The sequence below is a fragment of the Haliotis rubra genome, unplaced genomic scaffold, assembly GCF_003918875.1.
Source record: "Haliotis rubra isolate DU_JTF1 unplaced genomic scaffold, ASM391887v1 Scf11, whole genome shotgun sequence".
NCBI classification, from domain to species: domain Eukaryota; kingdom Metazoa; phylum Mollusca; class Gastropoda; order Lepetellida; family Haliotidae; genus Haliotis; species Haliotis rubra.
The window spans coordinates 2,485,242-2,541,856 of NW_025765003.1; the positions used below are offsets into that span (position 1 = coordinate 2,485,242).

The following is a 56,615-nucleotide window of genomic DNA, read 5'->3' on the forward strand; positions in this document are numbered from 1 at the left end:
ATGTATATGCGGTTTGACAAATGTGTTTGAACGTTGATTTCTGCATGTTCCAGCTGCAGTATCTCATCATTTGATCCTGTACGTTTCCTTGAATCTTGCGGTGGGGTAGCCCAGTGGTTTAAGCGCTCGTCCATCACGCCGAAGGACGTGTACAATTCCCAACATGTGTACAATGTGTGAAGCCCAATTCTGGTGTCCCCAGTCGTGATATTGATGGATTATTGCTAAAAGCGGCGTAAAACCATAATCACTCGTTCATTCCATCTTTGAGATTACAGCCCATATCATTACGCTTCCACTACAAATCTGTCGATCTCCTTTGTACACTAAGAGGCAAACGTTCACGACGACGTCGGTACAAACTTGTTCGTTCATCAGCCAGATAAATCCTTCTGTAACCAAAGATTTATCCATCCCTGATGCATATATATATTTCATTAGCTTCATCGTTACTTTTGGTGTCATTTATACATTGGGTGTCATTCTGACCTATACTGAACATGTAAACGTTATCCTAGAATTTGTAAACTTGGATTGCAGTTATAAGCTCAACCCTTGTAATGAAACACAGCAACACAGAGCATTGGGATTAATAAAACACTTTCATCTTGGACCCAAAAAAATATTTTTTCAGATTGTTTAATTAATTCATCTATGATTAATAATGTGTTCATAACCAAGCACATTAGCATCTCTGGGAGGAGACCGCTAGTCGAGACAGGACAATCCTCGCGAGGTGGCAACACTGGCAACAGATAAAGGACGAGTCTCAACAGATGGCTACCTAGCTATTTCCCCATTTATCTCTGGGTCGGTTTATAAGGGGTAATCCGGATTATCAGCATCACTTAGGAGGATCATCATGGAGCGGGTGGTCTTTGCTTTGCTAGCGCTAGTGAGTCTCTCTGAGATTCAGAGCGCACCTACCACACCTGATCCAGGTGAGAACTTATTGCATTAGATATATACTACTGACACATACACATATATTATTGATCAGACAATGGCTTTGCCTTCAAGGTCATATTATGACAGGTATCATAACAATTAATTCATTTTCAATGATTGTTGATTTCGTTGTAAAAATCGAGATTGCATAATTATTACCAAAAGGAAAATGAATGATCTTCGCCTTGAAAATTAATTAATGAATAAAACATATCTGAAATATATAATTGTTGAAATCCATTACAGAAATATTGGCATGCATATAGTTTTATAAAGCTTTAATTTTGTCACTCATAACAAGCGTTATCCCCAAAAGGTTTTACTTGTTCATTTTATACAAATGCAATGATTTCTCATCGGGTATTTCATCTTGAAATCCTTATTGTATAATACGAGAAAGTTTGGCCGGATTATGTTATAGTTTGTCACTATTATGTCCTAACATACCGGTTCTATCCAAGTGGGTAAAGTCTAAGACCTGCATCATTTCATATCCAAACCTCAAAAAATCCATTAACAAAAGCTAAAATATGTCTTCACATTTCAAGGCATTAAACCAACATAAAACTAAACACTATGTACTTTAGTCCCTATAATCTAAGACAACATATACCTATCCCTACACCCGTATTGTTACAGTAACTCATTTGTACCAGAAACACTATAATCAAAGATTCTGTACCTCATGTAAATCTAAAGGTCTAACCTATGTATTGTTTATTTGTGAATCCTATTACTGAGAGAGAGGTATATTACGAAATTTGTTAAAAAACCCTTCATTGTATATTCTTTAACAAATCTTTTCAAGAATACTAATTAGATACTATAAAATCTGTTGCCTTGTATCTTTTTTATGTTAAAAGGATCATTATAAACACACCTGAAAGATTATGTTGCCCCTGACAATACTGGAATTTTGTTTAGAATGTATTTTGGGCCTACTGCCGTTTACGGGAAATAAACTGTCTGTCTAAAATAATTTTTTAACTCTAATTCTTTTGAAATATTCTTTCAGGAAAATTAACTTTCTTCTTGCTTTCATCTTTTTTTGAAACCATAAATGTGTTTACTCCCATGACACTTCTTATCAATGGAGATATGAGCAAATTTACTTAATGCCGGTGTAGCAGCCCAGAATAACCCCCCACCAGATTATACACCGGGGTAAACTATAGGCTAGCCCAGTTTATACCCCTCCATCCCAGACTATACCCTTAAAAAATTATGTTGACAATTCACTCAATATGAGTGTGTGACTCGGGCAATGGTCTTGGTGTCATTTAAAGGAATTTGTAGGTGCATTTCATTTACATTACTGCATAATACAAGTATTTGTTGAGTGCCTCTCTGCAATATGATATTTTCGACTTTGCGTAACCCAGCCAAAGTATAAAGTATAAAGTCTTGCAGTTCATTCAATACAGATTGTTTCTACTCAGTTTTTCTTAACGCAGGCGTGGAGATGACTGTTACATTCCTCTTGAAAGTTCTAATTATAATGTCCTAAGAACAATACATTATTATCATTTGGTAGTCATTTTCTTTTCTGAAAACGTGTAGAAAAGATAATATTTCATCTTTATATTATAGTAAAAGAACAGTTCTATATATGAGAGTGTGATAAAACATATATTTTACCAAAATCGTTTGATTACTACAATTTATGCACATCAAATAGTGTTTTCGTAAAATCTAAAATCTCACAGTAGATGATTGGTCCACAGTATTCATCACAACATTAACCTGGGCATTATTATGATACATTAATGGTATTATTTTCACGGGTGTATTTCATTATATATATGCACATTTTATTCTTTTCAATGGAAAATGTTTTCACCATTGTCTGCACCGTGTGTATATGTACATGGAAAATGCGACTTAAGTTGCACAGCATTTGCCAAATCCACTTGTCCGTACATTGCCTATAACCCCACCAACACTCGAGGGCACAAAACAATCTTTAAGAACACAGGGGCTTGTATTGCTGAAAATAATACGTCCCAGGTCCAACACTCGTTCACTGATAGCAATCTACATATAAAGAAGTAAAGGGGTGTAAGCACACAAACTTGACAAACACCCCTCTCATTTCAAGGCGAATTCTGTTGGGAAATTAAACAAAACAAACAACTAATAATCAAAACCAACCAACTAAACAAACAAAAACAAAAATCACAAAACAACAACAACCTCAACCACAACAACAACAACAACAACAACACCAAAGCTAATAGAATGGTTTCAATTGTAGTAAACGTTCTTAAAACTCTTTTCTTTGTCAAGGATGTGGACAAAACCCTGCTGATATTGTGTTTTTATTGGACTCGTCGGGAAGTGTTGGGAGGACAAACTTTCAAAAACAGCTGGACTTTGTAAGTAAATTTGCGAATTCGTTTAGCATTGGCCCTCAGGGTGTTCAAATTGGCGTCACCACATTCGCCACCCATCCCACGAACAGGTTTTGGCTGAATTCGCACACAAACAAAGCCGATCTGGTCAAAGCCATCCAGGCAGTTCCCTACACAAGTGGAAGTACGGCAACGGATGCTGCTCTGAGCTTCGTCAAGAACCAAGCGTTCACGAAGGCCAATGGCGACAGAGACAAGGTAGCTAACATCCTCATCGTCATGACTGACGGCCAATCTAACGACAAGGCAAAGACGGCGGCGGTGGCGGAAACGATCAAGAAGGGGACGACGTGGTCTGTGTTTGCTATCGGTATTGGTAGCGGGGCGCTGAAGTCGGAACTGAACACCATTGCAACTGATACTAAACACGTGTTTACCGTGGAGAACTTCAGCGCTTTGCAGAACATCCAGGCGACGCTGAAGAAGACAGCCTGTGAAAGTAAGTATTTTGTCACACATATAGATGGGCCGTGGGTGGTCTAGTTGATACAGCTGCCTGTATTCATTTCTGTGCTTAATACTGAATTCCCTGTATACTCACAAACAGAGGTCAGCTTGCTCTTTTTCATCGACGTTTATTAATACATTGCGCCAGCAAAGAGACTAGATTTAGATCATAAGTTCAGTTGATGACGATTACCAAGTAATCCAAATGTTCAAATCAAAATTTCATAAAAGAAGTTACACATTTTCTGAAAAATATATGTTTTATTTTTTTCAACCGCCCGATCTCTTTTGGTTCAGGCTGTGTAAAACGTGCTCGGCAGATATTAATAAATCTCGATTACCTTCCGATTTTGTTCATTGGGGCAAAAGGAAAACGGCGCTGAAAAATATATATACAGTCAAATCCCGATGAGTCGAATATTATGCATAACTCGAAGTACCTGTCGGTCCCGACCATTCCCTGTTATAGTTGTCATCATTTGATTTCCGGTTACACGAATTCGTCTCATAAATACACACGATGACTCGAGAAGGAAATTTGGTCCCATGAGATTCAAACAACAGCAATCTTGTATACATAAGCCGAAGTCAGTCAATGAGAAGTTGATTGGTGTAGCAAACTGATCCAATTAACAAACCAGCGCGGCTCTCACCTTTCCGCCATTCACGGGTGAGTTCAAAAGTCAGATTAGTGATTTTACGGTAAATGAAAATCAGCGATTACACCAAATGCTCTTGTCCTCCTGTCTCGGGTTTGGTCCTGCTCAAAGCTCATTTCTTGTGTCCCCCACCTTGACATTGCTGAAATATTGCTAAAAGCGGCACATACACATTCTCACTCATACGATGAGCTAGGATACGTTGAGAGTAGCAGGCTGAGCCAGTACAGCTTTACAATATCCGTAACATTAATATCTGACACAGTCAACAACGTTTATAACGAACAGGCTTATAACGAACTGATGGATGTAACGAACTTTGTAGGCCCAACCAAGGGTTGTATACCTCAAAATGCATATGGGGACGTGGGGTAGCTTAGTGTTTAAAGCGTTGGCTCGTCACGCCGAAGACCCGGGTTCGATTCCCCATATGGGTACAATGTGTGAAGCCCATTTCTGGTGTCCCCCGCCGTGATGTTGCTGGTATATTGCTAAAAGCGGCGTAAACTCACTAACTAAAACTCACTCACTCAAAATGCATATATGGAACTAAGCTTATAAACGAACAAAAATTAGTGGTCCTTTTGAGTTCGTTATAACTGTAGTATACTGTACTTCAAAGGGTCACAAATGAGGCCAGTTGATCATTTGGTATTTTCACTGGATTCCAACAACACACGTGACATTAAACCCGTGAAGGTCCGGGTTAGAATATTGATTTTTAGTAACCCATGCGTGTCGTAAGAGGCGACTAACGGGATCGGGTGGTCAGGCTGACTTGGTTGACACGTGTCATCGGTTCCCAGTTGCGCAGATCGATGCTCATGCTGTTGATCACTGGATTGTCTGGTCCAGATTCGATTATTTATTTACAAACCGCTGCCATATAGCTGGAATATTGCTGAGTGCGGCGTAAAACTCAGCTCACTCAGTCACTCACACCGTGACATTATAATTTGACATTTTGAAAGGATTACAAAAGAAGTCATATTACACCTCGTCTTCTTAGTTTTGAAAATGTCGTTTTCTTCTTATGATTTGTATTAATATGATCATCATTATCAGTGTATTGCCATGTGTTACAGCTGCATGTATATTCAAACAAATTGTTTAACCACCAGTTAACGGACAATGGAGCAAATGGGGTTTTTACTCCCCCTGCACAAAGAAGTGTGGGGGAGGTACCCAGTACCATGAGAGGACGTGTAGCAACCCTCCCCCCTCACACGGAGGCAAGCCTTGCAGCGGGGCAGCCCGAGAGACCAAGGCCTGTGGAACGGCACCTTGCACGACCACCCCTATACCAACAACCACGCCCAGACCCACACACGCCACCACCTCAACAGTTGCACCAGGTGAGACTAGAACTTTGACAAAATGGTTAGTGTAAATTAATTTGATACCTTATGTTGGTTAGTTATGTACAAAACTGTTATAGTGGCTATCGTTTGTTTTCATTTCAGTGTCTGCATTACCTATTTTGTAACTAAATGGCTCCCTCCATTTGGGGAAGCCCAGTGGATAAAGCGTTCTCTCCTGTCGCTTAAGACCCGGGTTCGATTCCCCACATGGGTACAATGTGTGGAGTCCATTTCTGGTATCCGTGATATTGCTGGATTATTGCTAAAACTCACTGCTGCACGCCGAAATAGTAACCTTTGATCCAATCTAATCAAACTAACCATCAGATTGTGGAAACGCTTTGAGCAAACCGAGTTGATAGTTTTGCAAGATACCGTCATTTCATTATGATAATTCTGAAAACTTCTTCCTGATGACAGAAACAATGTGGAACATGATTTTGGTCCTGTTCTAACTGTGGATAGACTATGTTTCACAATCAACAACTGGAAGACGAAACCAGGCAATGAATTCCAGCCATTTATAATGTAATGCTTGGCACCGGCCCTGTTGGGATTAGTACCCTTCGTCAGCTACAAAATCAGGACCAGATTCTGACACTGAAACCTAGATGATTGTGTGTCATCGTTCCCAGACCAGTCGTTGTGCCATCAATAACATGTCTGTCTGACCTTGACGCGATTATTCATAGACTGTCGTACCATTGCTGGAACATGCATGCTCACTCACTCACTCACATCACTCACTCACTAGCTGGTTGTGTGTCATCGTTCCCAGACCAGTCGTTGTGCCATCGATAACATGTCTGTCTGGCCTAGACGCGATTATTCATAGACCGTCGTAGCATTGCTGGAACACTCACTCACTCACTCACTCACTCACTAGATGGTTGTGTGTCATCGTTCCCAGACCAGTCGTTGTGCCATCAATAACATGTCTGTCTGACCTTGACGCGATTATTCATAGACTGTCGTACCATTGCTGGAACATGCATGCTCACTCACTCACTCACTCACTAGCTGGTTGTGTGTCATCGTTCCCAGACCAGTCGTTGTGCCATCAATAACATTTCTGTCTGGCATAGACGCGATTATTCATAGATCGTCGTAGCATTGCTTGAACAGTCGTGACTTCACCCCACAGCCACAAAACGGCAAAACACTTTTCACATTCTAATAAACATCTGCCAAAAGCAACATATCATGAGCATATGTTTCCGAACTACTATGAAACATGTATGATACCTGGTGTTCGCAAACACCTGTTATAAAGACATGCAAAGGCTAGTCAATTGTTCAGAATACAAGAAAACAAGCCAAAGAGGAATTGCATCAGACATTATGTTTTTTCACAAATGCATAGCATTTGAAAATGTCCTCCACATGTCTACCTCAAAAATGCATAGCATTTGAAAATGTCCTCCACATGTCTATCAAAACCTTTGGAATCATTTTGAGGTCTACGTATTGTAGCCATGACCAAATATCTTTTGCGTTGGAGTTGTGTGAGACTCTTTGAAATGCTGATGTTTCTGAGCATCAAAATGAACATGAAAGTACCTGTCATTCTAGCTTCTTAAAGTGTATCTGACTGTTCATACGTTACATAATTATGTAGAAGTTATAGCGCCAACGTAAACCCTTCGAGTTATCCGTAGCTAGATACAACCAAAAATGATGAATAAATCAGAAACACGCAGCGTCGATACAATCACTTCGGGACAACCATAAGTTCAACACAACCACGAGTTCGACACAACGTAAGTTCGACACAACCACGAGTTCGACACAAACCTTAAGTTCGACACAACCGTGAGTTCGAGACAGGTGTGTGACTATATATGGTGTTCCTTATGGTGTAAATGCTTTATGTTTAAGGGTGTGGTCTCCAGCCAGCAGATATAGTGTTCATAGTCGACTCGTCAGGAAGCGTTGGCAGCTCGAACTTCCAAAAGATGCTGACGTTCATCGAGACCATGGTCCAAGGGTTCGACATTGGTCCAAATGGCATCCGGATTGGTATGGTCACCTTTGACAGCAAGACATACCTACAGTTCCACCTGAACAAATACGCATCAAAGGCGGACATCATTAAAGCAATCAAAGCCACGAAGTATACACGAGGAAACACTTACACTCACCTGGCCCTTCAGTACGCCAGACAGACCAGTTTCACCGCCGCCAACGGTGCAAGACCTAATGCCGCTAAGATTGCCATCGTCATTACCGACGGTCAGTCTAACGTCCCCACCTCCACCAAGTCAGAGGCCCAGAAGCTCAGGGATTCTGGAGTCACCGTGTTCTCTATTGGTGTTGGCAGTGGTGCCAGACAAACTGAACTTCAAGCCATGGCAACAGATCCTGACGCTCAACACGTCTTCATCGTCACCAACTTCGACGCCCTCAAGCTCATCAAGTCACAGCTGCAACAGAAGGCCTGTGAAGGTAGGCGAATGAATAAAGTCTCGGGCAAAAGAAAGCACAACATACTACGTTTATATATAGAACATGATTATGACTTAATGATGGTTATAACGAACTGCTATTGTATACTTTAGTCGACTTTAATGGGCAGTTTTAGAAGTTGAGGTGACGAAGAATGATGATAAATTTATGGATATGGAACTTCTTTATTCTGTGAAAGGCGACGTTTCGACATAGATTCTAGAGTCGTTGTTTGAAAACGTAATCATTCTCTATTTTAATCGAATTGAGTACAGCTAATCACGTAACGAACTAAAATTAGTCTCAGTTCGTTGTAACCGTACTTTACTGTGTACACCTATGTTTGATGGTGGCTTCAAATGGAATCGACAGAACTGGTTTTCGATTTTAGATGTTTTTGAAATCATATCGATGAGCATATCAACATTTCCGCATAATAGCATTCCGAGTGTCCATGCCCGAAGAGTGCACTTGGGTGTACGTGCGTGTGTGTCAAAACTGTTGAGTTGAAAATGTGGTTCATTTGGATCAGCTGGCGCTACGTTTGGTAATTTGACTACATATGAATATTGCTCTTTGACAATTTTCAGCATCATGGATTCGAGTTGGCAAAACACCGTTCGATTCTTCGGTGTCCATATCTCATGAACTGAAGATTGGGTTTCAGCAATATTTATGAGAGCACATGAGTTTAGTTTTATGTATTTTCATATTCGACTAAATATTGCCAAGCTGAATCAAATGTCAGGTAAAGGCACAGCATTCAATGGTGACGTCTTCATTGACCCACACATGTGAGGTCACGTGGAGATGAAGTGCAGCGGAATATGCCTTTATCAGTGTCGATAAAGATTAACATCAACGTGTTAGTTTCAAATGGAACTTTCTGGGAAGAGCCGGAAGTTTGAAAACAAGCATTAACTGCTGAATGTATTTGAATGACATTCATTGTCCAACATAATTGTTACAATGACACCGAAAACAGTAATAACTCCGGCAACAATTAAAATATGTAATCATCAAAATTATGATATAATAATATTAACAATAAGTGCAATCATCATGATCAACATGTCAAATGAGTAATGCATGCACTTGGAATTTCAATAGCTATTGTCTGTTTTGTGCTGAATGATTATGTTTTATTCCAGTAAAACCAACGGCTGTAGTTACCACACCGGCACCGAAGCAACCAAGTAAGTATCGTTGGCATATCCAAATAAAACATCACTGTCTCATTATAACCATTTGATACCTGTGATGTATTATACCTGTTAGTAGCATTAATGTTAGTGTCATGTATCACCATGGGGTAAATGTTCATAAATGTTGAAATATACTATTGGGTAACTTTCAAGACAATCAGCAATAACCTGTTGAAATCGTTTGCGGAACAGTAATCACGATTGATTAAACAGGTTAAACTGTTTAAAATGTTAAGTTACTTAAGAATATCTCTATTAAACCCATATTAAAAATACCGTGAGTCCGAAGACTAACTTGAGACATTCTTTTCGATATGCGAATATTCGCCCAGCGAGAAATGGGTACCCGGAAGGATGGGAATGTAATGGTAAACAAACCTATGTTTAACCTTCTTCCATATAGACATACCTGTATCAGGCAACTTGAGTTGTATACTTCTCAGGAAGGAGAGCCGAAGTGCACTGTATTAAGAAGGATATACTCTTTGAGCTCATCCTCTGTATTTCGGTCTTTGTGGATCATACGTCGCCTACATCTAGTATGATAATCTTCATAATCATAAGTCCTGTTTCGTGTCTTCCACAGACTGCGGTGCACAGGCAGACCTTGTTTTCCTCCTGGACGAGTCCGGCAGTGTTGGCAGAACCAACTACAACAAGATGCTGGCGTTCGTCAACCAGATTGTTGACGAGTTCGCCATCGGTCCAAATGACGTCCAAATCGGCTTGGAAACGTTCTCTTCTACCACACGCCACCAGTTCGACATGAACAAATATTCCGACAAAACCGCACTTAAAGCTGCTGTTACCAAGACCCCATACCATGGCGGCAACACCCACACTGGCGATGCCTTGGCCTACCTCTCCAGCCATAGCTTCACGAAAGCAGCTGGAATGAGAGACAATGTCCCACACATTGCCTTCGTTCTGACTGACGGCAACTCTCAACAGAGAGATCTCACGAAGACCAACGGTGCTAAACTACAAGGCCAGGGAGTAAAGGTTATGGCTATTGGCATCGGTAACGGCATCAACAACCAGGAACTTGACAACATCGCCAGCAACCCCGACAGCCAATACGTCTTCAGAGCTGCCAACTTCGACGCCTTGAAGAACCTCAAAGCTATCCTCGCGTCCAAGGCATGCGAAGGTGAAATTGATTGAGTTAACATGTTTTCTTTACTGATGTTTAATTGAACCCAACCGCTTTTAGATATTGATTTAAAAATCTCAGCGAAGTTTCTGATTGGAATTCTGCCAAGTAATCGTTACGCTCCTCGGGTACATTATCTTGAAAGGTACATCGCATTTGATGTGTGGTTTTATTGTGAGCCGAAATATGTCTTGTCGATGTTAGTTGAATGTTCATGTTAAGGACTTAGTTGAAGGGGCACTGGTTGTCCAAATCGCCGATATTCGGTGTTCTGACTTACCTCCCTTTGAAACGCCAGAAACATATGATCGTTGGTTTGAATCCGGTTCGCCCAGATTATGTCTCCAGGTCTGTCAGCACCTTACCCCTGCTCGTAGGTTTCACCAAAGTCCTTAACGTCTAAGAACTGTGTACTTCGGGATTTCCTCCCACGTTAAGCAGACACGCAGTGATTTCTTGAACAGCTCAAAGCTACTTTGCTCATGACTAATCTGTAATGTCATAAAAATATTTACATCCATATCAACAATGATTATTAATTTTTTAACTTTCATTAATAGACAAGTCCCTTTGATCACAGTGATGTTGGGTTTTAGCATACAGGATAGATCAGATATATTTACTAAGATAATACCCACGCCATATAGCTGGAATATTGCTGAGTGCGAGGTAAAACTAAATTCAATCACTCACTAAGATGATATACACATATAGTGACATGATTGCTGGAATAATAATTATTGTAAAAATGTATGTCCATGGTAGCTTAATCTTAGTAAATGATTTTGAAAAACAATACTTTTACCCCTAAATCAAGTATATCTAGTTTTATGTAAATGAACTCTTTTGACTGTAAGGTGTGAATAATTCTGTCAGCTAAATGCCGTGATGTTTGTGATTCAACTTGAATGCATTAACACAAGCCGTATCTGATGGACGTTGTCCAGTAAATAAGGAAAGGCTAGTTTATGTGAATATTCATATAACTACGTATTTCTTTGATTCCGTAGTTGCCAAGCCAAAACCAGACCAGGCCACACCTTTACCAAAGAGTAAGTATATATGATGTTTTAACTCATCAAAGAAACACTCCTACCCTCTTCCCTTACCGCTGCGAAGGTCCATGGTCAACTGTGACGTGACAAGCAACTGGTGTCACGTCAAACATTATGACGTCAGCGGAGAATCAAATACGTACAATCTTCAACGTTTGGTTGTGTGTTGTTCATGGTTTGAAGCCGCACTCAGAAATATTCCGGCGATATGATAGCGGACTGTAAATAATCGAGTCTGTACCAGAATGTCCACTGATTGACTCGATGAGGACAGATCTACGCAATTGGCATATGATGACATGTATCAACCATGTCAACGAACCTGACCACCGAATCCCCAACAATGATATAAATTGATAAATTAAAAAATTAATAACGATAATAATACCGCTGTCGGCTGCCTGCCCAAATCTATAACACGGTTCCCCTTCTGCTCTTCAGTGTGTGGGTCTCAGGCCGACATCGTGTTCATGCTCGACTCCTCTGGCAGTGTCGGCTCCAGCAACTTCAACCTCCTTCTCACCTTCGTCAAGAGCATCGTCCAAGACTTTGACGTTGCTCAAAATAAGATCAGGATCGGCGTGGAAAAATTCAGCTCCAGGTATTTACAGTCAGACTTTACCATCTCATACACGTTAAATACTTTCACCTTGCCATCGCTATACATATACAGGTTGTATGTGGAATTCTTTATTCTAAACAACTTGTACATATGACACAGGAAATAACGAGGTAACGTTTTGGACCTATTTGAATTCATTGAAACGCCACATTTTGAGACGTGAAACCTGCTGATGCTTTTTGAATTATTAGTTGCGTTTCCGGGTGTAGGCGATAAAGTGAGTGAGTGAGTTTAGTTTTACGCCGCTTTTAGCAATATTCCATCAATATCATGGCGGCGACACCAGACATGGGCTTCACACATTGTACCCATATGGTTAATCGAACCCTGCTCTTCGGCGTGACGAGCTAACGCTTTAACCACTTGGCCCCCTCTTTAGGCAATAAAGCATCCGTCCAGATGTCGTCACATCGGTTCGTTTCTCACCTAGCCACATTTTACCAATAAGAGATGGTACTCGGTACCATGTCTGCCTCTCGGGGTAATAATATGGGGATAAGACAGGGACTTATAGGAGTCAGCGTAATGTCTCTGAGTGGGATATCCATGTGCTATGGCATCTCTATAAATCCTCGGACTACCAATAGCCACACACTCAATTTCAATATACGCCGTTATGTGAGCTGAACAACCTTGGACGTGACATTAAGCTTCACCTCACCCCATCTCACCTCACCTCACCTCACCTCACCTCACCTTACCTATGAGTTTGGCATCGTGTCCAGATACAAGTGAGCTTCAGATCAGTGTCAATAATATATGTTTATTATGAACGATTGTCATTATCTCAATGCCATGTATAGATGCAATCTAGAGTTGCATTAAAGATGAAGAGTAAGATGCTTATACATGCTTTGAAAGAAGGGGCGGTGGGGTAGCCCAGTGGTTAAAGCGTTCGCTCGTCACGCTGAAGACCAGGGTTCAATTCCCCCATGGGTACAATGTGTGCAGCCCATGTCTGGTGTCCCCCGTCGTGGGGTTGCTGGAATATTGCTAAACGCGGCGTAAAACTAAACTCACTTACTTTGAAAGAAATTTCTAGTGTAACTACAGTGTAAGGACATTGAGCACTGGAAGAAGAGCTTTAAAGAGCATGGGACGAATCATCAGCACAAACCTTCCATGCTACCAGATCCATCGTTAGAAAAAGTCCAAAAATGTCGATTGATTTGCACTGGATGGATCACGTTAGATTGCATTGAGTGCGCTGCATTGCTTTAAATAACATTGGTTTAGGAATAACTGAAGTTTGGATCAAATGGTGGTTTTAGTCTGGGAAATAACATTGTTCTTGACCAATAGAGGCTGAACATTTTTGACGATTTTGGTCGTTTACTTATAATAGTGGCAGAATTAATAGCGCACCTTGCCACCCTCTTTCAGGCCCTATCTGGAGTTCCACCTGAACCAGTACGGTACCAAGCAGGATGTCATGAACGGCATCACCAACATCAAGTACGTCTCTGGCGGCACCAACACCGGCGACGCTCTCAAGTATCTCCAGGACAATATGTTCAACGCGAAGAACGGCGATCGCCCAGGCGTCCCCAACATCGCCATCGTCATCACCGACGGCAGATCCAACAACCCTGACAAGACAAAGACCTTTGCTAAGGCTGCACGAGATAAAGGAACACAGGTGTTCTCCGTTGGTGTCGGCAAAGGTACGGTGCTGGAGTTTACTTGTAGATGTAGAGAGTAGCTCATGTTCTTAAGGATTTAAGTTCTTTTTTGATGAGCTGCTGTTGGTTGGATTTTGTAAATTTGTGCGTCTTCGTTTCTTTCTATACACAATGGCTACGTTCAAAGACAGTGGCTTTGTGTTGTCAGCTGTTTCATTCTTCGAGGACATTTTCACTGCATTTAAATGTAGGTAGTAACATGGGCCCAGATTCATGAAGTCTCCGTAGTTCCTCGTCTCGTTAAGCCTATGTTAAAGCGTATGGGCCTTAACTAGATCGTAGCTGCGATTTCTTTGTGAAGCAGGAACTACAGGAATCACACTATCATTACATCTTGATTCGGATTATTATACATCACAGATACAGAAGGTTAATGCCTTCCAACAACTTTGAATTTCTTATGGTCAAATACAGTCTATATGCAATGTCCGTCAAAGATACATTAGCATTTCGTTAAGCTCCGCCGATAAGTGGACATCAAGGAAAATGAACTGACCGGCAAGAGAAGGCATACGTCCACGTTGGCGGTGTCTGAAATTACAGCGAATGAATAAGTGAGTTAAGTTTTACGCCGCACTCAGCAATGTTCCAGCTATATGGCGGCGGTCTGTAAATATTCGAATCTGGACCAGACAATCATCCAGTGATCAACAACATCAGCATCGATCTACGCAATTGGGATACGGTGACATGTCAGCGAGTCTGACCACCCGATCCCGTTAGTCGCCTTATACGACAAGCATGGGTTACTGAAGATAAATTCTAACCCGGATGTTTCAGTTGTGCTGTATTTGATATTGATGTCATGGCTGTGTTTTGAACCTAAAGTTGGCAGTGTTTCAGTGATTGTTATCATGTTTGGTTAAATTTAACTTTCAAGTGCACAATGTATTTTATAATTTACCTCTCGCTTACCATCAGGTTTTTGTCTCCAGGAATCTCTGTTCCTGAGTTGAATGAAATGGCGACTGATCCCGATTCCACCCACGTGATGTCTGTGGACGACTTCAGCAAACTGCCACAGATCAAGGCGTTGTTCGCTCAGAGGGCATGCGCAGGTATGTATCCGAGTTGGGTAGCTTAGTGGTCAGAGCGCTCTCCCTTATCGAGAATATCCGGGTTCGATTCCCAGCATGAATATATTGCGTAGAGCCCTTTGCTGGTATTACACACAAGCCTAGGTATTGCTAGAATCTTTTGTCTATTGTTGTAGCAATATTCCAGCAATATCACGGCAGCGGACACCAGAAATTGGCTTCACACTTTGTACCCATGTGGGGATTCGAACCCGAATCGTCGACATGACTAGCGAACGCTCTACCCACTTAGCTACCCCACCGCCCTGTGCTAGTGCTAGAGTATTTCATGAAGCGGCTAAATGGTTTACTCTTTTTGTTCCGCGATTGCTTTGGGGTATTCACATAACTCCTTTGGTCCAATATATGTAACAAAAGCCATCGAATATACGTGTTCGTGGACTTAGAAGTTGATGATTGTTCTATAAATGTTTGTTTGTTGTTTAACGCCGCACTCAGCAATATCCCAGCCATATGGCGGCGGTCTGTAAATAATAGAGATCTACCCACTTAGGATACGATGACGTGTGTCAACCAAGTCAGCGTGCCTGACCACCCGATCCTGTTAGTCGCCTCTTACGACAAGCATTGTTTGCTGAAGATCAATTCTAGGATCTTCACTGGCTTTTTTCTGTACATGTAAACCTCCTACATTAATATCTTGTTAAAGGGACGGTGGGGTAGCCTAGTCGTAAAACCGTTCGCTCCTCACGCCGAAGACCTGTGTTCGAATCCTCAACACACATTCAAAGTGAGAAGCATTTCAGGTGTTCCCCGCCGCGGTATGGCTGGAATATTGCTAAAAGCGGCGCAAAATAATATTCACTCACTCTTTGACGTTCGTCTTTATATCTAGGGGCTATAACAAGGACCGGTCAGCTCGAAATTACAGCTACTGTGTCTCAAAGGGATGCCCATGTTAAACTGTGGCATGATATCTCAATGGACTGCAACTGAAAACAGACATAAGTCTGGCATAACCAGCAACACACACGTGCATGAGCGTTACTGGATACGCGCAATACTGAACGCGATGTTTAACCCTATGTTATTCATCGCCGTGACCGGTATTATTTGTGAATATGTCCTGCTAAAATAAAAAAGAAGTTAATGCACGAAATATTATTTTTTCGTTTCAGTGATCCCACCAAGTCTCGCACCGTACGTACCAACACGTAAGTAACCCCTGTCAAACCACGTTAAGCTCAAGGCAAATAAGAGATCGTAAGTAAAAAAAGCGTGTTGATATGCCAGCTTTCCAGAACATCACTTCTCCAGAACTTCAGAAATACTCGATTTAATAAAAAATGAGAATTTAATTATTTGATGGCCGCATAACCACATAGGAATTGTCACATAACCATATATATTTAAGCGTCACTTCAATTTTATAAATACGTCCTTTTATGTAATGCAGTGCTTTACATTTTATTTCTGTGTTTTAGAATGCTTTGGAGGGCTGAAAAGTTACTATTTCTATCTTATGTCTCTGTTGCAGCAGGGGCGGTGGGGTAGTCTAGCGGTTCGATTCCCCATATGGGTACAATGCGAGATGCCCATTTCTCGTGTCCTCCGCCGTGATATTCATGGAATATTGCTGAAAGCGGCGTAAAACTAAACTCACTCACTCCGTTGCAGCATCTCCGTCCAATGCGACTCTGATCGACCCGTGCCAGGACGCGATCCCCGACTGTGGCCGTTACCCAAATACTGTGTGCAGAGACTTCACCAAATGGTCCGAGGTGAACTGTCAGAGGACATGCGGCATCTGTACACGTAAGTGACCAGTAGGAACACGCACAGATGTTCTCATGTTCTTTACAATGTACAATTCCCCACCGCCGTGAAATGTTGGTCACCCGAACAAGACTTTACCATCTGGTGGACATATTGACCGAGAGCGAAACCACAGCGGTATGTTCGCGTTTTACCAAGCCATGTTGCGGTACGTCGCGAAGTAAAAAATAAATATATGCACGTTAAAGCTTTTGTTGCTAAAGCGTATTATATATCTGCTACGACACAGAATTCTTTCATCTGTCGAGAAATAATGTAATAAATTAGTTGTCGCGGAATTAATTTATCCGCTGATTACCTGCGATTTATTCGCAACATCTCCGCGAGGCATCCTCGGGTTGTTGGCAGTTGTTTGTGAACACCGTAACAAACTTCCCTGTTATGGTATAAGGTTAAAATGGGTTATTACATGGTAAGTAAAGAAATATTTTATTATTTTCTAGGATTTATATATATTTTGTTTTATACGCTTTTGTAAAATATATGCAATATATATTCATGACAAAGAAATATGTATCTTATATAATCTACATACACATATTGCAACGACTTTACAAACTTCAGATATTTCGTTTCTATTTAGGTATTCTGAGAATGAAAATATATCTTGTTTTGTGAAATTGCAGGAATCGATATTATTTCTTTACAAAATACGGTTACCTTCTGATGTGCTTCTGTCCGTAGCATCCATACCGACAACCCCGGCTCCTTGTGTCGATAAACTTGACAAATGCACGTCGTACAACCCCTCGTCCTGTCTTCCACCTTATGACCAATGGGCAAAGGACAACTGCAGGAAGTACTGCGGATATTGTGGTAAGTGTTTGTTTGTTTGTTGTTGGACATAATAAACATCGGTCTACCTAACCTGGATACGATGACATCCAAGAAGCAAGTCAGCGAGCCTGACCACCCGATCCCCTTTATCCCCTCTTATGACAAGCATGGCTTTCTGAAGATCAGTTCTAAGCCGGTACTTCGGGAGCTTGTAATGTGTTGATGGTGATACATAGATAGCGCTAATCTGTATTCTACATTTTATTGTGTGCCGAGGATGTAAAGTAATGACGATTAAATGTATTGAGGTGGTATAAAAATGTATTGAGGTGGTATAAAAGAAGATGGCAGAAGATTCGAAACCCCTCGCCAAGAATAACCTGCTCAATTTTGGGTCTTATTGTTTAATATTACCGCTTCATGACGGCGACTGGGAAATTATCGAGTATGATTCATACTTTTTAAGGGCAGCATTTTTATTTTCTGTGTTTCTCATCGCCCAACCGACCCTTCTAGTTATATTGCCGACCCCTCCAAAAACCCGTTTCTTTACATTCCAACACCGCCGACTCGAACCTAAAACGTACCCCCTCCTCATATAAAATGTTTATCTTGTAATCAGTCGCTGCCACAAGTCCAAAGAACGCGAGAAATTGTAACAAGAAATACAATAAAGGAGAATCAAGAACATTATTCAGATAATATTGTCTTTATTAGTTGTTTTTTTGTTTTGTTTTTTTCCCCGACCGACCGACTCATTTTCAGAATTTAGTGGCTACGTGAAACACATAAAGAGTGATGCCCTTACTGTCGTAGTGGTCGATATTACGAGCAACGTCCACATCTACAACCAAACCGTGTCTGACCACCTGATCCAATAAATCATCGCCATCGGCTGTTACAGGTTGCTAGCCTAAGGGAAGCTAACGGGTTGTAACAATTGTATCACAGTGACTGTTAACGCAAAGAGCAACAAAACCACAATATCAGAGAATAGATTGATACCATCGGTTGTGACCATATGTGTTGCCGCTGTCCATCATCACATGCTATCACATGTATATTAAACTACGTTTATAACGAACATTCATATAACTGACGGATATGACGAACTGTTTCTGTTGACCCGGCCACATGCAGTATTTTTGTTTCAAAATGCGTATAACGAACTACGGTTAAAACGAACCAAATTAGTGGTTCCTTTGAGTACGTTACAACCGGAGTTTACTGTTTTAATATGCGCTCTTTTGAATTACACTTCTATTTTCTGTGTTTCAGACAAGAAGGCCGTGGCTGGCTATTGTAAGTACAACCAAATGAGATAGGTCCTTGATTAGGTCATTTAAGTTGATCTGAAAATGACTTTTACATGGGTCTGATATCGCGGATGCCCCTCGTTTATAAAAGACACAGTGAACTCTTTAGCAAAAGCACAAAGCCTTCAGTATTTACTGTTACATTTTAAAGATCATATTTATTTAAGATCGTGTGCCAATCCTCTACGATCCTTTGCCAACACCCTATTACTCACGTTCATGTAATAGATAAATGTGTTTCTGGTCATTTCTTAGCGATGTCAGTTTACCCATCAACCCTTCTTAACCGATATCACTGTGCCCAATATCCATGTCAATAATACAAGAAATACATGATCCCTTATCAATGAATAATTATATATAAACCTTTATTAGGAGTTGATTATCCACCAGCTTTTATAAATACTAATATAGAGTTTAAATTTATAATATAAAAATAAAAATGCTACAAAATCTGTTAGAACTCCGCCGTCATCCATCCTTTATCACAAGGAAATCAGTGTCATCCTTTATCACAAGGAAATCAGTGTCATCCTTTATCACAAGGAAATCAGTGTCATCCTTTATCACAAGGAAATCAGTGTCATCCTTTAGTCAGCTCCCACTAGCCCTTCCTTTATCCTCCCTCCACAGTCGGCACGTGCTTTTACAAGGGCAGCCAGTATCAGCAGGGCCAGAAGTGGGAGGACGGTTGTGAGTACGAGTGCGAGTGCACCGACGCCTCTAGGGGACAATACAACTGCTATAACAGGTAAGATACCACATCATCCACACATGTATAAGTAGATCTATGGTATGGTAGTGATACACCTGGAAAAGTAATCAGATCGAATTTGGGATTCGAACACGCGCTTAATGGAGGTAACTCACAACGAACTGCCGCGTCCCAGGCCCACGTCGACCTTAAACTATAAAACCAACCAACCCAACCGCGTCCCAGGTGATTGGACCACCCGTAACACTGAAAGTCAGGAAAGGTCATCGTGATGCTTATAAGGAGATATGACTTGGTTTAACTATTTAATTAGTCTGATCCAATCAGATTTAATATGGATTCGTTTGGGGTTTTTCAGAGAAATAAAACTGTTTCAATCATAAATTATCAACTGAATAATCATTGCTATTGAGGACTTATTTCTGTTTTAACGCTGTACTCGGAATGTTCCACCTATGAGATGGATGATGGAGATGTGGATGTGGGAAGGGTTTCGCTTTTAATTTTTTATAACGGACTCATAGCGATAAAGACCAACGGTCGACACTGTACGGGTACAATGTCGCTTTTTATGAAGTAGTATGGTGTCACGATACTGTAGGGTATCGTGAAATTTATGTCGCTACGATGAAGAGGTACGTCGCTGTGGGGCACTGTGCCACGTCGCTGAAGGGGCGCTGAGGCTGGTGAAGGGGCATGATGAAGACAAATATACTACCAACAAAAGTTTAGACTCACTAGTGTAAATGTAGCCACTTACTTCAGTCAACGTTCTAAACTAGATTTTGCAAAATATTCCACACTGTTTAAGATACTGTTTACACATGAACTGATGTATTGTAAAACATATTCGTAACGCTTGAAAAATTATTTTCATGAGTTCAATAAATCATGAAACTCAGTGAAAATTGGCGAATTCTTAACAAAACTTTACACCAAAACGCAGCTGTTCACGTGCATGATATTTGCAGAAAATTGATGCATGATCCTCGTGCAATTAATCTGCATAAGGTTTGCAGGTGGTTCCCCCAAGTTAGTGGAGAAATTCATCTTCGAATATATATACATAACATATAGTGAGTGCTTTAAGTGAGTCTGAACTTTTGATGGGTAGTGTATAAAACTATGGCTTTGATCACATGACTGTATACAACTTTGGGTCCTGTGAAAAACGTTTGTCACGAGAAGCTAGTGCTTGGTGTTGGAATATCAGCGATGTGTTTTTGTGTCGTTAAGGTGCCCGGCCTACTACAACCTCCCCCCTCAGTGCACGCTGGTGAGGGTCACCGGCTCCTGCTGCCTCAAGCCAGTTTGTGACTTCGATGGCAAATATGAGACAACATCGGGACAGAACGTCGGCACCCTTAACGGAAACAGTAATATATCTCTATATCTTAACGGAAACAGTAATATATCTCTATATCTTAACGGAAACAGTAATATATCTCTATATCTTAACGGAAACAGTAATATATCTCTATATCTTAACGGAAACAGTAATATATCTCTATATCTTAACGGAAACAGTAATATATCTCTATATCTTAACGGAAACAATAATATATCTCTATATCTTATCGGAAACAGTAATATATCTCTATATCTTATCGGAAACAGTAATATATCTCTATATCTTAACGGAAACAGTAATATATCTCTATATCTTAACGGAAACAGTAATATATCTCTATATCTTAACGGAAACAATAATATATCTCTATATCTTATCGGAAACAGTAATATATCGCAATATCTTATCGGAAACAGTAATATATCTCTATATCTTAACGGAAACAGTAATATATCTTTTTTTCAGTTCCAGAAGTACATATGTTAATTTTGGATTACAGTCCGTTTGACTCAAAAGCTGACCGATGAATTGCAATCTAACTCGAAAACTAATATACATAAAATAATCAATGAAACGCTGATCATAATCAAAACATGAGACCAACTCTGTGAGGTTTTTGCAGAGTTTAAGCCCTATAAATAAAACAAACTGTCATTAAAATATTGACACAGTTCACTATTTGTTACGAGGGAGGAGTGTAGAGAAAGGTACAGCCAAGTGTTCGATCGCGAGAAGCACGTGCACAAGTGCTGACAAATGACTGAGTCAATAACGTTACTATGTTGACTTCCCCTTCTCATTCTCTAATGAATGGGGGTGGGGGGTGGTTATAGTAGTGGTTAAAGCGTTCGCTCGTCACGCCGAAGACCCGTGCTCGATTCCCCACATGGATACAACGCGTGGAGCCACTGTATGAAATAAGCCCCAAATCCAGCCAGACATCAGGGCTGGTAACTTCAAAATGTTACAAGCCCAAAATGGATTTAGCCAGACCAAATATGGTGAATTTACTCAAATGTATGGAACATCTAAAACTTTTACCAGACCATCAGGCTGGCTAGCTGTAAATTTAGACCGTCCGTCAGAAATCTAGAACGCCTCGGGCGGTCGGACGGGCCTTATTTCATACACTGGTGAAGCCCACTATTCTAACCCACTCACTCACTCCAGTGACTTGTTTGTTTGTTTATGGACAACGATGTTGTTTTCCCCAGAGGTGTGTGTGTACAACGGTCAGCAGTACTACCAGAGCCAGACATGGCAGGTTGGATGTGAGTTCGAGTGCAAGTGTGAGGACGCCGGTGTTGGGTTGTGGTCCTGTCAGAGCGTGTAAGTATAAGAAGTACAACTGTATTCAGGAACAAGACACAACACGCCTGACCATGGTAGGCAGTGAATAGAATCTGAGGGTGTAGTTATAGTATTATCAGGTCATGAATAAGTTCAAGTTAAGCAACGTTGGGCGCGGAGAGTCCTTAGATGGGTGACCGTGTTTGGCAACTTGACTCCGAGCCGCGAGTGTCTTGGACTTCAGTCCTGCCCCACAACGAAGCACGTGTGATACATATGGTCTCACCTTAGGCAAGTGAGTTTGTCCAAACTTGCCTCTGTTCACCCAGCAGAAAATGGGTACTCGGTGGGATTGTCATGTGACTATTAACCTTCTAGCGGCTGGGTTATCCGGGGTAGTTATAACCAGATTGTGTCCTAGCGCTTTGAGCATGTGCCTTGTACATGGAAGAGGCGCGTTATAAATTCACAATTATCAAATCGTACGGTCATGCGTACTAGTGGAATCGTCAACACCATACCCGACACTATTATCACGACCTATCATGTGCTAGCAAGTATCAAACCGCATGGTCATCACTCTCATAACTGAATCACGGCGGTGTTGTCAAAATCAATTTTCTTTCTTGGAGTAGTCGTCAGTATTAATCGTCAAAACGGCAGGATCGGCAATATCAATGCAGTATTTAAGAAATACAGTTCGCCCCAATGTATAGTGGGTGACCGACTGCTGTTGACGCTGATGACGTTACCGTCAGGAAGCGGTTTCTAAGGTGTAACGTCCTCAGGTGGTGGTCTTCCTGCGCAGTTGTCACCTGGGGTCTGCCTGTCTGGGGCCTGTCAAAGGTCTGACCAGTTTGTTGGTAGCGCCGACGAAGGTTCCTGACGGTCACGACGGTCACGACGGTCACGACGGAGCAATTGAAGGTTCTTGCAACGTGACCCGTTGTAGCGCCGATTTGCAACATTCCGATGGCCCTCTCTCGCTCTGCTGAAGTTAACCTCGGCATTGTAAAGTGGTTTTCTGCTGAAGTACGATCTGCTCTGTGCTGTGAGGTGATTTTATACCATGCATTCACGTGCATTTTACCCTTACTTGCAAAACACGTGCATTTTGCTGTTTTCGATGCAAAGTTGTCAAGAGGTGCGTTTGAGCGCTGATGTTGGTCAGAATCGAACCCTTGTTGTTGGCAATAACTATGGGGCAATTTGCATTTGATTATATTTTCTTATGTTTATATTATGAAACATTTTGCAAGAGAAAGTTTCTTTTGCTCATCAGTATAGTTAAAGAACGAGGACGCTTGCGTCCGAGCGCTTTAACGTTAAAATATATATATAGTTCAGAGCAAAAGTGTACTTCATTATGCTATTCATACATGTGGAAGAGCTAACTATATTTCTTTTCTAAGATGCCAAATTTAATACACAGCGGAATTAATCTATTCAGAAAAAAAACAGAAAAGCGACGGTGTCGTGACCTAAATTAACAATCCTCGTTCAGGGCTAACTGACGGTCTCTTCCGGTGACGTGTCTGCCCCCTACGTTAAGACGCATGTTGCCGTGAAAACAAATGATAAACAGTTCGAAGACGGTTTACGTTTTCTATATTATGTTACTTACGTCTGTGTATTGTAAACTACATTGGGCAATGTGAACGTTCCACTTAAGTCTAGAATATCGTATGTTTAGAACAGTAAATCCATATGAAGTTGACTAGTCACGCGACATTCCACGGTTGCATTATGGGACTGTGGACTCAGTCAGCGAAGATTGCCGTATCGCATTTAAAATGTGATTAAACCTGAGACAACTATACGTCGAAAAAGGTTAAAGGTAATGTTTCCACCAGTAATGCAACGTTCATATTGCCCCATATGGTTTACGTTAATGACAGATGTAATTAAAATAATTCAGAGAAGATATTTAATCCGAACGTAAACCGTCATCAAACTGTTATCATTTGTTTTTTTCTGGTAACGTTCGTCTTAACGTAGGGGAGCTGACACATCAATAGAACAGCGCGCCATTTAGCCCTGTGCGAGGATTCTTAATTTAGGTCACCGACACCGTCGTTTGTTTTCTGCCTTAAATTAATCGTAATTATCCTTAGAAAGTATTGAATTTAGCATCTTAGAAAAGATGTGAAGTTCGCTCTACTCCAATGTGTTTTGTAATAAAGTATAGTTTTGCCCTCAACTATTATAACATCAAAGCACTCGGACTACCGTCCTCGTGCTTTAATTATTATAGTTCAGGGCAAAACTATACTTTATTACAAAACACATTGGAGTAGAGCGAACTTTATTTCCTAACTATTATATGAACTCAATTATTCTCCAATAGACATGATCCGTTTTTGCTATAACACTTTTAATCCATGATATTTTGCTTTTCATAAAATCTTTTTTGTATCCAGCTGTGCCCAGTACGGTCCCCTCCCCCAAGGATGTAAATTGGTTAAGAAACCAGGCGAGTGTTGCGCTAAACCCGAGTGCGAGTTCAACACTCAGATAGGATCATTCACAGGCCAAGGAACCACCAGCGGAACGGGCGACAGTGAGTTGGAATTATAGTCTTTGTAAATCCGTCAATCAACGAAGTTGAAAGGTTGGAGTTAAGTGTTTTTCGTGAATGTCAGGTCAAAGGGTGACATCACATGTGTACCAATAATACAGTTTCACGCCACTTCAAGAAAAAATCCAGAAATATCACAACATATCACCAGAAGTGGACCATATGGGAATCGAACCCGTACCGTCAGCAAGACGGATGGACTTTCACCACTATGCTTCCCGCGTTGAGCAGATTTCACAAGCTGAAACATATACAGCTTTATTCCATGTGAAATGTTCGATCAGCGAGTGCGGTGGGGTAGCCTAGTGTTGAAAGTGTTCCCTCGTCACGCTGAAGACAGGGTTCGATTCCGCATACCGGTACAATGTGTGAAGCCTATTTCTGGTGTCCCCCGACTTCATAATGCTGGAATATTGCTAAAAGCGGAGTAAAACTATACTCACTCACTCACTCGTTAAGCCGGACAGCGACATGTCTAAACGCCTAAAAATGACGCGTCCGCCCGGAGAGCGGAAGGTCGCGGGTTCAATCCCCGACCACGTCATACCAAAACACGTTAAAATATGGTACTTGTTGGTCCCTGCCTGGCGCTCGGCATTAATGGGTACAACAAGGACTGGTCGGCTCAGAGTCAGTATAATGTGTCTGAGTGGGGTATTCATGCTTCACTGCGGCATGGTATCTCAGTGAGCTAGCACTATAAAACAAGCTTCAGTCTGGGCTAGTACAAGCAGCCGCACCTACACATACACATGCATGCACGTCGTCATATGAGCGAAATATTCTCAAGCACGACGTTAAACCCAATTTCACCTCACCTCACCTCACCTAAAAATGACGCTGAGAACTTTTAGCCACATTCAACGCCAATGTATCCATTATTACAGAGGCGCCACTGACGACCGTCGGGCCTTGTATCGACGTGCAAACCAACTGCAACTCGTTTGCTCCTGACGCCTGTACCAAGTATAAGCGCTGGGCATTGGACAACTGCCGCAAACACTGCAATTTGTGTCGTGAGTATCATTTGCCATACCATTTGAAGATACAGGTTGGGATTGGTCCTCGACATCCCGTGCTTGTCGTGAGAGGCGACTAATGGGATCGGGGAGGCAGCTTCAAATATTTTAACGTTAAAGCACTCGAAAGCATACTCGAACTGTATTTCTTAAGTCAAGGTTTGTGTCATGTCTCTTATTACTGTGGATTACAATTATGCTCTCTTTATTTAAGAAATACAGTTCGCCCTACCACCATGTATAGTGTTATAAAGCACACTTTCGCCCTGAACTATTATAGTTAAAGCACGAGGACGCTTGCGTTTCTGAACAACCCGAGTTTGACAACACTTCACACGTCAAACTCAGTCTGACAACATCGAAAGTGGGATGGAAAAGTTGGTGAGAATAGAGACCGATCCTATTTCTCGACAATAGTTTGACAACTGTGAAATGGTGGTGGCGGTGTTGTTGGAATGTTAACACTCTCAAACTCGAGTTTGACAACATGTATTGTCAAACTTTAGTTTGCCGTGTGAAGGCCGCTTAATAGAAGTCTCATAGCAATCGACGGAATAATCTACTCGGAATGACATACATGTATTATTTGTCCCTTGTTAATTAATGATTAACACCATATATACTATTCAAAAAAGAAACGCATAACCCAGAAATGTGTTGCGAAAATGTTGTATTTTCGGGAATAATGCAACGTCCATGGAACCGCGACAACTCTGTGATGAAACGTCAGAGCCATTTATCATCCAACGCAGCACGCCCGACCCAGACGCCCATCCCGGCCCCAACCAACCAAGTTCAGCACAAATGACCGGACATCCCTCCCAGTCCAGGCACCGCCGCCGTGCCTCACCCGGGCAGCGGTCGATCACCGCAGCACCCGGACGATCTGGGCCGCAGTGGACTGAGGCCCCGTCTGCACGGACGCCTGTCATACCCCTTGATGCAACTGAGCCGACATCGCCCGACCAACATCCAGACCCCACAAACAGAAGATCGACAACCCAGCATCTCAACGACGATCCCAGCCCATCAAGACGCAAGGTGGACTGACCCGAACCTCCCAACCCGAATCCCAGCCACACCCCAAGTGGAAGGTGACACACAGGCCTTGACCCCATCAACCAACACTGACTTCCGAGAATCACACACCACAGGCTGACGACAGCCGAGACACAGAGCCTGTGGACAGATGACACAGCACAACCTGAGACCAACTGAACACCACAACGACCAACGACCACAGGACACAGGCAGGAACGGAAGGACATGGACCAACTGACACAGGAGGACCGACCATGGACTGGATGGACACTTGACAGGAAAGGAAGACACAGAATGACAGGAAGGACACAACACAGACACACGGACACACGAACGGACCAGTGGACATAACACATGGAGGAAAGGACAGGAGAACGAACCACAAAGAAAGACACAGGCAGTAGACCAGCAGTGGTAGACCGCAGTAGTAGAAGGACACACAGTAGAAGCAGTAGCAGGACCAGAAAGACCAAACACAGCACAGCAGTGAAAAAGAAAAGGAAGAGACCGCAACAACAGTGGTAGTAGTAGTATAAAGGTAGCAGCAGTGAAGAAGTAGTAGTGAAAAGACCGCAGCAACAACAAAGAAGAAGAAGGAAGAAAAGGAAAAGACCAAATAGGAAGGAAGAAAGAGTAGGACCAAAACAAATGAAGCAGTAGTGGTAGTAGTAGAACATGAAGGAAGAAAAGGAAATAGTAGTGAACAAATGAACAGTGAAGCAGTAGTAGTAGTAGTAGTGAAGTAGTAGCAGAACACAAACAAATAGTAGCAGAAGTAGAAGAAGGCAGTAGTAGTAGCAGACCAAAGCAAACAACAGGGTAGTAGAAGAAAGAAAGTAGTAGAAGAAGAAAAGGGACCCAAACATTAAAGAGTAGTAGTAGTAGTAGTAGCAGAACCCAGCAACATTAGCAGTAGCAGCAGTAGTAGTAGTAGCAGCAGACCGAACAAACAAACAGTGGCAGTAGCAGTAGAAGTAGCAGTAGTAGCAGCAGACCCAAGGCAACACAGCAGAAACAGTGGCAGCAGCAGCAGACTGCAGCAACAGCAGGCAGCAGACCGGCAGCAGACCCAGCAACAGTAGCAGCAGCAGCAGCAGACCGCAACAACAGCAGGCAGTGGTAGACCGTGGCAGGCAGCAGCAGCAGCAGCAGCAGCAGCAGCAGCAGCAGCAGCAGCAGCAGCAGCAGTAGCAGCAGCAGCAGCAGCAGCAGCAGCAGCAGCAGCAGCAGCAGCAGCAGCAGCAGCAGCAGCAGCAGCAGCAGCAGCAGCAGCAGCAGCAGCAGCAGCAGCAGCAGCAGCAGCAGCAGCAGCAGCAGCAGCAGCAGCAGCAGCAGCAGCAGCAGCAGCAGCAGCAGCAGCAGCAGCAGCAGCAGCAGCAGCAGCAGCAGCAGCAGCAGCAGCAGCAGCAGCAGCAGCAGCAGCAGCAGCAGCAGCAGCAGCAGCAGCAGCAGCAGCAGCAGCAGCAGCAGCAGCAGCAGCAGCAGCAGCAGCAGCAGCAGCAGCAGCAGCAGCAGCAGCAGCAGCAGCAGCAGCAGCAGCAGCAGCAGCAGCAGCAGCAGCAGCAGCAGCAGCAGCAGCAGCAGCAGCAGCAGCAGCAGCAGCAGCAGCAGCAGCAGCAGCAGCAGCAGCAGCAGCAGCAGCAGCAGCAGCAGCAGCAGCAGCAGCAGCAGCAGCAGCAGCAGCAGCAGCAGCAGCAGCAGCAGCAGCAGCAGCAGCAGCAGCAGCAGCAGCAGCAGCAGCAGCAGCAGCAGCAGCAGCAGCAGCAGCAGCAGCAGCAGCAGCAGCAGCAGCAGCAGCAGCAGCAGCAGCAGCAGCAGCAGCAGCAGCAGCAGCAGCAGCAGCAGCAGCAGCAGCAGCAGCAGCAGCAGCAGCAGCAGCAGCAGCAGCAGCAGCAGCAGCAGCAGCAGCAGCAGCAGCAGCAGCAGCAGCAGCAGCAGCAGCAGCAGCAGCAGCAGCAGCAGCAGCAGCAGCAGCAGTAGCAGCAGCAGCAGCAGCAGCAGCAGCAGCAGCAGCAGCAGCAGCAGCAGCAGCAGCAGCAGCAGCAGCAGCAGCAAGCAGCAGCAGCAGCAGCAGCAGCAGCAGCAGCAGCAGTAGCAGCAGCAGCAGTAGCAGCAGCAGCAGCAGCAGCAAGTAGCAGCAGCAGCAGCAGTAGCAGCAGCAGCAGCAGTAGCAGCAGCAGCAGCAGCAGCAGCAGCAGCAGCAGCAGCAGTAGTAGCAGCAGCAGTAGCAGTAGCAGTAGCAGCAGTAGCAGCAGCAGCAGCAGCAGTAGCAGCAGTAGCAGCAGCAGCAGCAGCAGCAGCAGTAGCAGCAGTAGTAGTAGTAGCAGTAGTAGCAGTAGCAGCAGCAGTAGCAGTAGTAGTAGTAGTAGTAGTAGTAGTAGCAGCAGTAGTAGCAGTAGCAGTAGTAGCAGTAGCAGTAGTAGTAGAATCAGTACTGTTAATACCATGAACAGTACTTGAAGCATCAGTGGTAACAGTTGTACAAGTAGCAGTAGTAGTAGTAGTAGTAGTAGTAGTAGTAGTAGTAGTAGTAGTAGTAGTAGTAGTAGTAGTAGTATTAGTAGTAGTAGTAGTAGTAGTAGTAGGATGAGGAGGAGTAGTAGTAGGAGTAGGAGTAGTAGTAGTAGTTGTTCCAGTAACCGTGTCATCATCATAGTATGACAGATTAGGTACAATCATATAATACGCAGTGTGTTTCTTAACTTCCTCTGAGCAGTATATCTGAGTACCTGTTGCGTGGATACCAGCCCCTCACTCACTCTGTCTCCTGCAGGTGCCCCAAGTATTTCAACATCCCGCCTGGCTGTTCCCTGGACACAGTAAAGGGACAGTGTTGTAAGGTGATGAACTGTAAATCTGGAACCTTCGTGGGTTCGTCCACCAACCCTACTTCTCTCGGTGCTTATCCGGTCCCGACCCTTCCGAATCAGCCTACCCCCGGCCCTGGACAGACGCCCTCTGCTCGGCCTTACCTGGCTCCCCAGAAACTCGGTGGGTGATATCACCGTTCTTTCACACACTTGCTGATGCCTTGGCGACAATATTGTGTGACATATTTAACCATCTATAGATATAGGCATGAGTGGGATCGTCGTTCTGTTGTTCTCTATATGTATTCATGTGTTTTATTTGGTGTGCACAGGGGCTATTTATTCAACAAAATATACATCAGTTGGCTGATTGTCCCAAAGTCTGCCTGCATGATGTGCATGTGCACATCAGCTCATGGCATGTTCCGCAATTTCGTGGATGCGTTTCAGCTCTTATTACATGTTCCAAAGTCTATTTACATGAAGTTCTGCCTGTACTTTATCTGTTATTATATGTTCCGAAGTCTATTTACATGAAGTTCTGCCTGTATTTTATCTGTTATTACATGTTCCAAAGTCTGTTTACATGAAATTCCGCGTCTATATTTCAGCTCTTACTGCATGTTCCAGAGTTTATCTACATGATATAATGCGTATATGTCATATGTTATTACATGTTCGAAGTCTATTTACATGAAATTCTGCCTGTATTTGATCTGTTATTACATGTTCTGAAGTCTATTTACATGAAATTCTGCCTGTATTTGATCTGTTATTACATGTTCTGAAGTCTATTTACATGAAGTTCTGCCTGTATTTTATCTGTTATTACATGTTCCAAAGTCTGTTTACATGAAATTCCGCGTCTATATTTCAGCTCTTACTGCATGTTCCAAAGTTTATCTACATGAAGTAATGCGCATATGTCATATGTTATTACATGTTCCGAAGTCTATTTACATGAAATTCTGCCTGTATTTTATCTGTTATTACATGTTCCGAAGTCTATTTACCGTATGTGACCGCCTCCGTGGGTGTAGTGGTTAGAGCGTCCGCCCGGAGAGCGGAAGGTCGCGGGTTCGATCCCCGACCGCGTCATACCAAAAGACGTTAAAATATGGTACTTGTTGGTCCCTGCCTGGCGCTCGGCATTAATGGGTACAACAAGGACTGGTTGGCTCGGAGTCAGTATAATGTGTCTGAGTGGGGTATTCATGCTTCACTGCGGCATGGTATCTCAGTGGGCTAGCACTATAAAACCAGCTTCAGTCTGGGCTAGTACAACAGCCGCACATACACATACACACGCATGCACGTCGTCATATGAGCGAAATATTCTCAAGCACGACGTTAAACCCAATTTCACCTCACCTCATTTACCGTATGTATACTTCAGTTGGCTGCATGTACAAGGGAACACTATACCAGCAGGGACAGAGATGGACAGACAGCTGCGACTACTCTTGCTCATGTGACGACGCAGTCTCAGGGCGATTCACGTGCTCCCCAAGGTCAGTGTCAACCCTAGGGATAGTCCCGAAATGTGGCAAAACGAATTGTATAGAGTATTTATTTTTGGGTTCAAACAAAGAATGTTTTTGTGTTTGATATAAAAAACAGAGTGACTGTCGATACAGGTTGAAAACGAGGGTTGTATGATATATAACAACACAAAATATATGAACGAAAAATACACTGGTGTCTTTGCAATGACGTCACACTAGTCTGCAAAGCTTTGTGATGCAATTTCACTGTTCCGATAGAGGTATTGCTTGATCTCAGTCTAGCCATTTCATTCGTGGAAACCAGTTTTGTATTGTAGATATATACATGTATAATTAATATATTTATGATTTCATCCAATATGATCGTTTCAAAGTATGACGTATAATATGTAAATCGTGTTGCTTATAATTACCCATTTTGGAATAATCTCGGAGGCACTGACAACAAAATTGATATCATATAAGCTTTTAGAGTTACCTGCTATCAACACACAATGCATCTTAGAAAGTGGTCAAAGTTTACTAACATATGCAATGTTTGGGAGTATACATTCCCAGTAATGTGAACATTGAGTCTCATCCAGCTGTAAAGTACCTATCTCCTGCAGCCAAATTCAGCGATCTAACCCACTGAGCCAGTGCAGTTTCTTCAGAAATGAAATGTTGACTACTGGTAGTCTATCCCACGCAGTTTGTGTACCGTACTCACAAGTGTAAATTGGCACGGCCCCAAGGCCATGAGGGGCGGTCGGGTAGCCTAGTGTTTCGCTCATCACGCCGAACCGAACACCCGGATTCGATTCCCCACATGGGTACAATGCGTGAAGCCCATTTCTGGTGTACCCCGCTGTGATGTTGATGGAATAGTATTAAAAGTGGCGTAAAACTAAACTCACTCAGTCACTCCCATTGCCATGAAAAGACAATGCCTTTCAGAATATTATAGACCCGTGATGGTCCGGGGTAGAATTGGCCTTCAGTAATCCATGCTTGTCGTAAAAGGCGACTAACGGGATCGGGTGGTCAGACTCGCTGAGTTGGTTAACACATGTCATTGGTTCCCATTTGCGCAGATCGATGCTCATGCTGTTGATCACTGGATTGTCTGGTCCAGACTAGATTATTTACAGATCGACGCCATATGGCTGGAATATATTGCTGAGTGCGGCGTAAAACTAAACTCACTCACTCAGAAAATTATACGTTAAGTTCTGTCGTAACCTGTAACCACTGTACTCTGTGTCTCCAGATGCCCCAGTTTCACGGGTCTGCCACAGGGATGCGTTCTGAAAGACACACCGAATGATCCATGTTGTCAAGTCCCAGACTGCAGTGGTGCGCCGGCCGGAACTACAGTAGTGCCATCGTATGGCCCGGGATTCACGGGCTACGGACCTGCTGTGTATCCATCCGGATATGGACCAGGAGTCTCCGGGACTGGATTGCCTCCAGTTCTGGGTCAGACCCAGGCTCCCGTGACAGGGAACACAGGTAGGCCAATACCTGTTGTTAGATTTTATTTAGGCAGATAGGCGTAGCGAAGAAAAGTAATAAAATAGAATAATGCTGTGAGTGAGTGAGTGAGCCGCCTTTAGCAATATTCCAACAATATCACAGCGAGGGACACCAGAAATTGGCTTCCCATATTGTACCCATGTGGTGAATCGAACCCGGGTCTTCGGCGTGATGAGCTAACGCTATAACCACAAGGCTACCTGTCCGCCACGAACAATGCTGTGACCTGGGAACATAACTAACATAAAGATTTAATCATCAGTGCCACTATCCATCTAGCTGGCTTCCATGTCATTAGTAATTCTTGAGTTACTCCTGACCATTAGGGGGCGGTGGGATAGCTTAATGGTTAAAGTGTTCGCTTGTCACGCCAAACACCCTGGTTCGATTCCCCACTTGAGTACAATGTGCGAAGCCCATTTCTGGTGTCCCGCGCCCAGATATTGCTGGAATATTGCTAAAAGGGGCGTATAACCAAATGCACTCACCTGACCATTGGTGTTCCTCCATTACTGATGCACTCTGACCTGTTTGTAGCCGGCTGCCATTACCAGGGCAAGACGTACCAGGCTGGGGCGACGTGGTCGGATGGATGTCAGTACAAGTGTGCATGCATCGACGGCAACACCGGATACTACAAATGCACCGACAGGTCAGTCAAGGTCGGGGAGTAGCAGAATGGAACCAGATGGGTCAGGGAAAGTGACGATCGGTGACTTGTCTATCATCGTACCCCTACGGTGTGGATCGTTTCTCCAAATATCAGCCACTGTAGTCCTATGTCCAAACTCGATTACCTGCAGGCAACTTCCTCATACAGTTGGGTATCGCTGTTCACAGTGGACAAAAGTAAAACAAACAAAAGCAATGAGAAAGATATTCACTTTATAATGTCATTAAAACTTTCGACAATGTACAAAGCAAGTTCTTATAATAATGACTTAATATACCCGCGTTAAACATAAACTGAACTGACAAACAAACTGATTCAGACGAATGTCTGCATCCGGTCTTGTAACCATGGTAACATATCTTCATGCGTGTTGTTTTCCAGGTGCCCACAGTTCCAGAACCTTCCACCCCAGTGTTCTCTGATCACGGACCCCAAAGATAGCTGCTGCAAGACCTATCAGTGCAACTTTGCCCAGCAGGCGACCACACACAAACCTTTATTCGCCGTCACCACCCCCCAGCCGGGAGTTGGTGAGTATCATCTATATTGTGGTGTCGATACCGGGTTTCCGGTTAGGTGTACGTCGACTCCATGCAGCGCATTTCACATTGTGTTTTTTCACCCTTGTCATTTCAGGGTTAGCATATAATAATTATCCATCACAATCAATACATATGACCACTTTTCTATATCACTGTTATCTGTATAAAATCATCACAAAGTATTGTAGGGATAAGCCTACCTAGTGGTTTAAGCATTCGCTCGTCACGCCGACCCGTGTTTGAAGCCCACATCTGGTGTTCCCCGCCGTGACTTTGCTGGAATATTACTAAAAGTGGCGTAAAACTAAACTCACTCACTCATCACTGATGTCCGAGAGTTAAGCAGGGTCGGTTACATATTGCACAACGGCCGTATGTATTCACGGGTGGCGGACGAAAGTTGATAACGCAGATATTGAATTAGTGACGATCTATGTTTCACGTCCTGTATATTTCAGACTACTGTGTGTATAACGGCCTGTATATTTCAGACTACTGTGTGTATAACGGCCTGTACTACCGCCAGGGGGAGCAGTGGAGCGATGGCTGTACTCTCACCTGTAGATGTGAGGACGCAAAGAACAATTACCACCAGTGTACAGACAGGTACGACAGTAATACCAGTGACCCCTCTATTGTAGGCTTGGGAATGTACATCATCTATGGGGGCAGCATCGCTTTCTCGCTATCAGTTGCGGCTGCGAAGATACGTTAACACGACGAGAATGCGATAGCACGAGATGAGAAAGTGATAGCCCGAGACGAGAAAGCGATGTACAATTATAAATACGATATATATGGTCGCTTGCTCGTCTTGAGTTATCGCTTTCTCGTCTCGTGATATCGATTTCTCGCTTTCTCGCTTTCTCGCCTCCGAGTTTTAAGGCGAGAAAGCGATGGCCCTAATCAGCCACCATAGATATACAATATAGGACATAAGACTTGTTGTAATATTATATAACTTTTCAAAGGGATGGTTACTTTGTAAGGCATATTAAGATCCTGATTAGAATTGATCTTCAGGGACCCATGGTTGTTCTAAATGGCGACTAATTTTACGGGTACGGGTGACATTGATGCTCGTGATGTCAATCACTGGATTATCTGTTCAAGGCTCAATTATCTACAAACTTCCGTCATAAAGCTGGAATATTGTTGTTTGCGGCGTTAAAAAGGAAACATGCACGCACACTCACACACACACACACACACACACACACACACACACACACACACACACACACACTTGAATTTGTACATAACCTGTTAAAGCAGTGGCTTGGTCTTACATAGCAGAACCCCCGCCCGTTCTCCTACCCCAACCATAAAATACATTGCCCATTGATGGTGATGATATATCGGTTTGCAGGTGTCCAAGTTTCACCAACGTTCCTCTTGGTTGCAAGTTGGTGCCAGACCAGAAAGATCCCCAATGTTGCAAGGTTCCAGAATGCGACTCCGCCAACAGCGGTACTGGCACCGGCTCAATCCAGCCTCTTGGGTTCTTGGGTTCTTTCACCGGCTATGGACGTCCTCCTGGAACCAACCTCCCATCTCAGGTCGGATACAAAGGTAACTGCAACACTGCGCATGCCCTCGACATTGGATAATGACACGTGGAGATCGGGGTGGGGTGTGTGTGGGAGGGGGGGGGTGGGGTTGGAGGATACTATTTCAAAAGTATTTATGCATGAGAGAACAGGGTTTGTAAATATTTTATGTACGTTTCAAACACCTTTGAGAATGATGATGCCTGTGAACTTCACGCAAACTGAAAAATATACAATATTGGTAAATATACATTTACTCACCAAGAGTGAAGTATACGTTCGCTTCCCATTACTAAATTACTAAAACCGGCGTAAAACAATTATGACTCATTCATGAGACATCTTGTCCCCCAAACCAAACATACATACAGTATATGTCAGTTTACAGATGACTCCTTACTTGAATGTACTAAGTGTATATGCTTCTGAGCCTGATAACAGGATTGTATCAGCACCCCAGTGGTTCACAGTTTTATTAAGATAGTACCTGACCCCGCCCCTTTTGTACCCTCAGATGCATGCATCTACAAAGGACAGATCCACCAACAGGGAGATACCTGGCAAGATGGCTGCAGTCTCGACTGTGAATGCCTCGACGCCAAGTCCGGCAAATACAGGTGTACCGACAGGTAGGCACAGGATCCGGTTACCATCTTGGTACCCATATAGGGGAAATATAATTATGGATGTGAACTTGTAATGTGATTGTTTGTTGTTTGTTGTTTTATCAGCAATATTCCAGCTATATCGCGGCGTCTGTAAATAATCGAGCCTGGACCAGACAATCCAATGATCAACAACATGAGCATCGATCTAGGCAGTCGGGATAAGATGCCATGTGTCAAGCCACTGTTTGATATGACTGAGTGAGATTCATTTCAGCACTTTGAATAGTAATAGATAGCATCACAGCATAGAAATTGACGTAGGAGAAAATTTCACATTCGATGCTAGTTGATGTTAAGAATAAAAAGCTATACAGACAAGTATTATAGCAGCACACAAGGAAAGTAAATTACCAGATTTGAACCCACAATCATGGGGCGGTGGGGTAGCCTAGTGGTTAAGACGTTCGCTCGTCACGGCGAACACCCGGGTTCGATTCATCACATGGGTACAATGTGTGATGCCCATTTCTGGCGTCCCCCGCCGTGATATTGCTGGAATATTGCTAAAAGCGGCATAAAACTAAACTCACTCACTCATCAAACCTGACACACCGAGTGGACTTAATGTCGTCCCAGTTCTGTTGCTCGTGCGGTTATTTTATAAAATATCCCGTTATAACCAATAATCCTACAAGGGATCGGAATTAGTTCTTTGGGAGGTTCAGTTTCTTAACCTCATCCCCGCCATGCCTCCCCCTTCAGGTGCCAGCGTTATGCCTCAATCCCCGCGGGCTGCACCCTCATCCCCGACTCCAACGACCGGTGCTGCCAGAAGGCCGAGTGTGCCCCACCCTCCCAGACAGGGAGCTGTGTGGACAAGAAGGCAGACTGCTACCTGTTCGGCGACTATTCTTGCCGCGATCCCTACACAGCCTGGGCCAAGACCAACTGCGCCAAATTCTGCGGTTTCTGTGGTAAGAGAAACATCCCAACAATTTGTATTATTCGTTACCGTATACTACTATACTCTTAAAAGACTTGAAAATTAGGATAGGAAGTATATGCGTTAACAAACCTTTCAAAGTCAGACATCTTATGAACCCCCCACCATTTTTTTTTATCGCCACCCTTAAACACAACGCATGGGTTGCGCGTGCACAACGCAATAGCCCCATACACCTGCATGGGGTGTCATTCTTGATTTTGTCGGTTTTCAAGAAGGTCGATAAATCACTGTAGACCATTAATTTTGACAATCATCTTGCATAACACAGTTGTTAAAGTACTGTCGGAAATAGAAAAAACCCGTTTTTTTCGCATTTATATCCACAATTTATGTAGTTAATATGTGAAAGTGTGCAATATCTGTTAAACTAAGTTCGGCCTAACTACAGTCTCAGTGGTGTGGAGATAGGAAACGTTAAAAAAGGACTTTACTGAGGAAAGATTAGTGCAGAAATGAGCAATGTGGTTTTTGTCCAAGACCAAGTCGACTTATTTGGAACAGGCCTTGGCTTTATGCAAATTAGTGTGCGATAATATTATATTACAAATGACATTTTTTAAATGCCCATTTTGAAATTAGACTTAGCTTCATTAGAAACGATAGCTGACGTACAAAATAATATTTTTAATTATGAAACTCTTAAGGATGAAGCTACCACGGAGTCTCACTACCACTATGAAAACAAACAGACATGGGGGGTCGTCTCAAGAGCAAGACCAGGTCGGGTGTCGCAGACGGTAGCTGGGGTCGGGCTGGGGGGTTGTTCTCTATTCGCCTACATCCCAATTCGCCTACAGTCTTAAAACAACATTTCATGGTCTGTTGACTGTTGATTATGCAATGATAAACTAGTGTCACCCCTATGATCTAAAGGTGGACTCTTCTAGTTGAAGTAGTTGATGTACAAAAAGAATTTATATATTTCTGTTACTTGTTATTTTCTGATCACAATGAAATGATAATTTATTTATCATATATCACATCATACCATGAGTAGAGATATCAGCTACGATAAGATAATTCTTTAGGGGAAATAAACTGGGCAAGTAACAATTTACAAATAATATCCAGTCCTGTCGATCTTCGGGTGGCCATGCTACCTATATATTTTGAGACATTTAATACGGTGGCTGATTTAAGCCTTTCTATGGGTATCATACTGTTTTACATATCAATATATAAGACATATTCAACTCTTTTCTAATTTTAACGCTGTTTTTAAGAAAATATTTTACCAAAGCATCAAGTGTGTACTTTCTTTTGTGCGTCAGTTTATTTGGGATTTCAAATACCCGCATAAAAAATTCCTATTGCCGATACATGTCATACTGATATTTCCGTATGGAAGTACATTGAGGTAGTAATTGCTTTATCTCATTAATGCCCCCCTGCGTTCTCAATAACACCAGGGTAAAGGTCTCTCGGACATTGGTCCTGTGATGTATCCAAAGTTAAGCATGAACAAACGATCGATATATATTCTTTGTACCAAAATTGGGAATCGAACGACGCTTTAACCACTGGGCTACACTTCGAGTACATGACTCAACCTCTAAACTGATTTACATAGTATATACATACGTGTAGCATATACATTTAAAAATCCATTTAACCTTTTTTCGTCAAACTTTCCTAAGTTCATATGCTCAGATATTAAATATAGTATTACTCTTGCAAAAAAGTAGGAGAACTTCATTTTTAATTTACGATTGAAAAACTTGTGAGATATATGAAGTCAATTAATGTTGATATGATAATAATGAATGTTTAGAGAGTGCATCACCACTCGTACTTCCTTATGACCATAGTTGTTTGTACAATAATCGCTCTTGAAAGATGATTGGTGCATGACGTGAAATTTGCATGTGTATAATTTTCATTTTCAAACAAAAAAAACCCCTGCTAGACACACACATTAAAGTACTGTCGGAAATAAAAAACCCTGTTTTTTGACTGTTACTCTGTATCCCTACAATTTACACAATTGCAAATAGCATATGTCGAAATAATCCACATCGGCCTAACTGGGCGTTCAGTAGGATGCGTAATAGGATATCCAGGAAGTCACAAGTCACAAATATTGTGTACGTGTTGCAATAACACCAGATATCGTACCCAATTACAACGTTGCTAGCAAAATATTTGTTTATTTGGGAATAGTCTCAATACACCAGGTGTGTACTTTCTTTTGTTCGTCAGTATACATATCTTTTTATTTCCTTTATTTAATATTAACCATACTGTAACACGCGAAGATAATTATCTATTAGTCTTTTGAATATAATTGAACAAATTTCCATGTAACTGAACATACTGAAGTAACGTTTAGGAACTGCGCATGAATACAGTGTATGAAAACCGCCCAATTGTTCTCAAAGTGACACATTATTTGCATCCATGTTTGTGCGGGTACACAATCAGCAAATTGTCTTACAACCCATTTTGTGTTCTTGGATAGGGGAACGTAAGTATATTTTTTTGGGGAAAAACACTGAATTGGTGATTACAGGTATTCCCTGTTGACTTCGTTTTAATTCGGATCGTGGTACCAGATTTATAGGCTTGTTGCATCCTGTTTTGATAACACTGTCCGTTATATGGTAAAACGCTGTATATTTGACAGGCACAAAGACGTCCCCGAACCCCCTCAACTGCAAGGACGAGATCCCCAACTGCAGCGAGTACCCCAAGGACAGCTGTGTCGGGGAATATGCGTCGTGGGCTAAGTTCAACTGCCCCAAATACTGCGGCTACTGCGGCGGAGGAGCAGGTGATGAGCGTGGATTGAAAATAGTTCGGATTAACCACTTCCGGGTTGACTGTGTAGGGATGGAGTTGTGTCCCTTTGGTCAAGATGGATACGGCGTCTGTTAGGAGAGGGGGATCGTGGTTTGATTAGAAGCGATATTCTTGCCATTGTACACTCATAAAATCATCCTGAGGTTCCTTTTTCGGCAAAATTTGTTTCCGATGCAAATAGACACGGCCTGCCTCATATTTTAATTTTAAGAGCCTTGCTATATAATTAAATACGTTATACAAATATTTTAAACAAAATTAATAGGTATTTTTTTCGACCACATGATCACTTGTAGGTTGAAGATGAAACTGAGAAACACTTAAAAAAATATGGATGGTCTGGTGTAAGCTCTACATTCACAGGAACAACTGTTAGGAAATAAATGTTTCTATTACCTACGAGGGCGAAAATATCGGGGTTCATATTTTTCATAGGATGCAAAATATAGGGCAAAATATCACTTTGTCATGGTGATGTGATGTCATAGCACTGTTCATGACGTCACGTCACATGACAAAGTGATATTTTGCCCTATATTTTAATGACGTCACGTCACATGACAAAGTGATATTTTGCCCTTTATTTTAATGACGTCACGTCACCATGACAAAGTGATATTTTGCCCTATATTTTGCATCATATTTCTTCTGTGAAGTTGCGTTCTCCATGCAGCGACACCAGGTTGCCAGCATATGTTTGAATGTAGATTTTGGTTAATTTCTCCTCAATTTGTCGACTTCTGTAATAAACAGAATATATTCGTGCCCATATCATACTATGTCCACGACACTCGTGCCTAAATATTGGTATATCCCTCGCCCTCGCTCGGGAAATACCAACATTTAGGCACTCGTGTCGTAAACATAGTATGACATGGGCACTCATATAGTATCCTCTATTTATGAGGAAGTGTTCCTCCTGAAGGAAATGTGTGCTGAAGACTACTGTTTGTTGCAGCTCCAGTGACTACCCCGAGATCCAACATCATCGTTTACGGGAGCGCTGTCCCCGTTCAAACTGGAGGTGGGTCATAGAAATCAGATACGAACTGTTTCATGATGTGACGATGTAAAGAGTACATACACTGAATCATTGCTATAAGATATCCATTCCGATATGTTAATGATAACGGAATATAAGTACAATGTTATCAGCAGCCTGGTTTCCATGGCAATTTCAACACCCATGGTATTCACTGCTACTCATTGATATCTTCATCTTTTGTATCATGCTTTACAATTGATGATATGTCACGTGAGGACACGAACTGACCAATCATCTACGGTGATAGGGGGGACGGTGGGGTAGCCTAGTGGTTAAAACGTTCGCTCGTCACGCCGAAGACCCAGGCTCGATTCCCCACATGGGAACAATGTGTGACGCCCATTTCTGGTGTCCCCCGTCGTGATATTGCTGGAATATTGCTAAAAGCGGCGTAAAACCATACTCAGTCAGTCAGTCTACGGTGATAAAATATATTGTACCTATACAGAGTTGAGCCCCTTTGTTATGCCAGGATTCTGTGACAGGTACTCGAATCCCAGACTCGCCATTATTTTGACCATTCTCAGCACAATATGTGCGCTATGGTCTTCAGGTTTACCCTAACCAGGTGATATAACGCTTTTCAAAGCGGCATTCAGCCAACTTCACTCACTCACTCACCCCTCCCTGTATGTAGGCTCCCACACCGGCTGCACCGACGCCCTCGCCACCTGTGCCCAGTATTCCCAGGCTGCCTGCCGCGACCCCTACGTCGGATGGGCCATCACCAACTGCGCCAAGTTCTGCGGCCTCTGTGGTAAGGACACCGATTGGAGAACAGTAGACATTAGCTTTAAGAAGATGTATTCAAACTCCTAATTTCAAGAATTCAAGTTACTTTACTATAGATGAAATATTCACTCTAGGTGCCAATGTTGATACTCATATTCACTGTAAGAACCCTTATTGGCAAAGTGTCTTGAAGGCTTGGGCAAACTATGTAAGAATAGAAAAAGAAAGTTCCCTTAATATTAATGATATTGTGTCCCAACCCTTATGGCTCAATCATCATTTTAAACATAAATCCTTTTTGATTAAACAATGGTATAGTAAAGGAAGTTATTTTGTAAAAGACATATGTAGCAATAGTGGTTTAATGACTTTTGCTGAACTGAAGAATGTGTTTGATATTAGCGGCACGTTTTTAGATTATCATAAATTACTACGCTGCATTCCTCCTAGTTGGAAAAATTGTATCAATGACCAAATATGTATCAATAATTCAAATGTGGTGATTAGCAATAAGCTAACAGACATTCTCAAACCTGGTAAGGGTTCTAGATTTTTCTATGATAACATTGCTTGTGACGAGTTTCCACCTGTGTGTAACAAATGGGTTGAAAACTTCAATGTGTATTTCTTCATTATAGGTATTGCACCAAGGATGTAAAACTACTAGAATTCCTATTTAAATTCTTATAAATTCGCATAATCTACACCAAAAAGGAACTAGAACAGATGAAACTAGTGAACAAGGATGTTTCCTCCTTCTGTAAAACTAATAGTGAAAGCTTATCACATATTTTTCTAGAATGTGAGCATGTCAAGGAATTCTGGTTGAGCGTGTAATTATACTTGGACACTTTTCTCAATGAAGAAAAAGAAGTGGACACTTGGGCTATTCTTTTTGGTTTCCCAGCCCAGTTTAAGTTTATTTACACTTACTCTTGTTATGTAAAAGACATGTATTCTTAAGTAGTCTTAAAAGTACAACCCTTTCAGTTGAAACAGTAATAAACAAAATTCAAACAAATTTACTTTATTGAAATATTCATTGCCCGCAAGAATAATAATGGGGCTGCGTTTGAAAAAAATGGCTTCCTCTGTCAAACATTTATGAAGAAGTCACCTGACTGTATGTCTTTCAAAAACATTATACCTCGGTATGATTATTCTTCTAATACGCTTTGTGTCTATATGCTTTGGCTGTATTGTCCTTAACCATTTAATTTAATTTAATTTAATTTTATTTTTATTTATTTTATTTTTATTTTCAATTTATATTTTTTATATTTTATATATATGTATATATATGTATATATGTATATGTATGTATGTATGTATGTATGTATGTATGTATGTATGTATGTATGTATGTATGTATGTATGTATGTATGTATGTATGTATGTATGTATGTATGTATGTATGTATGTAAATTGTCACTTACATTCCATGATGTCTGTGTCATTCGCTTTGAACGTATTTGCTATAACCCTGTAATATTATTCATACGTTTTGTCAGTGATTTGTTAGCCAATCGCAACTTAACCCTTTTTGTAAGGCCTACTGTGTTAACACCCATTTGTATGTGAACATTGTCATTGTTTGTTTGAACTCAGAATTGTTGCTCATTCGCTACTCATCTGTGGAATGTTCTTGTTATTAGTTTCCAGTACCAAAGTATCTCTTAAAGAATATGACAATCTATATTTATCATTGTAATAATAATACCACACCAACAACCACAGTAATAGTTGTTTGTTGTGACTGTTATCATTTGTTATCATGATGCTGATATAGATGATGATGACGATAAGATGATGAACAACAATAAGAATAATAATTGTTTGTTGTTATTATTTTCATTGTTGATGATGGTGATGATGATGATCGTAGTATACTAGGCACTCAGAGCTCCAGATAAGATTTAGCTCATGTGGGTACTGCACCCACTGTATTTTTTTGGAGTGGGTATTATGAATGTTGAGTGGGTATTTCATTTTCCGTGACCCACTGCTTTAAAATATGTGGGTATTTCAGTGATTTTACTCACCTAAGTATTATGTAAGTTTACTAAGCAGGTATTTTCTGCCTTATGTCATACCTAATCAAAACCAACTTAAATATAATGGAAATGATTTCATAAAAAATCACTCATCCTATACAGTACAACACTGGTCCTATACTAACAGTACAACTTGATAGCAATCGATGTCTTTTTCATTAGGCAAGCGATTTTTATAAATATATTCCGTACGCATTTGTTTTAAACGTTTTGCGTATCTAACATTTTAAATGCATAATTGATACGCAACATATATTTTTCAATGCGTAATTGGAAATTTTCTATGCGTATTTTACCCTGATACGCAGCTTATCTGGGCCTCTGCTAGGCACATAAAGAAACTTTGCATACAAAAATTGAAAATCTAAATTTATCAAACCTGTGTAGACACATAAGGATTTAAACTCAGAGATTAGTGACATGTATCCAACATGCATGCACGTGCCACGTTCCGTGACGTCAGTGGGTTCGTCCTTGAGGCGTGCAATACGTTGTTGCACGTGCATTCCGGGAAAGAGAAACAGAGCAAATGAATGCCACACAATACTGTCACTTTGGGAAGCTCAACCCCTGCCCTTGCGATCGTTCAAAAAATTAAACGGCTATTGAAACGCATAGCATGCCAAGGCTCACGTCTGCACAACGTCATGAGGCCATTGGGATGGTCCCCGGGGGAATGTCTCAACGACAAGTGGCTGCACATTTCCACTGCCACCGGAACACCATTTCTGCATTGGTGAGACGCTACCAGAACACAAATGACGTCATCGATAGGCCACGTTCTGGACGTCCACGTGTAACAACGCCAAGACAGGACATATGGATAAGGGTGACCCATCTTCGCCACAGGTTTCAGACTGCAGTGATGACTGCCCGAACCATCCCAGGACTTCGCCGTATCCACCCCAACACAGTTCGACAACGTTTACGTCATCACGGGAGCAGACCACGACGTCCCGCCATACGGCCTATCCTGACACAACGTAATCGACAAGCTCGCTGAATGTGGTGCCGAAATCATGTCCGCAGACCCTTGTTTTGGTGGAGAAATGTTGTTTTTACAGATGAGTCCAGGTTTAACATTTCCCATAGTGATGGACGTCAACGTGCCTATAGACGCGTGGGAGAACATTATGCACAGGCCTGTGTCTTGGAGAGGAATCGTTTTGGTGGTGGTTCCGTGATGATTTGGGGTGAAATAACAGCATGCCAAAGAACTCCTTTGGTGATTGTTCAGGGCAACTTAACTGGTGTGGGCTACAGGGATCAGATTCTTCAACCTGTGGCAATTCCTTTTCTGCAACGTCATGGCCCTGGGTTAACATTCCAACAGGACAATGCCCACCCTCATACGGCAATGGTTGCTATGGATTTCTTGCAACACCACAACGTTGACTTACTGCCTTGGCCTGCAAATTCACCGGATTTCTCCCCGATAGAACATGTTTGGGACGAGATGGATCGACGTCTACGCCGTCTTCCTCATCCGCCAGATAACGTCCTTGACCTTGCAACAGAACTTGAGAGAATCTGGCGTGACACCCACAAGCCTTCCTTGCACGTTTGATAGGCTCCATGCGTCGTCGATGCACTGCTGTTCTCAATGCCGATGGTGGACATACCCGTTATTGAGCTTGTGACATGGTCGTTTGACCCCTGTCCCGCTTGTGGACTCGTGACGTCATTGTGATTGACTTTTCAATTGAAATTCTCCCGACTTGTTATGGTCTCATGATCCCTCCATTAAAGTTTATATGTACCTTTGACATTGTTATCGTACTTATCAACTGGGATAATATTTTGACAATGCACAGTTTCATTATGTGCCTAGTATACATTCATTGTAACGCCTTGTCTCTTTATCTGCAGACCAAGTTGGAAAAGTCCAATATTTCTATGTTGTTATTATTATCATCATTAGTGATAATGATGATGATGATGATGATGATGATGATGATGATGATATGTATAATATGATACCAACATGAGTGATCATGATAACCAACATGTTCAACTAATGTTCGTGCCTCTCCTAGCCAGTTGTAACGCCTTGTCTCTCCACCTGTAGACCAAGTTGGAAAGGTCCCCTACGGCACCCAAGGAACAGTGACCATGGGTGGTCAAGGTGGACAGGGTGTGTCGGGAAGCGGCACCTACAACCCCGCTTTCGTGACCCAGTACCCCATGAACGCTGTCACCGGCTTCAGTAAGTCCGTTCCCCGATTCAGGGACAATGTTTTGTTCTTTTTCATAGCTTCGCTTCTTGTTAATGAAGTTAAGGTTTGTATCATACATCATCGTATATCATTACTCGTAATTGAATCCCCGCCGTGATATTGCTGGATTATTGCTAAAAGCGGCGTAAAACTAAACTCACTCACTCACTCGTAATGAAATCCATCTGTTTGAATTGGAAATCGCCGTCTTGGGCAAACCCAGACAGTCGGCCGACCATTGCTCAGACGCCACTGGACCCGTGAAGATCCGGATTAGAATTGATCTTCAGTAACCCATACTTGTCGTAAGAGGCGACTAACGGGATCGGGTGGTCAGGCTCGCTGACTTGGTTGACACATCCCATCGTATCCCAAATGCTGTTGATCTCTAGATTGTATGGTCGAGACTGGATTATTTACAGACCGCCGCCATATACCTGGAATATTGGTTGGTGCGGCGTAAACCTAAACTCGCTCACTCAATGATAAAATCGTTACAAGTGTCAATTGAATACAGCTGGGAGTTGTTGGGAGATGAAGGTTCGTGACCTTGACCTTCGGTCTCCTGGTGTCGTACAAGCCCATTCAAAAATGTCGTACACGTGCTAGTCACACATATTATTCAATATCATAATGGATGATATGGATGACTCTAAATACATCCTTGTGCGTGTTTCTATAAGGGCAAGATAATGACTTGTGAGTTTAATTTTTAGCAATATTTCAGCAATATCACGGCGGGGGACACCAGAAATGGGCTTCACACAATGTACCCATGTAGGGAATCGAACCCGGCGTGACGAGCGAACGCTTTAACCACAAAGCTACCCCGCCGCCCCTTTATGACTAGTGACTGTACGGATATTTTTAAGGCCTGATCAGCGATCATTTTATGAAAACATGTATATGAACTACACAATGCCATTTAGAAAGTGAGGTGAGGTGAAATTGGGTTTAACGTCGTGCTTGAGAATATTTCGCTCATATGACGACGTGCATGCGTGTATATGTGTATGTGCGGCTGCTTGTACTAGCCCAGACTGAAGATAGTTTTATGGTGCTAGCCCACTGAGATACCATGCCGCAATGAAGCATGAATACCCCACTCAGACACATACTGACTCCGAGCCGACCAGTCCTTGTTGTACCCATTAATGCCGAGCGCCAGGCAGGGACCAACAAGTACCATATTTTAACGTCTTTTAGTATGACGCGGTCGGGGATCGAACCCGCGACCTTCCGCTCTCCGGGCGGACGCTCTAACCACTACACCACGGCCATTTAGAAAGTGGTCAAATGTAACATATGTTATATTTGGGATTAAACTTTCTTCGGTCTAGGCGTCAGACTTTGTGTGCTGGCGATTAGGTGCCTGACTCCGAGGGTGTGGGTTCGAATCCCGGATGGGACTCAACCCAACGAAAGTACTAGAATCTGTACTTTACTAAGAAAGTGTAATCCCAAATATAACATATGTTAAAACACATATATGTCAGAAGCTCGGCCTGTACGGATATCACAATGTCATAACAATTGCAACGTCACTTGTCACAACCAAAAATCACAAAAAGATCTCCTTGTAACTGTCAGATCGTAATGATCTATTTATAACGTGCGTCAATACCGACGTTTACGGGACGTCACGGTGATGTCATTCAGCTGGTAAAGTACGAGTTAATAATGAGGCAGTTGGGTAGGCTAGTGGATAACGCGTTCGCTCGTCACACCGAAAACCCAGGTTTGATTAAACACATGGGTAAAATGTGGGATGCCCATTTCTGGTATCCCCTCAGTGATGTTGCTGGAATATTGCTGAAAACGGCATAAAACTTAACTCACTCACTCCCCTAGTGTATAACTGTAAATGTACCATTACATAACGGTATGTTGTATTGTTTGTCAGACGCTGGATGTTATTACAAGGGCCGCGTGTACACAACGGGCGAGGAGTGGCAAGACGGTTGTCAATATAACTGTTCCTGTGTCAACGGACAGACCGGATACTACAAATGTGTCTCAGGGTAGGTCTTCATACAGATATAGAGTTAGCTCCAAGTGTAGATACCATATTAGTCACATCCCATCAAGGTGAATGACCATTCTTTATACTTTAGCTGTTGAGGTCGTTATCGCCGTAGAGAAATGTAACCCCAGGTACCTCTGTGTATATGAATTCCAATCGAATTGGATTAGTGCATGCAGAATGTTCTTGGGAATCATATGTACATAAAGAAAGTTTACTGAGGAACAGCAGTGTGTACAGAAGGGTATGGGGAGAACATAACTGAAGACAGCACGGTACCTCAGAATATTAATGTACACAGAAAGGCACCTTGAAAATATTAATGTTACACCTTGGAAATATTAATGTACTCAGAAAGGTATCGGATGGTGTATACAGAAATGTAACAGATCAACATAAGCCTGTACAGAAAGAAAGTGGATCAGTATAAGTGCATTCAAAGCGGTACCTGGAGTACATTATTGTTATTCTGCTGCCGACATCGAGCACAATAGCCATACCCAAGAGTCAGTGTTTACTAATATCCATTGTCAAATAAGAATGACATTAGCATATACCGTTTTGTTCTGTAGAATTAATTAACAGTCTGTCATAATGGACGTAACCATTCTATACATGTTCCAGCTGCCAGTCCTACCCCAACCTACCTGCCGGATGTACCCTCCAGAATGTGGCCGGATCCTGCTGCCAGACTCCCGTCTGTACCGGCACTGGTACCGGCACCGGAACTGGCACCGGTAGGTCTGGCTCAATATATCTGTTCCTACACATACCGGGTATGCCCAAGCGAATTGTCATATCACCCTCTCCCGGGCCTATTGGGTCGAACGTCGAACGTGGAATTAAAGACCGGCGGTTCGATTCCCAGTGTCGTCATGCCTAAATGCGTTGAAAGATGCTACTTTCTTATTCGGCTTGGCTTCTGTAAGGATAAGTCAAGATAGAAGACTGGAAGACTGTGTGTAATGACCGTGTTAACTGGTTGCTCAATGGGCTAGCACGTAAAACAGGCTTTATTCTGAACTAGTACAATCAGACACAGACACAGACCCATACAAGCTCTTCGGGCAGGTGCTCTTTCTACTCGACCACGGACGGTGTTTCAATTACAGGGGATTATCTGTAGGGCATCAACGCCTGGGGAACAATAGTTCCTGCTTATATGTTGTCATATAAGCAAATCTAATACCACAAAACCACACTACTCACTGGAAGGGTTAATAAAACGATACCAAGATAACCATGTTTTTTACATGGATTTAGTGGCAACTGCTCGGAAATTATGTGAAGCCATACTGGTATCAACGATGCTATACTTGTGAAGCCGCGAGAGCTGAGTGAGTTAGACTGACTCTTAGCGCTTGGGTTCGAATCCCGGATGGTACTCAACCAAATAAAAGTGCTACCATCTGTACTTTACTGAGAAAGTGTTATCCCAAAATATAGCATATGTTTTACTTGACCTTTAAAGGCATTGTGTATTCATATACTCGAGTTGTTCTACAGGATCGTGTTTGTACAAGGGTCAGACCTACCAACAAGGACAGACGTGGCACGACGGCTGTGACTTCACCTGCACCTGCTCTGACTCCGCCGGCTCTCGCTACCAGTGTCGACAGAGGTAAGTCGGACATTCCACCACACTTGTAACATACATTTAAGCTGTATGCTTCTCTCTCGAGGGTAAGACGGTCAGGTGTACGCGTCTTTGTGCCAGTGTCACCCGAGCCGGTAGGCTAGGGATGACACTGCTACGAAAAGACGTACATCAGAACGTATTACCCGTGACAGAAGCGTACAACGTATTTATCATACCGCCATGGTAAATGTACAAAATTCATTTTATTTTATTTTGAAGATCGCTACCGCCTATATGAAGTGTAAACAAAATGGCGTCTGCCTCTGGACTGGATTTTTAAAATCAGTGAAACATTCTGACAAGCCTGAAACTGCTATCAAAACGGTTAATTATGTTTAGGTTGAGTGTGCAAACGATTCAATGTATAAAATAGTTTAGATAAAGCAGTGAAAGTCGGTAAAATAAATCTGTATATAGTGAACTCAAAAACAGCTGATCGAACGGTTTTCGAATTCCTGGCACTGCATGCGCCATCTTATGACGTCATACGATTGTTAGCAATACAGCTTCTGGGCGTAGAGTTTGGCGGTTACCGTGGCAGCGGGTCATATCTTTCCAGAAAACTTGTTAAAGCGTCATTGACTAATGAAATTAAAGTATTTTACATGAAGGTAAGATAAATTCGATTCGATTCCCCACATGGGTACAATGTGTGAAGCCCATTTCTGGTGTCCCCCACCATGATATTGCTGGAATATTGCTCAAAGCGGCGTAAAACGACACTCACTCACTCATTTATACGGGTAGCCATCATAGGAATCAAACCATGGTTGAAGCAACACAGTCACCAGCACGAGCGCGGATCTAAGGAATGGACTTGAATATTACATAATAAATATTAGATATGGACACACACTAAAATGTTTCGTTATTACTGACAAAGATATTCGTTATTATTGAAATACTTTGTTTTGACAAAATTATTTCAGGTTCCCAGATAGTATATTCCTTAAAACGAAACTTGATTCTTTATGACCAAAATCGCTTTCGTAGTCCTTGTAAAGGGCGATAATTAAAAACATATTAAAATTATCAAGCAAATTCTCGGCACTAACAGTGACAATTTTAAGCTCAATGTATATTTTTCCTACAGGTGTATTGCATGGTCTCTCCCAGCTGCGTGCACCCTTCACGACCCTGCCCCCGGAAAATGCTGCAAGACTCCATCCTGTCCCCCCGGATATACCATCAGTTACCCCCCAGGCTACACGGAAGAGTAGACTCATATTGATGACGTCATAATGACGTGGTACACATAACCTCAAAGATAGGCTCAGATAGGCTTGTGATGTTTGTAGTATGTTTACACGAATAAAAGCGGAAAATTGATGTTGTTTTATCACTGAATTTAAATTAGGCGAATTTCCTTATTTTACAGATAAATCTACGCTAACTTCTTCAAGAAGAGAACAATGGTTTGTTAGACTGAAAATGGGATTATACAAGTTGCAAACCCAATAGAGTTAATATCCCAAAGTAATAATTTGACCTTATTTTCAGACTGTCACACAGGGAGGTTACAAATTGTGAAGGGTTAAACCTGAGCTGATTGCAGGTTGTGGAAGTAGTGACTGATATCCCTCAAAACCCACTTTTTGTTTCCATCTCGTTGACACATGTCATCGCATCCAAATTGTGTAGATCGATTATCATGATGTTGATCACTGGACTGTCTGTTCCAGACTCGATTATTTTCAGAATATTGCTGAGTGCGATGTTAAACAACAAACAAACAATCTGGCACCAACTGGAAATTATTAATTATTACACATCTTTTATAGTGTAAACGGGAAGCCGGTTTAACCATGCCCACAGAGCAAAATTTGTATTGGCCTAAACAGGACAAGAAGGTTGCCATGCCAACCCAACGACATTTGGTATAGTGTAAACAGAACAACAGGCAACCATGCCAACAGAACGACATTTGGTATAGTGTAAACAGAACAACAGATGACCATGCCTACACAACGACATTTGGTATGGTGTAAACAGAACAACAGGTAACCATTCCTACACAACGAGATTTGGTAAAGTGTAAACAGGTAACCATGCCAACTTAACGACATTTGGTATGGTGTAAACAGGACAACAGGTAACCATGCCTACACAGCGACATTTGGTATAGTGTAAACAGGACAACAGGTAACCATGCCAAACCAACGACATTTGGTATAGTGTAAACAGGACAACAGGTAACCATGCCAACACAACGACATTTGGTAAAGTGTAAACAGGACAACAGATAACCATGCCTACACAACGACATTTGGTATAGTGTAAACAGGACAAAAGGTAACCATGCCTACAAAACAACATTTGGTATAGTGTAAACAGGACAACAGGTAACCATGCCTACACAACGACATTTGGTATGGTGTAAACAGAACAACAGGTAACCATGCCTACACAACGATATTTGGTATAGTGTAAACAGAACAACAGGTAACTATGCCAACCCAACGATATTTGGTATAGTGTAAACAGAACAACAGGTAACCATCCCTACACAACGACATTTGGTATAGTGTGAACCGAACAGCAGGTAACCATGCCAAACCAACGACATTTGGTATAGTGTAAACAGGACAACAGGTAACCATGCCTACACAACGACATTTGGTATAGTGTAAACAGGACAACAGGTAACCATGCCTACACAACGACATTTGGTAAAGTGTAAACAGAACAACAGGTAACCATCCCTACACAACGACATTTGGTATAGTGTAAACAGAACAACAGGTACCCATGCCAACCCAACGACATTTGGTATAGTGTAAACAGGACAACAGGCAACCATGCCTACACAACGACATTTGGTATAGTGTAAACAGGACAACAGGTAACCATGCCTACACAACGACATTTGGTATAGTGTAAACAGAACAACAGGTAACCATGCCTACACAACGATATTTGGTATAGTGTAATCAGGACAACAGGTAACCTTGCCTACACAACGACATTTGGTATAGTGTAAACAGAACATCAGGTAACCTTGCCTACACAACGACATTTGGTATGGTGTAAACAGGACAACAGGTAACCATGCCTACACAACGACATTTGGTATGGTGTAAACAGGACAACAGGTAACCATGCCTACACAACGACATTTGGTATAGTGTAAACAGAACAACTGGTAACCATGCCTACACAACGACATTTGGTATAGTGCAAACAGGACAACAGTTAACCATGTCCACACAACGACATTTGATATGGTGTAAACAGGACAACAGGTAACCATTCTTACACGAAATTGGGAAAAGACCTAAACAGAAAATCAGGGAACCCATGGCCATGCCAACATAACGACATTTTTACTGAAGTAAACAGAACAACAGTAACCATGTAAAAAGGACAAGATAACAATGTAACCATGATTAGCCACCTAATCACTAGGTTTCAGCCCACCTGCTCTTTGTCCACCTGCTCTGTCTCTCAGGAAATCACTTGGATTCCAATTGAGTACTGATAACGGCTCGATGACGCGTCAGTATCTACTAACTTAGTCAAAAACAACGAAGGGTTTGTTACCACCTTTAACACAGACAGTCGTAGCTTAAGTTACATGTCTTGGTGATGGGCTGTTTGTATGGGCATGCAGAGGCCATCATCTATTGAGTTTATGAGGGTCGTGTTGTTTGAGAAAGTGATCACATCCTTCCGCTGTATTAAATCATATAAGCTCTTTAATATACACATAAAAAAGCCCAGCGGATATAACACGTCCCTGTCCTACACCTTGTTTGATTTGGCACTATCGACGTTCCTCCCCAGGATATCTGACACATGCAACATATTCGTGGTATGACTGACGCGTATGATATACCACGCTTTCCACAACACATGTATGGTATGACCTATCTGAATATATACGTGCTGTGTTTATACGACCACACAACCTCCAGCCAGACTGTAGCCTATCGGGCTTCCTTGTCTCAAAGAAAAAAATAGCTCGATTCGATCTAACATTATTGTTTCCGTTATATGTTTACGCAAACACGTAATATGATTCTCATCTCTTTGGAGACGTTAACTACAGCAGGACAACACTCACGACCTGACGTAACGTCAACAACCGCATACGGTTGGTGCATCTACAGAATCGATACCAAACTGCCACATTAACGGCTCGGATAATGCATGGGTTAAGAAACGTACCTAGCCGATTGAGAGAGCGCAACATCCGATATCCAGCGATTCGTCCACGTTTCCATCCACGTAACCGTCAGGCACGTCTACCATAGTGTATAAGTCAACGGAGGTTCAGAAAAAGCTCTGGTGGGCCGTGCAGGGTTAACGGGCCACATGAACGTTTGTGCCATGCTTACGTTAACCAACTGTCGTTGTGTACTGTTATGTTTTGGGGTGGCAACTCGTGGGGAGAAGGAATATGTATATGGCGTACTCTACAGGGACGACGTCAAGGTCATGACATCGTTCAACCCATTGTACAGCAGGGGCGTAACGACACGTTGCAACAGGGACAATGCCCACCTACAAGTTACACGTGTTGTAACAGTCTTTTTCAGACAGCATAGCGTTCTGTATTACGATGGACGGTTTTTTGTCCACAATTCCCATTCACTGAGATTGGGGATTGACACCTACGACATGATCACAACCAGTCGTTAACATTAATTGAACCTTTCTCTGGTTCACAATTCGAAGAACATCACGTAGGCTGTTAACAGGTAAAGAAACCTTTGTACCAGCCGGGGACCACAGGACCAGCATAAATTTCGCACACTGCTGTTATCAATAATCTAATGTCTGTATTGCTCCACCGGTGCCTCCAGCGTATCAACGAATCAACGCAAATGGTGGTCACCGGCGATACTGACTTTATAAACTGAGTTGTAATGCCACCCTTCTATTAAAGGGGTGTCTTCGGTACCTGATATTCCAATGAATTTGTTATGATAAAACATTGATCAAACGAATGGCCAAATATAATGTTGTGATTTGTATTGACATAGCATTGACACCGCTTCATGTGAAACATAATAGCTTTTTTCGGTTAATATATGTCTGTAATCTATCCATGAATGTTTCATTTCTGAGGATGTAATGCACCAATCATATTGTGTCTGTAACAAGAAAAAAATGGTCTTCAGCAACCCATGAATTTTGTAAGTATCGACTAACAGGATCGGGTGGTTAGGCTGGCTGACTTGGTTGACACATATCATCGTATCTCAATTGCATAGATCGATGCTCATGCTGTTGATCACTGGATTGTCTGGTCCAGACTGGAATAGTTACAGACCTCCGTCATATATAGAGGATATATATATTTAGGCACGAGTGTCGTAAACACTGTATGATATTGGCACGAATAATATTCTGTTTATTACCGAAGTCGTCAAATTGAGGAAAATAAACCCAAATCTACTTTCAAACATAGGCTGGCTACCCGCCGTCGCAGTATGTAGAACGCAACGTCACAGAAGAAACGTGACGTCATAGAATTGTTCATGACGTCACGTCACCATGGCAAAGTGATATTTTGCCCAAGGGCATCGTATGAAAATATGAAATAGGTAATAAAACTGGAATATTGCTGACAATATTGCTGGCATCGTATGAAAATATGAAATAGGTAATAAAACTGGAATATTGCTGACAACAAACAAACACCAAATCTTTACTGGTTCACAATTCAGCAATATTTACGTCACAGACAGAGTATATTTCAACAGTTTTGACAGCACCATTTTTTCCATTGTTACCCATACCTTAGTTTTAAAACCCAGAGAGTCACATTCAGTCCGTTATATTGGGAATATCGTTATCGGTACCTGGAGGCCCGACCTCTGCTGACCACATTATTTTTTACCTGACGCGTCTGATAATCACAGAGGTCAAGATTCGAACTTTTCCATTTCGGTTTCAGCCGGTCGTTATGTACTGACAATGGAGTCAAACCCACCTTCTGTCTTATCAGATTCGATTTCCACACATGGCAATCATTGAACGGTATATTAGTGTTTGCTCCAGCCGGTCTTGATAGGCACACACATTTCCGTTGGCAGGGGTGAGAACGGAACAGCCAACAGATATATCTACTCAGTGGGTCGACAGGACATTGTTAAATGTGTTTAGATCTTACACACAAATCGCGTTGCTTGTGCCATGATTGTAACGTTATTAGGATCAGAACATATTTAGATATGTGTTTGACAGCTAAACGTGTTTATGATCTGAAGGTGGGAGAGGCATATATGTCCCTTTGAAATTTAAAGTAGCTAGAATTTAAAAAATGTTTTCCTGAAGGCGTTAAATGGGAATATAAACGTTGGGGCTTTTCTTGGTTGGTGGTCTATCGTTGTAATCAGAAATACATTCATTGTCAGCTTCCGTTTCCAACATGACAGAAAAACATATTGTCATGGATATTATCGTTTCCATTTAATAAACTGTTTTAGAGCATGCTTCCTGTCTTCGACCATACTGTAACCATCCGACCATACTGTAACCATCCGACCATACTGTAACCATCCGACCATACTGTAACCATCCGACCATACTGTAACCATCCGACCATACTGTAACCATCCGACCATACTATAACCATCCGACCATACTATAACCATCCGACCATACTGTAACCATCCGACCATACTGTAACCATCCGACCATACTGTAACCATATAACCATCCGACCATACTAACCATAACCATACTGTAACCATCCGACCATACTATAACCATCCGACCATACTGTAACCATCCGACCATACTATAACCATCCGACCATACTATAACCATCCGACCATACTATAACCATCCGACCATACTGTATAACCATCCGACCATACTATAACCATCCGACCATACTACCATCCGACCATCCGACCATGCTATACCATGTAAACCATCCGACCATACTATAACCATCCGACCATACTATAACCATCCGACCATACTATAACCATCCGACC

General features: G+C 42.3%; 1 protein-coding gene across 1 annotated transcript; it reads left to right on the forward strand.

The window, feature by feature from the left end:
• Positions 1 to 862: 862 nt before the first annotated feature.
• On the forward strand, positions 863 to 50,991 carry LOC124285458. Its single transcript, XM_046721687.1, has 37 exons — positions 863 to 941; positions 3,235 to 3,798; positions 5,587 to 5,820; positions 7,705 to 8,271; positions 9,423 to 9,436; positions 10,041 to 10,626; positions 11,640 to 11,681; positions 12,126 to 12,285; positions 13,690 to 13,970; positions 14,924 to 15,046; positions 16,703 to 16,840; positions 17,546 to 17,677; positions 18,917 to 18,940; positions 19,588 to 19,705; positions 20,906 to 21,045; positions 22,235 to 22,349; positions 24,731 to 24,870; positions 25,776 to 25,904; positions 26,638 to 26,948; positions 27,961 to 28,067; positions 29,722 to 29,939; positions 31,155 to 31,269; positions 32,513 to 32,754; positions 33,316 to 33,430; positions 33,833 to 33,981; positions 34,485 to 34,599; positions 35,363 to 35,565; positions 36,058 to 36,172; positions 36,914 to 37,125; positions 39,781 to 39,927; positions 40,915 to 40,980; positions 41,639 to 41,758; positions 45,856 to 45,993; positions 47,907 to 48,024; positions 48,651 to 48,763; positions 49,533 to 49,647; positions 50,759 to 50,991. Exons 1-37 carry the CDS (start codon positions 863 to 865, stop codon positions 50,883 to 50,885), a joined length of 6,432 nt encoding a protein of 2,143 aa, XP_046577643.1. The 3' UTR covers positions 50,886 to 50,991.
• The last annotated feature ends 5,624 nt before the right edge of the window (positions 50,992 to 56,615 follow it).

Excerpts from the sequence above, each read along its gene's own strand:
- LOC124285458 (XM_046721687.1), top strand. The coding sequence starts at position 863 with ATGGAGCGGGTGGTCTTTGCTTTGCTAGCGCTAGTGAGTCTCTCTGAG. Across the intron at positions 24,871-25,775 it reads CACCAGCGGAACGGGCGACA|AGGCGCCACTGACGACCGTC; the intron begins GTGAGTTGGAAT and ends CCATTATTACAG. Across the intron at positions 35,566-36,057 it reads ATCTCAGGTCGGATACAAAG|ATGCATGCATCTACAAAGGA; the intron begins GTAACTGCAACA and ends TTGTACCCTCAG.